Source organism: Ptychodera flava, chromosome 11 (genome assembly GCF_041260155.1).
Source record: "Ptychodera flava strain L36383 chromosome 11, AS_Pfla_20210202, whole genome shotgun sequence".
Lineage (NCBI taxonomy): Eukaryota > Metazoa > Hemichordata > Enteropneusta > Ptychoderidae > Ptychodera > Ptychodera flava.
This window is the reverse complement of record NC_091938.1, coordinates 7,829,303-7,901,391: the sequence shown is the minus strand read 5'-3', so window position 1 is coordinate 7,901,391 and position 72,089 is coordinate 7,829,303. Positions and strand designations below refer to the sequence as shown.

The 72,089-nt window shown below is 40.8% G+C and overlaps 4 protein-coding genes and 1 long non-coding RNA gene across 5 annotated transcripts; 1 reads left to right on the top strand and 4 right to left on the bottom strand.

Moving 5' to 3' along the window:
• Positions 1-1,323: 1,323 nt before the first annotated feature.
• LOC139144321 (uncharacterized) lies at positions 1,324-1,887 on the bottom strand. The gene has a single exon (XM_070715023.1). It carries the CDS (start codon positions 1,885-1,887, stop codon positions 1,324-1,326), a length of 564 nt encoding a protein of 187 aa, XP_070571124.1.
• Positions 1,888-3,728: 1,841 nt separating this feature from the next.
• LOC139144316 (uncharacterized) lies at positions 3,729-4,124 on the bottom strand. The gene has a single exon (XM_070715015.1). The coding sequence runs from the start codon at positions 4,122-4,124 to the stop codon at positions 3,729-3,731; it is 396 nt and encodes a 131-aa protein (XP_070571116.1).
• Positions 4,125-41,039: 36,915 nt separating this feature from the next.
• Positions 41,040-41,561, bottom strand: LOC139144247 (uncharacterized). The gene has a single exon (XM_070714912.1). The coding sequence runs from the start codon at positions 41,559-41,561 to the stop codon at positions 41,040-41,042; it is 522 nt and encodes a 173-aa protein (XP_070571013.1).
• A 7,081-nt stretch (positions 41,562-48,642) lies between these two features.
• LOC139144204 (zinc finger protein 691-like) lies at positions 48,643-51,111 on the bottom strand. Its single transcript, XM_070714857.1, has 5 exons — positions 51,091-51,111; positions 50,555-50,635; positions 50,266-50,342; positions 50,041-50,121; positions 48,643-49,838 (listed from the first exon to the last, which is right to left on the bottom strand). The coding sequence occupies exons 1-5, from the start codon at positions 51,109-51,111 to the stop codon at positions 48,779-48,781; spliced, it is 1,320 nt and encodes a 439-aa protein (XP_070570958.1). The 3' UTR covers positions 48,643-48,778.
• Positions 51,112-68,883: 17,772 nt separating this feature from the next.
• LOC139144610 (uncharacterized) lies at positions 68,884-70,238 on the top strand. The gene is made up of 3 exons (XR_011554826.1): positions 68,884-69,007; positions 69,221-69,318; positions 70,176-70,238. It is a non-coding gene; the product is annotated as an uncharacterized lncRNA (long non-coding RNA).
• The last annotated feature ends 1,851 nt before the right edge of the window (positions 70,239-72,089 follow it).

Below are 72,089 nucleotides of genomic sequence, written 5' to 3'. Positions count from 1 at the left end.
AAACGAATTATGGAATAAGTTCATAATCATGTCATAATAATGTCATAATAATGTCCAAATAATGATCAAATTATGGCATAATAATTGCCAAATGCTGAAATAAATATGACCAAATCACAAATAATGGAATAATAATGATGAAATAAATTTAAAGAAAGATTTCAAGATAATTTTGGCGGTGTTCGCACACCCATAATATGCAATGTCTTGTGTATTGTCCTGTTTTGTTCTATACTGCGGCACATTTACATCTCGTTTTTGTCTACAGTAGTTCAGTTTTAAAGGATGTGAATTTTGAAGGTGTTTATAGACGCAATTTGTTGGTGGACAACAAAGTTTCTACAGCGGACATGAAACCCTGGCATGAACGTGAATGCGCGCTCTAAATTCTCACACCGGCATGACTGTTGTGTATGATCTATCGAAAGTTATCACTGGGGCCTTGCTTCGACCGTATAATGGAATCTTCCAGTCTTTGCCAATCAGCGATCTTGTACTATACATACCTATTTGTCTACGCTCATAATGCTAGGGTTTTGTTGCTGAGTCTACTTTTGCTATGAAATCCACCTTTCTATTGGACAAAGGTACTTTCTCTCTATAAGCCTTACAGAGATATCAAAAATGGCGGCTGTTTCAAGCCCGCTGCCGTCACGGATATCGTATAGCGGTCTGTGGCGAAGGGAAATTCAGCTGGGTGTGATGGATGGACAGACAAGCAAACACGAGGTGTTGCTTTTGAACACTGACTAAGAAGTCCTACTTTATTCACAAAATCTAAGGGTTTATATACATTTGTGTTGTGTAAGTCACATTTACATATATTAAAATTCATAAGTCTTAAAGTCTTTTGGTCAGGCGTGATTGCAGGGTGATCTTTGGATACACAAATACAAGGTGTAAACTTGAATTGCATTAGGCCTGGAAGGTGTTGGTAAATAAACTAGTTGTATATCGGATAAAGTGTTGATAAATCAACTAAAGGTATATATCAATCAAGCAAACATCTTTTCATTTCCCGACATTCTCAGGGCGGGGCAAAAGTTATACGGACGGGCGTGCTCGACTTGCATGTTGAGAGTTCCTTTTGTTCACTTTTACTAAGTCACGATATACCGGTACTACACTACAGTAAAATTATTCTCTTTTGTGTATCGGTTTTTCTGTAATTTTAAGTGTCCGAGAAATTTAAAAGTACTCTTTTTCGTTTTTGATCATGCAATGTTCATAGCAGTTAGTTCTCTGTACTGTCCTGAATTTTCAATCTCGCGATTGCAGTGGCTGTTCTCCGGGGGCGCGTCTGTGTTTGCTGTTCAGCTTCAGTCACAGTTTCTTCAACGGCGTTGTTGTTATGTTCTTGTTCACTTTCCGCGGTTGACAGTTCGAGCGGGTAGAGCTTGTAGATTGGACGGCTAGTTTTGCCGGATTAATTCGAATATCCGCTGATCTGACAAGTCCGTCATTACCGATGTGTGGCTGTTCGACAACAGCAAGGTTCCAGTAAAGACGTTTCTGGTTATCATTATGTACCAGAACTACGTCACCAATTTTGATTCGATTAGCAGTTGTGTTGTGTTTCTTGTTGTGGTGACGTTCTCTGAGTGCTGTAATGTATTCTGATGACCATCTTCTCCAGAATGTTTGGTGTAGACTGGCCAGGTATTCAGCGCGTTTGTTGACTTCGCTTGGTGTGATTGGCGCAAAATCCGGATCGGTCATTTTATCCGTGTCGATCGTCGACTGCGGAAGAGGTGTTAACATGCGTCCATGGAGTAAATGCGCAGGTGTTAGTGGTTGCGGATCCGTGAGATCGGAGGAAACGTACTTCAATGGACAATCGTTTAGCACTGCCTCTATTTCGTTGACTATAGTCTGCAGTTCGTCCATGGATACGAAGGTGAGACCCAGTACTTACCGTAGAGTTTTTTGTCATACCGATTAGTCTTTCGTAGAAGCCTCCGAAGTTAGGAGCGCGTTTTGGGTTGAAAACCCATTTGATTCCCTTTCCAGACATGAAGGTCTTTACGTTTCTGTCAGTGAAGAGTTTTCGGATTTCATCACTTGCAACGAGAAAGGCGCTTTGATTGTCCGACATTACTTTTCGAGGGTATGATCGCCTGGCTGCAAATCGTCGAAATGCTCGTAAGAACGCGGTCGGAGTTAGGTCGGATACCACTTCTAGGTGTATTGCACGGGTTACAGCGCACATGAAAAGACTAATGTATGCTTTAGCCTTGCTGTTATCATACCGTTTGATATACAGCGCTCCTGTATAGTCAAGTCCGGTTACAGAGAATGGTGGGGCTTGGTTTATTCTACACGCTGGAAGTGGTGGTGTCACAGGTACTTCGTATGATTTCCCGTGGAGTTTCTTGCACGTGATACATCGGAACAGCACAGACTTCACTCTTGGTCGGATTTTCGGAATCCAATATTTCTGACGAATTAACGTAATGCATGATTCTACGCCTGAGTGAAGTGTCCGCGCATGCACACATTTAATAACGAGTTCGCTGAACTTGTGGTACGGTGCGTTGTGTATTCGACCGCCGCAGCGTATGACATCTTGTCATCTACGAAGAGCTTCAGTTGTCTGGCTAATGCGAAGTTGTTTTGAGACTTCAGTTTGCCTTTTTCTTTTCCATACGCTTTATGTTGTGCGGAGTGTATCCATAGAATTTCGGCGTCAGCAACGACTCTGCGCGCGTTTTGGTCAGTCTTCAAATTGGATACGAATCTGGTAACGTATGTCGTTATTGGTAACAGTTTAGGTAGCGATTTGAATTTGTTGATGTTGAAGATGTTTCCGATGTCGGCAGATGTGTTGGTTTTTAGAAGAGCGGTTGTTTGATCGGTTGTTTCATCGAATAGTTCGCATTTCGGCCAATTTCCAGTAGATAGCCACGGGGGACCCTTCCACCAAAGTTCTGAAGTCTTGAGATCATTAGCTCTGATTCCTCTTGTTAGGAGATCTGCAGGGTTATCGGCTGTGGGACCGTACTTGATTTTTTGAAATTGTTCGGCACGAATTTCGCGAACTCTGTTGTCGACAAACACTGGTAGTTTCTTCACACTGTGTATCCAGTGTATCGCTATTTGACTGTCGGACCAGAGTACACGTTTGGTGATGTTTATGTTTGTTAGGGCTTTCTGTACTGATCTTGATAGACGGGTAGCTATAACTGCTGCCATAAGTTCCAGTTTTGGTAGTGACAGTTCTTGAATTGGGTTAACACGGGTTTTAGCCATAACTAATGCGGTCTGATTTCCCTTCTTCAAGTGGACTGCCGCTCCATATGCTGTGGTTTTAATGGCATCGGCAAAGACGCGCAGCTCGTGGCTCGGTCTTCTGTATCGCCATCTTCGAAGTATCGTCAGTTGAGTTGTTTTTCTTGACTTCAAATTCGTGACGAATCTTCTGCCATTCGTCGGCTAGTTGTTCGGGGAGGGGTATGTCCCATGAGAGGTTTGATTTCCACAGTTTCTGGATGAACACTTTCGCTGTGACATGGACTGGTGACAAATATCCCAGTGGATCAAACAGGCGTGAAGTATATTGCACGATTACATGTTTTGTAATCAGTTCATCCCGGTTGTCATTGTGTTTTTCTTCATCATCTGCGTAGCGGATAGTATCTTGTTGTGCGTTCCAATGTAACCCGAGTACGTTCACTTGCTTCGAATTGTCTGCAGTATTATCTTCTTCCATAATGTTAAGCAGTGTTGAATCATTCGTCATCCATGATCTCAGGTTGAATCCAGCAGCGCGCATAGTTTCCGACGATTTTCTGTAGTAATGTATAGCATCTGCCGCTGTTCTTTCTCCACTGAGCATATTGTCTACGTATATTCTGCTTCATATCATCTGCAATGTAACAGGATTGGTTTTCTAGGTGGGTTTTGATGACTGCATTTAGCATGAATGGTGAGCTGGTGGACCCGAACAGGACAACTTTGAATCGGTATACTGCAAAGTCGCTTTCGGGGTCATCTGGGTTTGTCAACCAGAAGAATTTGGTGTATTCTCTGTCTTCATCTGCTAGGCTGACATTCAGGAACGCTTTTTCAATGTCACTGGAGATTGCGATCTGGTAGACACGGAAGCGAAGTAGAATTTCTACCATATCATTTGTGATTGGTGGTCCCAGTTCTAGGCAGTCATTCAGGCTTGGTTGGTCACGATATTTCGCGCTGCAGTTGTAACGATTCTGACTGGTGTTGTAGACGATTTTTTCTCAACTGGATGGTGTGGGATGTAATGTCTGTGTGATGGGTCATCGTTCTCAACTTTCTCGATAAAATCACGGTTCAATTGTTCTCTGATGATAGAATCGTACACGTTGCGTAATTCAGGTGTTAATCATCTTACCATTGCTCTGGTTCTGGTTTTGGCGAGCGCGAAGTTTGTCGGAAGTGTAGGGTATGTGATCTTCTTTCAATGGCAGACTTGCAACGTACTTGTTACCATCGCGTTTTATCTTGTTGTCACGGTACTCTTCAAAAAATACCTTCTTTCCCTCTTTCTCTTCGGGAATCAATATCCCAATTGTCTCTAGTTCCCAGTACTTTGACGTTCCATCTTGTTCGTCATCAGTGTCGGCCAGTACTCTCATTATTGTTGTGTTCATGACAGACACATTGTTTAGTTTGGTGGTCCCGAAAGTAGATAGCCGAGTTTTGATGCTACTGCTGTTGGGCCATTGCCTCTGACAATGCGGTCTTCTACGATATACCAGTAATAATCTGCCCCGTAAGCATGTCAATTTCAAACGTACCTGACTTCACTTGTGGAGCGAGTGGCAATTGCTGTAAATATAGGTGTTTATTTACAGCTGCATCTACATGGTTTCGTACTGGTGAACTGATACTAATCGGTACTATCAATGTTCGCATGGTAATGTCGCCTGACTTTGTCTTCAGTTTGATATCTGTAGCTTTGATTGCTCGTATACCGGTGTCTTCATTTCCGAATGAACCCAAGTTGAGATGTTCGGTCTGGCAGTCTTCATTTCGAATACTTAAACTGTGTGCTGTTTCTTCAGTTATGAATGTACGTTGCACCCCTTCATCAAGCAAGACATTCACTGAAATGGATCGGATTTCTGAAGACCGTCCCTCTGGTTGTTTTCAGCAATACAGGGCCTTGTGTAGGTGTTAATTTGACATGTGTCACGTTCTTCTCACCATTTCTGTTGTGGCTCTTCTCATGCTGTTTTGCTTGATCACAAATGGAGGTGTGGTGTTTCTTACCGCAGTTTCGACACGAGAATTTACTCCAGCAGTCGGTGCTCTTGTGTCTTTGGCCAAAGCAGTTGAAGCACGATTTATTTCTTGATAGAACTTCGATGCGTTTATTACGATCAGTAATTTTAGTGCACCTGCCTGACGGATGTGGCCCATGACAAAAAATACAGGATTTCTTTTGTATTGGTTTGGTTCCGATATGAAACGATGTTGCCGTTTATTGGATGTCACTGATTTCCCTCAGGTTTTCGAGATCCGAAGCTGCTTAGTTTGCTTGAATCGCTTGAATCTTGCATCTTTCAGTTCTTGAATCGTCCAGGCGTTGTCGCCGTGAGCACGGGAGATTTGGGTCTTTACACTCGCTGGTAGCTTTTCAAACACGATTGGTACAAGTAATTCGCCATAACTATCTTCTGATTTACCCAGTGCTTTTCAGACCCCTGGTGTGTTTTTCCAGTGAGTCATAAAAAACATGGATGCTTTCAGTGTTGGTACTTGGTATTGGTAAACTCCATAACGCCTTCATATGACATGAAATGATTTTATGCGTTAGTCCATACCTGTTTTTCAGTAGCTGCATTGCTTCTGTAATAATTTGCATTCGTCAGCTGGAGCCCTTCTACGGTGCGAGCTGCTTCACCGACTAGTTGTGCTGACAGGTACTGGAACTTCTGTATGTCTTCGAGCGTTGGGTAATCATCAACGGCTGCCTTGAAAGTGTCGATGAATGTCGTCCACTTTAAACAGTCGCCGTTGAAAGTTGGCAATTGGAGTTTTGGTAGATTACCTGTCGTCTTTGTGTCGATGGGGTGATTGATGCTATGGATACTGTATCTGCTGAGGCGATTGGTTGTGTGGCTCTCTCGGCTGCGGTCGTCAATCTTTCGAGGAACAGCTTGTATCGGATCAAGTGTTTGCTGATTTGAATGTGATAGTCATCTGCTTCTTCGAATAAATGTTCATAGGTTTCTTCATCTTCGGTCGCTTGTAGGATTATTTCGTCTAGATCTTCGATAGTTTTCGTTCTTTTTTCGATGTTGGATATACCGGTAGTTGCTGTTAACAGGTCTAGGTCGTTCTGTCGAGGCTCACCTTTCTGTAGAATTCCGTCAGCTTTCTGCAACTGTTTTGTCATCTGGCCTCGGTTGCTCGATCTTCTCTTGGTAGCTTGCTGGACATCCATCACGACTTGGTCTTGGTTCTTCCCTGCCATGCTTGGTTGACGCTTGGTTTGGTCAAATCACTCTGGATCCTGGTCTCGGCACCACAAAATGTGGCGAAGGGAATTACGGCTGTGATGGGAGGACGTACAGACAAGCCGATACGAGGTGTTGCATTTGAACACTAACTAAGAAGTCCTACTTTATTCACAAAATCTAAGGGTTTATATACATGTGTGTTGTGTAAGTCACATTTACATATATTAAAATTCATAAGTCTTTGGTCAGGTGTGATTGTAGGGTGGTCTTTGGATACATAAATACAAGGTGTAAACGTGAATTGCATGAGGCCTGGAAGGTGTTGGTAAATAAACTAGTTGTATATCGGATAAAGTGTTGATAAATAAACTAAAGGTATATATCAATCAAGCTAACATCTTTTCATTTCCCGACACAGTCTGAACTGCAAAAATATTTCAGCACTGGAAGTTAAGCGTACACAGACTAAGTAGGAGACGGTGTTGTTTGAAATGCTAATGCTTGAAAACTGTGAAATAGCGGTAGACTTTTTTGAACAAGTCATCGTTGATGACACAGTCCCCACTTGTTAATGGGTACTTTGATTACATGTCCTCAGAGAGGATAGAGTCCTCTTCATTAATTAGGTCTGTGATAAAAATACTTTGATACAGATGGCACTCAATGGCCAAGAATGAGTTTCCATGGTGATGAAAACAAAACCAATGTAGGCCACCATCCTAAAGTTCAGAAAATGAGTCAACTAGGAATTAATCAACAGGATGTTGCAAAACATTTTTGCATACAATTCTAACACTTGACAGATTATCACTGGTACCATATTTCATAAAGTTTGATGCAGTATTTACAACACTATGAGATCAACATCTGTATCAAGTTTCATCACATTTGACGTTGTATTAATTTGTGGCTATATCACCCTAATTAGGAAAGTTCATTACTTATGCAATTACAAATTAATTAAAATGACACTGATAAATGTCTTTTTCAATATTAAAGCAATGTGAGCTTAACATCAGTTAACATCTGTATAAAGTTTCATGAATTTGATGCAGTACGTATTTCTTGACATATCAGCCTACTTACGAAACTTCAATAATTGACATGTTACTGCTGCATATGTATGAAATAGGTCAATGTCCTTGTACCAACTTTGAATGATACTGGTGGAAATATGTCTGAGTTATGGCTCTGTACATTTGAAAATTGTAACAAAATCACCACCATGCAGCGATATTTGATCTTACTGTTTAAAAAATCAACATGTATATGTATGACGTAAGTCAATGTACATGTACCAACTTTGAATAAGATCAGTTGAGACTTGCCAGAGTTATGGCTCTCGACATGAAATGACCATAACAAAATTGCTAACATGTGGCCATATTGGACCATCTCGTGAAACCAATTGACATGCATATGTATAAATAAGTCAATGTCCTTGTACCAACTTTGAATAAATTTGCTTGATACATGTCTGAGTTATGGTTCCGGACATGAAAAAATCGGGGAAAAAATGGCCACACGGCGGCCATATTGGATTGTATCATAAAACAAATCAATGTGCATATGTATGACATAGGTCAATGTCCTTGTACAATTAATAAAATCGGTGAATAAAATTAGTTGAGACATGCCCGAGTTTTGGCTAAGGACACGAAAAAATAGTAACAAAATGGCCGCCATGCAGCCATATTGGATCATATCATGAACAAATTGACATACATATGTATGACATAGGTTAATGTCCTTGTACCAACTTTGAATAAAATCGGTTGAGATATGCCTTAGAGTATTATGGCTCTGTACATGAAAAATCGTATCAAAATGGCCGATAGGCAGCCACATTGGATCGTATCACATAACAAATTGACATGCATATGTATGACATCAGTCAATCTCCTTGTACCAACTTTGAATAAAATCGGTTGAAACATGTCTGAGTTATGGCTCTGTACATGAAACATCGTAATTAAATGGCTGCCTAGCAGCCATATTGGATCGTATCACATAACAAATCAATGCACATACGTATGACATAGGTTAATGTCCTTGTACCAACTGTGAATAAGATCGGTTGAGAAATGTCTGAGTTATGCCTCTGTATATGAAATAATCATAAGAAAATGGCCACACAGCAGCCATATTGGATCGTATCACAAAACAAATTGACGTGCATATCTATGAAATTGGTCAATGTCCTTGTACCAACGTTGAATAAAATCGGTTGAAACATGTCTGAGTTATGGCTCTGTACATGAAAAAATCGTAATAAAATGGCCGCCTGGTGGCCATATTGGATCGTATCAAAAACAAATTGATGTGCATATCTATGACATTGGTCAATGTCCTTGTACCAACTGTGAATAAAATCAGTTGAGAACTGCCTGAGTTATGCCTCTGTATATGAAAAATCGTAAGAAAATGGCCACACAGCAGCCATATTGGATCGTATCACATAACAAATTGACATGGATATCTATTACATTGGTCAATGTCCTTGTACCAACTTTGAATAAAATCGGTTAAAACATGTCTGAGTTATGGCTCTGTATATGAAAAAATTGTAATAAAATGGCCGCGTGGTGGCCATATCGGATCGTAACACAAAACAAATTGATGTGCATATCTATGAAATTGGTCAATGTCCTTGTACCAACGTTGAATATAATCGGTTGAAACATGTCTGAGTTATGGTTCTGTACATGAAAAAATCGTAATAAAATGGCTGCCTGGCGGCCATATTGGATCATATCACAAAACAAATTACCGTGCATATCTATGACATTGGTCAATGTCCTTGTACCAACGTTGAATAAAATCGGTTGAAACATGTCTGAGTTATGGCTCTGTACATGAAAAAATCGTAATAAAATTTCCGCCTGGTGGCCATATTGGATCGTATCACAAAACAAATTGACGTGCATATCTATGAAATTGTTCAATGTCCTTGTACCAATGTTGAACCAGATATGAACTGAATATGCTCACGTGCATTACTGTGATTGGTTGACAGAATGACAAGAACATTAGATAAAAGTGTTGGAACCGATTTTGTTTATAGTTGGGTGGCCAAGGCATTTCTTTCTACTTTTGACAGTAAAGTGGTATGGTACGAAGGTGAAAATAAAAGGTTGAAGGAGCTTGATTCATTCAATCAAAAGTTATGAATTGTTTAATAATGAAAAATGACAATTTTTGGCTTTTTCGTCAAATTTCTGCCAAGAATTCAGTCTCATGAAAGTTCGACAATCTGTTAACTTTGTATTTATCTCATATAGAAACATGAAATTTATGTTCTGGATCAAATTTCTTTCTTATTACAGAAAACCGGACAATGGAAAGTTTATAGTACTCAATGTTCAGGGAACTTTCAATATAGGTGAAATGGCCATGTAGAAGATGACTTCCTTGTTAAACTGAGATAGCAATAAAAGTTTTGAAAGTCAATGTAAAGTTGGTCTTGGTATTTTGTAGATTATAAGATATTAGCTGTATTACATTTTTATATTTCTGTCAGATATAGTACGTTATGACACTGTGATATAGTATTGACATATACATAGTGATTTTCTTTTTTTTAAGTATTTTTTTTAGCTTGTCTCTAGTGAACAGGCTTGCGATTGGTAAAAAAGCAATGTCTACCACTGAGGGCGCTTTAGATCTGAACACGTGAGCAATAGACTACCATGTATCACAAAAATTAAAACTGTGATAACTTCATTAATATGCAAGCCACGCCCACCAAAACCTTTTCAGTTCTAGCCATTTGAATTCTGAAGATGTCTACCAAATTTGACTGAAATACGTTCAGCCGTTTTTGAGATAATGGGGATACAGACACACGGACACACACACACACACAGACAGACATGGCTAAACCATATGCTCACGTGTGTGAACACGTGAGCAAATAAAATCGGTTGAAACATGTCTGAGTTATGGCTCTGTACATGAAAAAATCGTAATAAAATGGCCGCCTGGCGGCCATATTGGATCGTATCACAAAACAAATTGACGTGCATATCTATGAAATGTCCTTGTACCAACTTTGAATAAAATCGGTTGAAACATGTCTGAGTTATGGCTCTGTACAATGAAAAAATCGTATTAAAATGGCCGCCTGGTGGCCATATTGGATTGTATCACAAAACAAATCAACGTACATATGTATGACATAGGTCAATGTCCTTGTACCAACTTTGAATAAAATCGGTTGAGATCTGCCTGAGTTATGCCTCTGTATATGAAAAAATCGTAAGAAAATGGCCACACAGCAGCCATATTGGATTGTATCACAAAACAAATTGACATGCATATCTATTACATTGGTCAATGTCCTTGTACCAACTTTGAATAAAATCGGTTGAAACATGTCTGAGTTATGGCTCTGTACATGAAAAAATCGTAGTAAAATGGCCGCCTGGCGGCCATATTGGATCGCATCACAAAACAAATTGACGTGCATATCTACGACATTGGTCAATGTACCAACTTTGAATAAAATCGGTTGAAACATGTCTGAGTTATGGCTCTGTACATGAAAAAATCGTAATAAAATGGCCGCCTGGCGGCCAATTTGGATCGTATCACAAAACAAATCGACGTGCATCTGTATGACATATGAAGTAATCCTTGTACCAAGTTTGAATGAAATCGCTTCTTGCATCTCTGAGATATCTGCGTGAACGGACGCACGCACGCACGCACGGACATGACCAAACCTATAAGTTCCCCCGACGGTGTCCGTGGGGACTAATAACCATGTGTAACCATAGACAATTTTTATTTTTTTATTTTCTTTTTCTGATTGTATATGTATACTGTATACAGGTACTATACGTACCTACCTAATATGAATGAGTAACCTGTTAGCGAGAGTGGGTACAGCGCCACCAGTGTCAGACTTTCACTGCTGAGAATCTCGCGATATCTGACGAGATTCATTAAAGAGTTTGACTTGCAGACAACTGCACATTTTCTGTGTCTGCCTCATTGATATTTCTCTTCAAGCTTTTGACAGCAGTGAACGTTGTGGTCGAGTAAACTGTAGATGTATACTCTCCTTTATTTTAACAGGGTTTCCCCTTACACTGGCTACATAATTTGGCGCCCAACGTGGGGCTCCGTTGCAAAAGTGTTGCAGTACACAAGCATATGGTGCCCTATGAAGTTTATGTTGCAGTGTTTGACAGATGATGTATCGAGCATTATCTCCATGGTAACTGCAGTCAACTATTAAAGTGAACCACAAGTTATATGTCGCTGAAGAGAAATAAAGAGGTTTGAACGGAACTGTTGCTGTGCTAGTTGAAAGTACAAGAGAGACTCTGTAAACTGTATATATTTTTTCTTCTACGATAAATACCTGCTCAATATCTGATTGACATACAAGTGTTTTTACAAGCAATGATGGATACCCCTCCACATACCTGTACACCCAGCGAATTCAGAGCCCTGTTGGACCATACGGTTTATATTAAGGGCATTGCAGGGAGTGCTACATGTGAGGAGTTGAGTGAATTCCTGTCATCTGTCGGTACAGTCAGCCATATTGTCTGGCCGGTCGACCCAGAGTCAGTTAGTCGTAGTGACCATGCTTTCTGCCAGTTTACTGACAAGGCCACAGCTCAAGAAGCAATTGTGAAACTTAATGGCCGACTGTTCCTGGGTAGCAAGTTAACAATTACTAGGGTGCCTGTCAGTTTGTACGATAGACTCAGATATGAAGCCACACCATCAGCATCTAACACCATACCCAAGACAATGAGCAGCAATATGACATCCAGACCAGTTGTCACGCCAACCAGGTACACACCCTGTCAAAAGTTACAGTATGAGAGTGAAGTAACTAATGCCGGTGAAGTCGACCAGGCCGAATTAAACCGTATGATCGAAGTTCTGCGTAAAGCTGGACATGAAGTAACCCCTGTCAGTCGGCAACCTGGTATAGGAGTCAAACCAAAGTACGGTAGCCCAGCGGTGTCATGTCCAGTTACAACTGACAAGTCTACGGTCATGCTACCAGCTGCATTGTTTCAACCACCAAGAATTTCAACTTTTTCTGGTGATCCAAAGAATAAAGGTGACGCAGACTTTGAGTCATGGAAATACGAAATTGAGTGTTTGCAGAGGGATGGAACACACAGCAGGGAGACGCTGGCCACAGCAGTTAGGAAGTCACTGCGCGGAGATGCAGGTAGAGTTGTGATGCACATGGGTTTAGATGTAACCATTGAGGCTATCCTGGAAAAGTTGAGTGGGATATATGGTGTGGTTGAAACTGGTGCTACTCTACTACAGCAATTTTATAACAGCAAACAGGAAGAGAAGGAGACAGTGGCTGGATATGGATGTCGCCTTGAGTTAGCAATTAACAAGGCCAAGGAGAGAGGTGGTATAGCAGCAGTGGCAGTGGATGAAGCTCTCAGAACTGTATTTTGGAAGGGTTTGCGTGATGAACGAGTGAAAAATATTGCCAGACATCGCTATGATAAGGCAACATCATTTGATGAGTTGCTCCGCATCGCCCGCCTAGCAGAACAAGAAGTGAAGGAAACATTTGCGTATGCCAAACCTACACGTGCTGGTATCTCCAATCAGACCATTGTCCCTGAAAAGGCAAATGCTGTGAAGGAGGACTCAGTAGTAAAGGAAATTCAGCAACACATGCAGTCTTTGGCAGCCAGACTTGACAGGATGGAGGGTAATGGTACGAGTTCAGACGCTAACCCTCAAGACATGCCCTCACAGCAGGGTCGTGGTAGAGGTAGGCAAAGAGAAAGAAATCTGCCTGAACAAAATGCTGGCACAAGAAGGAGAGGTAGAAGTCCAGAAGGTACTGGCCGCATCCGGGGACCTGTAATTTGTTACAGATGTGGTCAGGAGGGACACAAGCCAGAGGTTGCCGAAATCCCAAGATGGTGGACAACGCCCCTTCTGTTCCGGAGCAATCTGGTCAGTTAAACTCCCAGCTGCCTCCACCGGCGGGTGGGTGGTAGGCAGAACCAATGGGCAAGCCAAGCAAACGTCATCGTTCACCGTCAATCAGTACTCAACCGCATGTGGGTGATCCTAATGAAGAAATGCATTCATTAATGGGGTGTGCTGCCGCAGTTTAATTGACACTGGTTCTCAGGTAACGACGGTCGGTGAATCATTCTACAAGAACAATTTGTCGTCATGCAAGATACATCCCATTGAAGAGCTGTTAACCATAACTGGAGCACAAGGTCAGGTGGTGGAATTCCTGGGATACATAGAGGCTGAGATCTCTTTTCCAAGAGATGTCTTTGGTACTGATGAGACTTACAGTGTGCTGGTGCTGGTTGTATTGGATACAGCTTACAACCAAGAAGTACCATTGTGTGTTGGCACCAACCTCATTAACTTGTACAGGAAGAGTTCCAGGTTGTGCAAACAAAAGCCTTCATCTGTCCAAAGTTTGAGGATATCAGCTGCTGTCCAGGATGCTTACAATCACCTTGATGCCAGGGACAATTTCTGTGGTGAAGATGGTAATCTTGGTGTGGTGAGAGCCCAGCTGCGGCGCCCAGTTAGAGTTGAACCTAACAGCATTATCAACATTATGGGTAAAACTAAATCGGGCCCTCAGGGAGACGAATACATTGTTACTGTCGAACCCAGAGGGACGAGGCAGTTTCCAGGTGGTCTTGTTGTCAACCCATCAGCCCTAACTATGAAGTGTACCGGAAAGAAATGTAGGGTACCTGTGCAATTGCAGAACTTTTCTAACAAGACAGTAACTGTGAGGCCAGGGAATGTGATTGGTGAAGTTCATGCTGTTACGTGGGCCGGATCACCTTCACAATACCAGCTTGGGATTCAACAACAGATGACGGCCGCCAGACATGATAGTAATTGTAGTGATCACCTGGGTGCTAATGTATCACTTGGCAGCAATATAGACTTACACCACTTGAGTGCTACTCAATATCAGCTGGCCCAAGAGCTACTAGCGAGGAAGTCTGATGTATTCTCAAAACATGACAATGATCTTGGTTATTGTACAGCTGTACAACACGAGATACCACTCAGTGATACCCACCCTATTCGTGAAAGACATCGCCGCATACCCCCTGCCATGTATGATGAAGTGAGGTCCCTCCTCCAGGGTATGTTGGCAAGTGGGGCCATACGCGAGTCAAGTAGCCCATGGGCAGCCCCAATTGTGCTTGTCAAGAAGAAAGATGGGTCAATTCGCCTATGTGTTGATTACAGAAGGTTGAACGCCAAGACCGTCAAGGACTCCTATGCCATGCCAAGAATAGAGGAGAGTATGGATGCCTTGAAAGGAGCCAAGTGGTTTTCAACAATTGATTTGAAGAGCGGCTATTGGCAGATTGGAATGGCGGACAAAGATAGACCAAAGACGGCCTTTACCACACCCTTTGGATTCTACGAGTGCAACCGTATGCCATTCGGGTTGACCAATGCTCCAAGCACGTTTCAGAGGCTCATGGAAAAGTGTATGGGAGACTATAATCTAAGGATATGCCTTGTGTATCTGGACGATATAATCATATTCTCATCCACTTTTGAAGAACACCTTCAGCGGCTTGAGGCAGTCTTTGATCGTCTCCAAGAGTATGGGCTGAAGGAAAGGCATCCAAATGCCAACTTTTCAAGAGTCAAGTCAAGTACCTTGGGCATGTGGTTTCAGGAGATGGCGTAGAGACTGATCCGGACAAGGTTGAAGCCCTGAAAACATGGCCTGTTCCGAGGAGTGTCCATGAGGTCAAGTCTTTCTTAGGTTTTGCCGGTTACTATCGTAGGTTCGTCCCAGGTTTTTCAAAGATAGTGAAGCCATTGAATGATTTGACAGCTGGACTCCCATGCAAGCGCAAGGACCGAAGAAGAACCAAACACCCATCACTGCCTGAGTTTGTATGGACAGACCAATGCCAGACTGCTTTCAATGACATCATTCACAGGTTATCAAACCCACCTGTACTTGCTTATGCTGACTATGGCATCCCATTTGAGCTCCACACAGATGCGAGCCTTAATGGTCTAGGTGCTGCTCTATATCAAGAACAAGATGGCAGGAAGAGAGTTGTTGCATATGCGAGTAGGGGTTTGTCTCCAAGTGAAAGAAACTACCCAGCTCATAAGCTTGAGTTTCTAGCCTTAAAGTGGGCAGTAACTGACAAGTTCCACGATTACCTGTATGGGAACTCATTCAAGGTAGTTACTGACAACAACCCTTTAACCTATGTAACAACGAGTGCAAAGTTAGATGCCACTGGTCATCGATGGCTTGCTGCACTTTCAACGTATAACTTCAGTCTTGCTTACCGACCAGGTACAAGAAATGCCGATGCTGATGGCCTATCTCGCCGGCCTCACACTCCTAACCAAGAGACCGATCCTGACTCACTTCAGGATACCCTCAGTCGCTATGAGACAGGAGGGAGTGAAGTGCCATGTGAATCGGTAGAGGCTGTGTGTCAGTCTTATATGACTGCAAGGATTCCCTTGGTAGAGATGGTTGGTTGTTCAAATACAGCAGTACCCGAGACCATAGATTGTCCCCCAACACTGCCAGGGAGTGAATCTTTACCCACACTGACTAGGGATGAGTGGGTGGCTGCACAGCAAAGAGACCCCGCCATTCAACGCATCGTCATCCTCAAGGAGAGTGGGAAACTTCCAACCAGAAACAAAAGGAAGGCTGAGAGTTCAGAGGTCCAGCGCTATCTCAATGAATGGCAGAGACTCAGTTTCAAGAACGGTGTTTTGTACAGGAGTCGTATTGCAGGTGATGGCAACAAGGTGCATCAACTAGTACTCCCTAGACAGTACAGAGCCATGGTCCTCAGAGGTCTGCATGATGATGTTGGACACCTTGGTAAGGACAGAACACTAGACTTGGTGAGATCTCGCTTCTTCTGGCCTTACATGGCACATTACGTTGAGACTAAGATCAAGTCATGTGAGAGATGTGTGAGAAGGAAGATGCCCCCAGGCGCAAGATCAGTTGCTCCATTGGTGAACATCCAGACCAGTCAGCCAATGGAATTAGTATGCATGGACTATCTGACCCTAGAAGAATCCAAGGGAGGTATATCTAACATTCTGGTGATCACCGATCACTTCACACGCTATGCAGTTGCAATCCCGACTCAGAACCAGACCGCACAGACTACAGCTCGGCATCTTTTCAACAGCTTCATGGTGCATTATGGGTTTCCAGCCCGGTTACATTCAGACCAGGGAAGAAACTTTGAGTCTGAGGTCATTCGACAACTTTGCCAAATAACAGGAGTCCAGAAGTCAAGAACAACCCCATACCACCCCATGGGTAATGGACAGACAGAGCGTTTTAACCGTACGTTGCTTGCCATGCTTGGCACCTTGGAGGAGCACCAGAAGAAGGACTGGAAATCATATGTCGGTCCACTTGTGCATGCATACAACTGTACTACCAACGATTCCACTGGCTATGCCCCCTATTATCTCATGTTCGGACGCCATCCCAGATTACCTATCGACGTGTACCTTGGATTGGAACCTGAGGGCGATTCGCCAAATACATATGGTGAATATGCTCAGGACCTCAGAGACCGACTGGGGATTGTGCATATACGATTGCATCAAAGGCAGCTGCTAAGAAGTCCTCATACAACAAGAAGAGGTATGACAGTAGGGCAAGGGGAGCTGTGTTGGAGCATGGTGACCGGGTTTTGGTGAAGAATGTTAGCATACGAGGGAAACACAAGATTGCTGACCGATGGGAGAGAGATGTGTATGTAGTGGTTTGCAAGACCAATCCTGACCTCCCTGTGTATACAGTCCGGCCGGAGTCTGGGGTTGGAAGAGAGAGAACTCTCCACCGCAACCTACTGTTACCATGCTTCTCATTGCCCTGCCCATCTGAGAATCAAAGAGCAAAACCCAAGGAGACTGTTGATTATACGAGCTCAACAAGCAAGGCAGAAGAATCACAGGATCATTGTACAGTTTCGTCAGACTCGGATGGTGACCAGGATGTTCATTTCGTCCCAGTCTATCATGCACCACAGGAGAGGGTACTCGAACCTGAAGAGGCATCAGACCTAGATACTGTGCCCCGAGAGGAGAAACAGGCCATGGTTGGGAAAAAGCCCACATCAGTGGTTAGTGGTGTCAGTCCACCAGGGACTACTTCAGATACACTTCCGATTGAGAATCCCTCACTACCAGAAGTACAATGTGTTATTGAGAACGAAGTGAGCGGAAGTTTGGAGCCATCAAATGACCCGAGTCTACAGGAGGATGCTGAGCCACACAAGGAGTTTGAAATTCAGGAGGAAGTACACTTCGAACCCATGCAAGAAGTGGAAGGGGAACCCTTAAGGAGATCAAAGCGGACAATACGACCACCAGATCGCCTGAATCTTACTCAGGTGTGCAGTAAACCAGAATGGATGGTCAAAGCAGATTACCTCACATCTGTGAAGTTTAACGCCCAAGGAGATTCTGCAGAACGTCTTTGTGCCGCGTTGATTGACATTGTATCAAACGGTTAATCCCTGCTGACTGAATTTTCTTGTGAATATCGGGACGATATTCCAGAAAGCAGGGGAGTGTGTAACCATAGACAATTTTTATTTTTTATTTTCTTTTCTGATTGTATATGTATACTGTATACAGGTACTATACGTACCTACCTAATATGAATGAGTAACCTGTTAGCGAGAGTGGGTACAGCGCCACCAGTGTCAGACTTTCACTGCTGAGAATCTCGCGATATCTGACGAGATTCATTAAAGAGTTTGACTTGCAGACAACTGCACATTTTCTGTGTCTGCCTCATTGATATTTCTCTTCAAGCTTTTGACAGCAGTGAACGTTGTGGTCGAGTAAACTGTAGATGTATACTCTCCTTTATTTTAACAGGGTTTCCCCTTACACTGGCTACACATGCCTCGGGCAGGAATGTTGTTTCCATGTTAGAAAGTTATGCACAGCTCCGTACAACTCTCTTACTCGGTATTAGCCCTTTTGCACAGGTACCAGAATTGTATGAAGAGGGCTTTAGCTTTACATTTAGCTTCATTAGTCTTTCCATTAGTCTTTCCAACTGTTTACAAATTGGCTGACGATGGGATACATGACCAGAATTTAATACATTACCGGTACATGCGTTACCGAACGCCCATGCCCAGACTTTGGAGATCGGAAAGTTCATTCGTCTGTGATCATAAACAGTCAAGCGGAAGATTGATTTCCTTTAATTTTTCAATGTGTTATTTGTTAAAACTATAATCACTTGAAACTGAGGGTCAGCAAGTGAGAAAAAGATATTACTTGTCTTTGTTCCATAGTTCGAGAATACATTTCCAACGAAAAAATAAAGACGATTGTTTTGAAGTAGTTTGCAGTCCTCATTCATCCTGATAACAGCCCCTGAATAATCTTACGAGCATTGGTTCTGGTGGTGGGTACCTTTTCACCTGATTTTTCTGACAGAAAGGCAATTTCCTTTTTAACAATCACCCAATAGCACTGGTTTTTAGTCTATGGATATGTGAAAGGCGATGTATGTTACATTTCTCATTACACTGCATTATGTCGACAGTAATCTTTTAACCTACTGAAGGTCATAGGGTAACCTATGTAAATTATTATGCTAATTATTATGGGAATTAGACGCCACTCTGGCAAAATTTCTAGCTAGAATACTGTTCTATCTATTGGATCCTGTGATTGGTCCGTGCACATTTGACGTATCTACCAGATGCTGTGATTCGTTCATTTTTATTCAGTAGACTAGCTCGCAATTGATCGCGATGACGGTGCGCAGAGTTCCTTCTGATAACGAATTGATCATAAAAAATACCGTTCCTGTCTGCAGTATATAGCGATCTGTACGAACTTGGGATTTCAGAATGACCAACATGGATAAAAATATGTATGGTTGGTAGTTTTCAATTCTTTTCCAGTCGTGATTGTGCGCACTCCGTCTTCGTTTTCATTAGAAGGATTGCATTTCTAAGGCCGTACGAGTATGAATACAACTTGGGATCAGATTGTGATGAGCTAGTTCAAACCAGATGGCGTTTAACGCACTAGACTAGACAAAATTTCATCAGTAATCTTGTAATTTTTAAAGTGCTGCAAGTTTCTGAAAAAGTGATTTATTTTTGTGCTCTCATTGCAAGATTTTACCTATGGATCTGTATGGCTTGGCAGTATCCCATTTCCACGCTGACGTGTTAAAATTACATGACGTATTTGATACACATAGCAATATTAATATTCCTTATCAGTAACAAATGTCAGTGATACAGTGTCTCTCTATTATATCATATACGTTTGTCCTTTTTGTGTTGGAAATTCTCTGTGATATTTTCTGAACAATTTGTAGGTTTTTCTATGTAAAATCCAATAATACATAAACCCTTCTTTTCCCCAGTTTGGTTCAAGAATTGTCACTAGTAATTTTAGCTCAGTACTTAAAATAGCAACACACTGTGTGATTTGCAGATAAAATGAATTTTCAAAATAGTTGCCATTTTAATATGCTTCTATTTTTATTTTTGCAGGTGTAAATTTCTGTGATTGGTAACTGGTCTGGCTTCACATGCATACAAACATATACCACATACATTCTACAGCACAGACACCACTACAAAAAAAAACACGACTCAAGCGTGAGTTCCTCCCTTCATAAGGGATAAGAGTGAGACTTGGCAAGCACGGCAAGCCAGTGACTGGCCAGAAAATGCCAAAATCAAGAAGTCTAAAACAAGAACTAACACATAAAGGAGTTATCAGTAAGGTGTATGAGTACAAAAAAGAAGTTATATAACTTTTCACTTGCCAAGTGTAAGTTACTGACTCATTTCGCCAACAAAGTCAAATATACAAAAAGACATACAGATAAACTGCCTGCTTAATAACTGTCATAAAGTATAATACATAGTGTGGGCTGTTACTTTTGTAACAAAATATCTATTTTCCTTCAAATACTTGAAAGTTCTTTGATACAAGACCAAACTTCTCAAAGTCATGAGTCTTTGTCTGCAGCAGTACAAAATATCAATCGGCTGTTTTCATTGTGTCCACTGTAAATTTAAAAATGGCAAAGCAACAGATTTTTCTATAACATGGCTCAGCCAAATTTTTTTATGTAATCAATATAAGTTGCTACTGGTTTTGGGAGGCGATATTGAAACAAATCCAGGGCCTGAGACTGCACCAGTACTTCCAAGGGAAGTCATTCAAAAAAAACAAAAACATTACAGGTAACCTGCACCAAGGTTGACCTATATTTTCACTCAGTACAGCTGGTACCAGTACATGCATGGCAAATAGCCTTAGCTCTGGTGTATTTAAAAATTTTGGATATACATTTTTGGGACATTACAGTTATTGATTCAATTCTTTATCTTGGAAAGTCCAAATTGTATCCACACAGGCATAATATTTTGACGCAGTGCAGCTAGTACCAGTACATGCATGGCAAATAGCCTTATAGCTCTGGCGTATTTAAAAATTTTGGACATACATTTTTGGGACAGTACTGTTATTGATTCAATTCTTTATCTTGGAAAGTCATTGTATGACAAATTGTATCCACACAGGCATAATAAAGATTCATGTGCATACTTACGGGCAATGGATGTGAAAACAAGTTTTTCATTTGGACTGTACCATTTTACTTTTAGTCCCATTGTGTCCATGTTTGGTTATTTTGGGGATAATTTCTGTACGATTGATAATGTTATCTATTCAAACTTCTTCACAAGCAATTCTTATTATCAAAGAATATGGTATGGCATTATTTAACCATAATGCTTTTTTTTTATCTGTTTGATTCTCATAGTAGAAATAATGAAGGGTACCTCCAGTACAATGGACATATAGTCCTAGTTACTGTTGATTCTGTGACTGGGCTTTGTAACCATTTACACACCATTTAGTTTGCACATTAACAGACAAACCTCTTGAAGCTATGCCCTTTGAAATTACATCACTTGCTCGTCATGTCCCGGATAGTTTACCTCGTGACTATCATATTTGTGTACAGAATTTATAATTTATGCATCATTTATACCTGGTGACATCATAGAGATTCTGATTTAAAAGGTGATGAAACAAAATGTATCATGGAAACTGAAACAAGACCTCCACAAATTCCTCGAATTTGAAAGTCTGAATCTCTAGTGAAAGAAATGTCCCCAAAACTCATTGTGTACAGGAATTTCTCTCAAAGTTCTTATAATGCGATCAGAAATACAGAGCTTTGTAGTCAATTTCCTGCAGTTTACATCCTCAATATCCATCAAATACCTTTCACAAGAAAGGAAGTTTAAATTGACTACATTCTCAGTTTTAATTTTTATCAGTACTATTGAGTGCTCACATCATTATGTAAGTAATTAATCCATGAAACTCGATGTCTTTCACCAAGTTCTCTGTGAACCATATTAACAGTAAGATTAATAATTAATACAATTCAAACACCTTAATCCAGTGGGACTGTGTCATCAACGATGACTTGTTTTATTTGAAATCACTACCACTTGCTTACATGATCCGACGCCGTAAAAGTCGCTCATCGAACCTCAGTTACTAAGCTGGTTCAGTCTCAGTCGACGTAATCTATTATTTCGATCCAATAGTAAGCTTATTTTAAAAACCTGCGACAACTATTTTAGAGTTTGAGCACAGGGTACAGGGGAAAGTCCCCTGGGGTGGGGAGGAAGGTGTTTTTGTGCAACGGTTTACCTTATTTGATTTTATTAATTTTGACTGTGATATTTCAAATAAAGAGTTCAACTCTACAGCGTCTGACTGCTTTATTATTACCGACAAGTCCTTATCTCCTCTCCAACTTGTGTATATAGCTTACACCGCTGTAATTGCTCCGAAAACATTGCAAACTTGCTAATCCGCTGTCCGTATCAGCGGATTAAGTGATTGAGTCAATACCACAGCCGTCCCACACGCATTAAAATAATTATGCCGTTCATACACAGGCCATTAAAACGCCTCTGAAACGGTTCTGGGCCAATACTGGCAGAGAAAGTTATGTACGGTATAGGCACTCCGAAGTGGTTCTGAAGCGTTTCAGATTTGAGACGGTTTAGTCGGCCCGACCTGAGCCATTGTAGGGATTAACTCTATCTGCAAATCACTGTGTGGATGGACCGAGCCGCTTCAGAGGCGTTTTAAACGCCCTCATGCGACAGGTATTTGTAATATAAACAAACAACAACCAACATACAATATTCGTGTTGGTCATGGCTGCAGAACACAGCTCTACATCTCGTGGAAATTACTGGTCAGACGACGCAATAAGTCTGCTGATCTCAGTCTAGGCAGACGAAAGCATTCAAAGAATGCTAAAGAGAACATGTCCCGATAGCCTCGTGTACAAAAAAATAGCGTCAATGACACTGTAGCTCCCATCCTGGACTATTTAGTGTTTGTTCTCTGGTCAGATATTTGAACATGTGTGAAAGGGATAAAGTGCATGAAGTGAAAATACTTAAATGAAATGTACTGGAGACAGTGAAATATGTTTAATGTATTATTCAGAATATAAATGGAAAAAATACAGAATGAGATATATCGAATACTGTGATACAACCATTAACTCAACAAGTCATTTACAATGACATAGTCCCCACTTGTAATAGGGGTATTAGTCTTGATGGGGCAGGAAAATATGGTCATTAAGAAGTATCACTGGAGTGTATATGTTGAGATCTATGGGCACATAGGTCTATGTCGTTGTTCCCAATTTGAAACACATGAGGCATGTAAGTTATGGTTCTAAATCGGGAAAAAAATCAGACCTCTAGCAGTATTGGCCAGCCAAGAAATACATATGCGTATTATAAATGAGGTACAAGATGTGACATCTTAAGGTCTAATATCAAAAAATTGGAGGGTATAGAACTTGTGTTACTGAAATATGCATATATATGTATAATCAAGGTCAAAGGTCATCGAGGTCACATGACATTTTGAAAAAAAAAAATTATATTGCTAATTAATCCCTATATGCCAAAAAATCAGATCTCTAGTTTGCTTGCCCAGAATTAGATGTGTACATAATTAATGAGGTAAAGCGTGTGTTGTCATAAGGTCTCCCATCCTACTAAATACAAAGGACATAGCACTTGTGGTTACTTATTTATTGACATAAACATATATTTTAGGTAAAAGGTCATCGAGGTCACATGACATTTGGTCAAAAAATTTCTCTCCTATAGTTATCCCTATATACCAAAAATCAGACATCCAGCTCTATTGGCTCGCTCAGAATGAGATATGCGCATAATTATTAAGGTACAGTATGTGGCGTCATAAGGTGTCCAATCATACCAAACATGAAGGGTGTAGCACTTGTGGTTACCGAGTTATGGAAAAATATGTGTATTTGAGGTCAAAGGTCACTGAGGTCACGTGACATTTTGTCAAAAATTGTTTTGCTAAGTTATCCCTACATACCAAAAATCAGACCTCTAGCTCTATTGGCTCGCTCAAAATGGATATGTGCATAATTAATGAGGTACAATATGTTGCGTCATAAGGTGTCCCATCATACATGACATGAAGGGTGTAGCACTTGTGGTTACTGAGTTTTGGCAAATATTATATTTGAGGTCAAAGGTCATCCTGGTCACATGACATTTTGTCAAAAAAATTGTATTACTAAGTTATCCGTATATACCAAAAATCAGACCTCTAGCTCTATTGGCTCGCTTAAATTAGATATGCGCATAATTAATGAGGTACAATATGTTGCGTCATAAGGTGTCCCATCATACCATACATGAAGGCTGTAGCACTTGTGGTTACTGAGTTATTGACAATATGTATATTTGAGATCAAAGGTCAGACATACAGACATACAGACGTACAGACATACAGACATACAGACATACATACATACAGACATTTCCCTAGCCTATAAGAATAGCTTCCATTGCCATATATACATATGGCTATGGGAGCTAAAAATTGCAGAAAAGGCTCTACAGAGAGGTTTAAACCTTACAGCAGATCAGTGCCACTGCAAGCTCAAGGCACTGAAGCTAAAATACAAAGAAGTTGTGGACAGCAACAGACCATGAAGGCGCAACTTTGCACAATTTTTAGCTCCCATAGCCATATGTATATATGGCAATGGAAGCTATTCTTATAGGCTAGGAAAATGTCTGTATGTCTGTGTGTCTGTATGTCTGTATGTCTGTATGTCTGTCCGTCAACATCAAAAACTCCAAAACCGCTGTACATTTCATCTTGATATTTGGTGTGTACATGGATGATGGGCTGTAGATGAGATTTTGTTCAAATGAAGTTGTCATTGCCAAAAATATGCAAATTAAGTGAAAAAATGTAAAAACAGTCAAATTGAAAAAACTCAATAACCACTGAGCAGATTACATGAAAATTGGCATGTAAGTACTTTGGGCTGACATGAAATGATTGTGAACATCTTGGGTCAGTATCTTGGACTTGCTATGAATTTTTTGTAATTTTCTCCCATTTTTGGTCAAAAAATCTCCTGCTCTGAAACCACAAGTCCGATTGATTTGAAACTTGGTATGGAAGTGCATAGCAGTGACCTTTGCCAATTTGGGCAAATCGTGGTGAAATTTGCATATTTTTAGTTTACACGTCCATAGACTCCCATGTATAAGGCAGATCTCCATAGACTCCCATGTATAAGGCCACAAAAAATAAAAATTTAGTTTCTCATCGTATTCATATTGCAAAAAGGATGCAGTGACACAATTTTTAGTCCCACAGATGAAGTCCAGTGAGCTTATAGATTGGGTCATGTCCGTCTGTTCGTCCATCCGTGAGTCCATCCGTTCACGCATATATCTGGGATATTTTGACAAAATGTCATCTGACCTTGATGACCTTTGATCTCAAATATACATATTTGTCCATAACTCAGTAACCACAAGTGCTACAGCCTTCATATATGGTATGATGGGACAGCTTATGACGCCACATATTGTACCTCATTAATTATGTGCATATCTAATTTTGAGCGAGCCAATAGAGCTAGAGGTCTGATTTTTGGTATATAGGGATAACTTAGCAAAACAATTTTTTTGACAAAATGTCACGTGACCTCGGCGACCTTTGACCTCAAATATACATATTTGTCCATAACTCAGTAACCACAAGTGCTACAGCCTTCATGTATGGTATGATGGGACACCTTATGACGCAACATATTGTACCTCATTAATTATGCGCATATCTAATTTTGAGCGAGCCAATAGAGCTAGAGGTCTGATTTTTGGTATATAGGGATAACTTAGCAAAACAATTTTTTTGACAAAATGTCACGTGACCTCGGTGACCTTTGACCTCAAATATACATATTTGTCCATAACTCAGTAACCACAAGTGCTACGGCCTTCATGTATGGTATGATGGGACACCTTATGACGCCACATATTGTACCTCATTAATTATGCACATATCAAATTTTGAGCGAGCCAATAGAACTAGAGGTCTGATTTTTGGTATATAGGGATAACTTAGCAATACAATTTTTTTGACAAAATGTCACGTGACCTTGGTGACCTTTGACCTCAAATATACATATTTGTCCATAACTCAGTAACCACAAGTGCTACAGCCTTCATGTATGGTATGATGGGACACCTTATAATGCCACATATTGTACCTCATTAATTATGCACACATCTAATTTTGAGCGAGCCAATAGAGCTAGAGGTCTGATTTTTGGTATATAGGGATAACTTAGCAATACAATTTTTTTGACAAAATGTCATGTGACCTCGGCGACCTTTGACCTCAAATATACATATTTGTCCATAACTCAGTAACCACAAGTGCTACAGCCTTCATGTATGGTATGATGGGACACCTTATGACGCAACATATTGTACCTCATTAATTATGCGCATATCTAATTTTGAGCGAGCCAATAGAGCTAGAGGTCTGATTTTTGGTATATAGGGATAACTTAGCAAAACAATTTTTTTGACAAAATGTCACGTGACCTCGGTGACCTTTGACCTCAAATATACATATTTGTCCATAACTCAGTAACCACAAGTGCTACGGCCTTCATGTATGGTATGATGGGACACCTTATGACGCCACATATTGTACCTCATTAATTATGCACATATCAAATTTTGAGCGAGCCAATAGAACTAGAGGTCTGATTTTTGGTATATAGGGATAACTTAGCAATACAATTTTTTTGACAAAATGTCACGTGACCTTGGTGACCTTTGACCTCAAATATACATATTTGTCCATAACTCAGTAACCACAAGTGCTACAGCCTTCATATATGGTATGATGGGACACCTTATAATGCCACATATTGTACCTCATTAATTATGCGCACATCTAATTTTGAGCGAGCCAATAGAGCTAGAGGTCTGATTTTTGGTATATAGGGATAACTTAGCAATACAATTTTTTTGACAAAATGTCACGTGACCTCGGTGACCTTTGACCTCAAATATACATATTTGTCCATAACTCAGTAACCACAAGTGCTACAGCCTTCATGTATGGTATGATGGGACACCTTATGACGCCACATATTGTACCTCATTACTTATGCGCATATCTAATTTTGAGCGAGCCAATAGAGCTAGAGGTCTGATTTTTGGTATATGGGGATAACTTAGCAATACAATTTTTTTTGATAAAATGTCACGTGACCTCGGTGACCTATGACCTCAAATATACATACTTGTCCATAACTCAGTAACACACAAGTGCTACACCCTTCATGTATGGTATGATGGATCACCTTATGACGCCACATATTGTACCTCATTATTATGCACACATCTAATTTTGAGCGAGCCTATAGAGCTAGAGGTCTGATTTTTGGTATATAGGGATAAGGCAAAGTAAGTAAATTCTTTGTTTTGCGTCCGCGCGCGCCTAGGTTTTGGAGATTTTTCGGAAAAAAAAACACAAACTTTCCTTTCAAAATTTCGCCGTTGGTGGCGCTATTTTGTCGCAAAAACAAGTCGTGGCTTTTAACTTTGCGACGAAACACTCCTTTACGGCAGTCAGATTTCACTAATGGACCATGCGGTGACGTAAAACAGTACTCTCTACACATTTACCCCTGTCGATACTCTCAGCCTCACGCCGGGGCCTCATGTTCTCGCTGTCTGTTGTGGCTTTGCCTGTTGTGGCTTTGTCGTCACGATAAAAAATGGATGAAAGCAGGGAAATAATCGAAGTTAAAAAACAGGAAACCTTTGCACGGCAACTTGAAGGCATGGTCATTGCGAGCAATTGGGACTTGAACAGAGAGAGATTCAGTCGGCCGATTGGACTTGGGTACCACGACTCAGAGAGTATGGCAGACGGAAAAATCGGAAAGTGTTGAGGCCTATCCTAGTTAATTGGTCTTTTAGGTTTGCCAAAAATTTGGTTAATTCGTCCATTTTAACTTGAAACAAAAAATAAACCAGTGATCAGTCCTGTAAACGAAAGGCCTTTACGTACTTTTTTGTTCAGTTTGGGTATGGGAAAGTATATGAGAATCCCTCTGTGAAAGTTCAAATTTGTAGTAGGCGGTCGTAGCTGCTCTTGAAGGAGATCTAACTTTCTGCATTAATGACATCGGCTGGTAATTTATTCCAGGTGTCCACAACTCTTGCTGAAAAAAGTACTTTCTTGTGTTAAGTCGAACGGTTAGTTTATGAAGTTTGGGACAGTGTCCTCAAGTTCTGGAGTCGGCTGCTAACTCAAGTGAAAGGTTACAGTGGTCATGGCCTTTGATAACTAATTCTAGAGTTGAATCATGTCGCCGCGAATTCTTCTTTGTTCAAGTGTTATTAAACCAAGCTGTTTAAGTCTATTTTGATAATTGCAGTGTTGGATTTTAGGTATTATTTGCCGTGCTAAGATTTTTATGTCCTTTTGTAGCCATGGTGACCAAGCTTGTACTGCATGTTCGAGCTTTGGTCTAACAAGTTGCTTGTAAAGATGAAGAATGACATTTTTTTGATTTGATCGACAATGATCGTTTGATGAGATCAACATTCTGTTTGCTTTTTTGCAAACTTATCACATTTGCTTGAAGGTTTTAAGGTAGAATGGAGTAGATCACCCAAGTCATTTACTTCAGTTGTACGTCCCAGTGAAATGTTGTTCATTGAGTATTTATTGAAGGGGTTGTTGTAGCCAATATGCGTCGCCAGTGTTCACTCATTTTTTGTAGCTTGTCCAAATCAGCTTGCAGAATTTCAGGATCACTACAATTTCGCAAGGGATGATATGTCTTGGTATTGTCAGTAAATTTTTGAGTTCAGAACTAATTTCACCGCCAGTATGATTGTTGTAGATTAGAAAGAGTATTGGTCCAAGAACTGAACCCTTTGGAAACCACTTGTGACGTATTCTCCATTCAGATGATGCTCCATTTATGACTACTCGCTGTTTTGTATTTGTCAATCATGCTTTGACCCACTGTAGAATATTTCCATTTATGCCATGATACTTCATCTTTTCAATCAATCTGGAGTGTGGCAAGGAATATAGATGTGAAGCTTTCACCTATATTTTGGTTTGATGAGTCTGTGTGTGGAGACTGACAATTGCGAAATGCTTTCTTTTATTTGGTGGAAAGGAAAGGTGCTGGTTTTACGGATGGTCCCGAGGAAGCTACAGGGAATACTTTTGTCAATTATATCACCAATTTCTTCTTCTCTCTGATGCCCCATCTTTCTAAAATTGAATGCAGAGGCTACAAGTTACCATTTCTGTTTGGTGTTTTCTTTCAAACCAGACACCTTTCAGCAAACTATGACATTCATCAGAGCATAGACATTACAAGAAACTTGAAAAAAACGTACAAGAACTTGAGGACAAAAGACCGCTACTGTATACTGTTATAGTGTACCCATTCCTCAAACTGTCCAGATTTAAGTAATTTGATGAGGCTGTCAAGTTGCTGTGCAATGGTATTGACATGTGGACACTTTGAATGCACAAGAAAGAAATCTAAAACTAATAAGAGAAAAGCAAACGTCAAAGAATGACTGTTTATTTTGATCCATTTGTTATGAAAATGCATACAGTGATCATACAGTGTGTCACACTGTGACAGGAGTATTCATGTGGTTTGAGAAAAATTGTCCAATAAAGGCAACAGATTTGTGTCAAATTTTCTGTGTGTGTTTTTTAGCCGCTTAGCCGCGTACCTTTTAGGATTTTGAGTGGACGCAAAACAAAGAATTTACTTACTTTGGCCTAACTTAGCGAAACAATTTTTTTGACAAAATTGTCACGTGACCTCGGTGACCTTTGACCTCAAATATACATATTTGTCCATAACTCGGTAACCACAAGTGCTACACCCTTCATGTTTGGTATGATGGGACACCTTATGACGCCACATACTGTACGTCAATAATTATGCGCATATCTCATTCTGAGCGAGCCAATAGAGCTGGATGTCTGATTTTTGGTATATAGGGATAACTATAGGAGAGAAATTTTTTGACCAAATGTCATGTGACCTCGATGACCTTTTACCTAAAATATATGTTTATGTCAATAAATAAGTAAACACAAGTGCTATGTCCTTTGTATTTAGTAGGATGGGAGACCTTATGACAACACACGCTTTACCTCATTAATTATGTACACATCTAATTCTGGGCAAGCGAATAGAGCTAGAGATCTGATTTTTTTGGCATATAGGGATTAATTAGCATTATTTTTTTTTCAAAATGTCATGTGACCTTGATGACCTTTGACCTTGATTATACATATATATGCATATTTCAGTAACCACAAGTTCTATACCCTCCAATTTTGATAGGATATTAGACCTTAAGATGTCACATCTTGTACCTCATTTATAATGCGCATATGTATTTCTTGGCTGGCCAATACTGCTAGAGGTCTGATCTTTTTCCCGATTAGAACCATAACTTAGACATGCCTCATGTGTTTCAAATTGGGAACAACGACATAGACCTATGTGCCCATAGATCTCAACATATACACTCCAGTGATACTTCTTAATGACCACATTTTCCTGCCCCATCAAGACTAATACTCCTATTACAAGTGGGGACTATGTCATTGTAAATGACTTGTTGAGTTAATGGTTGTATCACAGTATTCGATATATCTCATTCTGTATTTTTTCCATTTTATATTCTGAATAATTACATTAAACATATTTCACTGTCTCCAGTACATTTCATTTAAGTATTTTCACTTCATGCACTTTATCCCTTTCACACATGTTCAAATATCTGACCAGAGAACAAACACTAAATAGTCCAGGATGGGAGCTACAGTGTCATTGACGCTATTTTTAAATATTGGATATTTACAATCTAGTATGGCAGTTTGACATATCGACGATTTCGGGACTAATATCGATACTAGACGATACTTGAATGAACTGCGGTTGTCCCATGGGAAGCCGCGTCTATGAAATTGCTGATATTTACCGGCGATTTGGGACTCTAATATCGATACTATGACAGAACCCTATGGACGATACTAGATTCATTCCAATCGAGCGTAAATATCCGATTTATATATCGGAGATTTCACTATCTTACAGTTCTGGCCAAACCCGACTTACAAGGACTGACTCTAGCTTCGATACTAGTGATACTAGATTCTGTCAAATCGCGCGTAAATATCCGATATAAGCTTATATCTGAGATTTCACCACCTTACAGTTCTGGCCAAACCGGACTTCCAAGGACTGACTTTAGTTTCGATACTGGACGATACTGGATTCATTCTAATCGCGCGTAAATATCTGAAAAATCAGAGATTTCACCACCTTGCAGTTCTGGTCAAACTCGACTTTTAAGGACTGACTCTAGCTTCGATACTAGCGATACTAGATTCTGTCAAATCGCGCGTAAATATCCGATATACCGGTATATCGGAGATTTCACCACCTCACAGTTCTGGCCAAACCCAACTTCCAAGGACTGACTCTAGCTTCGAATACTAGCGATACTAGATTCATTCAAATCGCGTGTAAATATCCGATATATATCGGAGATAACACCACCTCACAGTTCTGGCCAAACCCGACTTCCAAGGACTGACTCTAGCTCCTATACTAGACGATACTAGATTCATTCAAATCGCACGAAAATATCCGATATAGGCCTACGCACGGTCCCTCCACAAAATTTGGTGGAGGGACTGTGGCCTACGGTATATCGGAGATTTCACCACCATACAGTTCTTGTCAAACCCGACTACCAAGGACTGACTCTAGCTGCAATACTGGACGATACTGGATTCATTCTAATTCTAGAACACACACAAAACCAGCAGATACATTCCAGTTCTTACACAGAAAATCATGTCATCCAAAATCAACCTTCAAGGCCTGATCAAAGGCGAAATATTAAGGTACATGAGGACATGTAACAACGAAGAGGACTATAACAACAAAGTCAAAACATTTAATGAAAAATTGCTACAACGAGGATATTCACAACAAAAAATATCGAAAGAAGAAAGAAAGCCACACGCTCATAAATGTACAAGTACACAATCTTACAGAAAAGACAAAATGAAACACAATCAACTGACTCGAATATAAATATCCTAGCCTCCTTACTGGACGAACAAAACACTGACATTGAATTAGCCACAAACAGTGAAACAAAAACCCAGGGGGAGAAAATATCAAAAAAGCGACTGAGGAAGAAACCACACTGGTTTCGAAACGTAGCGTCAAAGGATCACACTGTCATTTGACAGCCAGATTACGGCTACGTATCACCATGGCTTATATCTACACCAATAGCCAATCGCACAAAATAAATAGTGTAGGTGAAGCGCAGAGCCGTTTTCCCTTTATTACAGTTCTGAACGTATCAAACGCAAGGGCTAAATCGGTTAACGATTGCATTTGGTCTGCATTCAGATCATTAAAGCGACAATGACTCGGTTTGGACCGCATATATATCATATTTAGTTTATCTGTAGGAACCTGTATACCAAATATCAAAGCTGTCAGACGAGCGGTTTTGATGAAATAAAATTTTTGACCAAAAATGACCAAAAAAAAATCCTTAAAAATACAGATTTGCATATTTCATCACAATTTGAACAAATCCAAGTTGGGTTATCCATAGGGACCTGTATACCAAATATCAAAGCTGTCTGAACAGCGGTTATGAAGAAGGAGATTTTTTACCAAAAACGCCTTTTTTGGCACTAATTTGTATATTTTCAACAATATCAAAAAATCAAAAACAGCACAATTATTTCAGGTAAGCCCAAAGTACTTACATGCTAATTTTTCATGTAATCTGCTCAGTGGTTATTGAGATTTTCAATTTTGACTGTTTTTACATTTTTTCACTTAATTTGCATATTTTTGGCAATGACAACTTCATTTGAACAAAATCTCATCTACAGCCCATGTACACACCAAATATCAGGATGAAATGTGCAGCGGTTTTGGAGTTTTTGATGTTGACGGACAGACATACAGACATACAGACATACAGACATACATACATACAGACATTTCCCTAGCCTATAAGAATAGCTTCCATTGCCATATATACATATGGCTATGGGAGCTAAAAATTGCAAAACCAGGAATTGACAACATTGATGCAGCCACATCCAACATTTTGTACTTTGTATGATCAAAATAATCATGTTTCTAAACTTGATATATTAGATCAACAACTGAAAAATGGACAGTGATACCCAAGACAGCTGGGCAGCTTCCAGCAGAGTTCATGGGACTGCAGTGTACATAGTAGCCTCCCCAATACTTCCATCCATTACAAATTTACTCAGTTCAGAATCATTTTGTAATGAACTGTAGTGGATAGATTGCCATGTAAGAAACTAAAAAACAGTCTTACCTCAACATAGGGAACATTAGACAGCACAAGCAGCAACAAGACAACACAAGAAGCAGTTCTCTGATCTCAAGTTTGCAATCTCTTTATTTCATACTGGAAGGGGAGGTTCATGTGAAAAACCCAACAGAACACGTCTTAAAGTCTGCATTTGATTGTTCACATTATCCAAAGTTGTTTTCGATGCCATCCTTTAATATGTTTCCCATCTTGTTCTGAAACTTCACATTGATGTTCGTGTATTAAGATCCATTGGTCTGTTCAGCTTCTTGGCTTTTGCCCATAGATACACTGAGAATAAGAATGAAAAATAACAGACAAGAATGTCATTACATGTGCAAAGTGAAATTGCTGGTATTTCGTAAAGATTCATGGAAAGAGCATTGATGTGCTTAAATGAAATTATAGTAATTAATATAAATAATTTACCAACTGATACAAACACTCATGACATATTTATACATTAAGCTTATTTCGTTGTGATTACCAAATCATCCCCATTGATTAGTGACACACCATTCAAAACTACACCTACTGACCGGTGGTGATTTGGGTTCAGCACATCTCAAACAGAAGAAATGTAAATGGGAAACCGTTAACCGTCTCATAAAATGTTTTAAAAGAAAAAGTATCTCTTTATAATTAAAACCAGGACAAAGTTTAAATAAAAAAAATACGGTAAAAAATATGAGTATCTGTTGTATATCATCAATCCGGTCAAAATTTTGAATCAATGAGTAAAATAACAGATAATAGCCCGGCTCTATTCGTTACTATAACTCTCCTAGAGAGACAGACAGTGTGGAGTAAACTAACACTTCCCTGTCTACCGGTATATTGAGGTACCAACCTCAATGGTTTAATTTTTGCAAACACCGTACGTTCGTTTCGTATACTTGAACAGGGTTCGCCAAGAATGACATCAATATAGCGCGACAAAAGACAGTGAAAACTACAAAAATAACTCGTGGATAAGGCGAATTGGAAATTACTTACCGAATTTTAAACGATCTCTTCGGTCTCTGCTCTGCCTCCATGCTTCGATCAAACTGCATATCGTCTATGGGCTGTGTTCGTGTCAGACCGTCAAGGGCCATCAACACATCGTAAACGCTGTTTGTTGGTTTTAAATTCATAGCTAACCTGTACATACCCTAAATGGTTATGTCCTACTGTAATTTTACGCGAAACTGTGTCAAAAATTAGAGCGAAAAAAGGTGGCGATTTACTCTCTCGCTCAAGACGTCCCAGCTAACGTCCCACCAGATTTAATGGGCCACTTAGGATTTGACCCGTGACCTTTTAGCAATCTGACCAATCTGAAAGAAATCTCCACATGATCTACAATAATCTAACCAATCATAAAGAAGTCTTCACATGATCTATGACCAGGCATGATTGTAGAGTCCGGGGTTCAAAGTCTGTTCTGACCCACACACTCAGCCAGCAACGTGATCGAACACAGCTGTATGCGAGCTCGCATTTGAAAAGCTGAAGGACAGAAAATCCATTAAACCTTTACAAGATCAATACAACGCTCTGCAAAAACGGCACCGACATACAAGTCTCGTGACTTAAAATCTTGGCCCGATGATGACTTTCATTGTGCACGTCTGTATTTTGAAGCCCTGCGTGAGTCGTTGTTGAAACTATGCGTATTAGACCAAAAAAGAAAAGAAATGTTTCTGGTCAGCGCGCGCGTCACTTGAACAACAGCGCGTCACCTTTTTTTCTGTTTGTGGCCGGCGGCTGTGCCTTACACCAAACCAAAATGGCTGAAGAGAAAGAGAAAATTCTTTTGGGGCATGATCAAGTCTTTCTTTAAAACATGGTGCGGCGACTGCATGAACAGTATATATGTGACTATATTGATAAAACTATAAAATCATGGAGGTCCTACCTCCATGATAAAACTGACCCTCCTCCCTGCCTTGAGGGAAAAAAATAAAATGCGCGTCGCCGCACCATTTTTTAAAGAAAGACCTGACAGAAACAGTTTTTTTTTTTTTTTTCCACTTACGCTGGGAATAGAGCATCAGTAACGTAGTGGTAAGCTTTCAACCTATTCTGTGGTCTGACTCGTGTTGAAAGGGCCCGGTAAGAAAACACAAAAGAACCAGATATACGTTATTTTTGAGTTGCAGTTCTTTTAAAGACTAGGCTAGGCTTTTACAGGGAGATAATGCACGTGAAATAAGTTCAACCATATTTTAAGTCAAGTTAGTAGTAATAGGTTCGCACCGTATCGGGCGGATTTTGGCAGGAGGTTCAGTGAGGTTCACGGTTTTTTGGCAGGAGGTTCAGGAGGTTCAGTGAGGTTTACAAATTTTTGGCAGGAGGTTCAGTGAGGTTTGAAATTTTGGCAGGAGGTTCAGTGAGGTTTCAGATTTTGGCAGGAGGTTCAGTGAGGTTCGGGGGATTTTGGCAGGAGGTGGTTTGAGGTGCCGCAGGCGCCGACGATTTGGACCCCCTAGCCCAGTCAAATTAGCAATTTGCACAATTTTTGGCAGGAGGTTCAGTGAGGTTTCAGATTTTGGCAGGAGGTTCAGTGAGGTTTCGGGGTTTTGGCAGGAGGTTCAGTGAGTTGCCGCAGGCGCCGACGATTTGGACCCCCTAGCCCAGTTAAAATTTGCATTTTTTAATTTTGGCGAGTTTCAGTGTGTATCAATTTTGGCAGGAGGTTCAGTGAGGTTTCGGGATTTTGGCAGGAGTAGTGAGGTTTTGGGGTTTTGGCAGAAGTGGTTTGAGGTGCCGCAGGCGCCGATGATTTGGACCCCCTAGCCCAGTCAAAATAAGCAATTTGCCAAGTTGGCAGGAGTTTGACCCTTTTTTTGGGGGGGGGGTAGTATAATGCAGGGAGGTGACAGTCGATGGTGAAGCAGATGTTGATCCCTAAGTCTGGGAAAATTTGTAATGTGGCTGAGATATTGAAGTAGACGATGATTGGCCGGTTTGAATGCTGCAAAGCACGATGGAGGACTCGGAGTCTTCCTCTGATTGGCGTATTTGAATTTAAGAGTTTTGATTGGTTGATTTGAAGTTATGCAAATGAGCACACTCTTTAAAAGAGATCAGGGCCACTCAGGGCCTCATTCGAGCTCTGACCTTTGACAAGTGCAGATGCATACAGCTATGGCGACTTGTGACCTTACACCGAGCCAGTGCCAGCAGGGATGGCGCAAATGTTATTCAGCTAGGGTAGAGAGGCCCTATTACTTCAATATCAAAACCAATGAAAGCCTATGGTCAATGCCTGGTGTTCCAGAAGGTTTTGATGCGCCTACAGCCAGTTCCCCTGGCAACCACAGTCCCACCCTTCCTGAGCCTGCCGTAGAACCACCATCAACACCCCTTCTGTTCGATTCTCAAAGTACAGATGTGACAGATAGCCAGCCGCAACTGTACTCCCAAGTGCACTCGAGACCCGTCACCAGTGATGTCAACACTCAAACAGGTGAGAAGGAGTTTCGATTTCAACTTTCTTCAATGGAGACATCTGCTAGGCTTGTTAGTGTCAAGATGTACAAGGAAGTGCCTATGTTGGCATTCGTGAGTTCTTTAAGCAGGAGAAGACTGGTCAGTTGATACCAACCAAGAAAGGTATTACATTAAGACTGGATGAGTGGTGTCAGTTAAAATGTATCGTAGGGAGAGTTGATGATGCTGTCCAGATGTTGACCTGTAGTTAATTCATTCTATTCCAGAGTACACTCCACCCCAAATCCCCAATGACCTGGATAGGAAAGTGGCACGCAAGCTGGTGAAATACATCTATGTGAAATTTATCTCACAGGAAGTTGATAAACTTGTGAGTGAAAACTGTGAGGGATGTCAACATGACTATCTGTCCCAGAGGGAACACGTGTGTCTACATTATGGTTGCACACCTGCCGGACAGAGGGAAGTGATTTCCAAATACTTTGGCCCTGCTGCCGAATGGATTGACATGTCTGTAGTGGAAAGATCTGTCCAGGAAGTTGCAGAGATCTGTAACCTTCAAATGGACTTCGGATTGATTGACCTTGATGAATTGCTGCACTTACTGTGTTATCGATGGGCCGATGATCCAGAGGGATGCTTTGAAGCCTTGATGGACAATATTACCGTGTACGGAATGGTTCTCTGCAATGACATTATCGAGTCCATGTGTGAAACAAATGGATCTTCTAGTTGTTAGAATTTCGGCAATGTTTTCAATTGTATCAGTCAACGTTCAAAGTTATTTGCCACACCTTTTGCTTGAGTTGCTATTTTTGATGTTCTCTTTTTTGAAAGGTTACGCATGCAATGAATTACTTGAAGTTTCTTCTCCGACTTTCTTCAGGAGTACAAGAACAGTACGGGACACTTACAACTTGTTGTATTCTATTTCATGTTTGTGTTATAAGTTTTGCATTTAAGAAAATAAAATGTGCTGTTAAGACTTAAAGATGAAAAAACTTGTCAGTCTACAGTCTTTGAGTGAGAGAAAGAGAAGTGTGGATGATTAATTTATTTTGTTTAACTGCCCCTTATCCTAATCCGCTATACCCACCCTTGGAAAAATGATACACACTGGTAATGTTTTCAATGGAACAACTTGTCAAGTTTATTTGAATGTTAACACCAGTGCAAATATACAAAGAACAGCTAACTTGCAATGAAAAGTGAACGATAAATTCTAACGCTTCTTTAAAAAGTCAACATCATAAACGTCAAAATCAACACCTGTCAGTTTTTCGATAAAATCATTGACAAGAAAGTCATTGAAAGTCAAATCTTCAGTGAATTGCTTCACAATGTTCGGCATGGACCATCCCCGGCACCGATGCAGCAGATAATAGAGAACGTACTGTCCACACACAGAAGAAAGGGGTCCTGGAGTCTCTGCCTGTTATAGATCCAGTCAAGAGAATTTCTTTTCAGGAATGTCTCGAAAGGTGTCTTGATGGGCGGACGTCCATAGGAATCGAAATATTCGCCATTATTGCTATCCACAAAGTAGAAAGCAACCCAATGTTTTCCTGGTTTGGTGCTGGGGTCCACATTGGCAACAAAAGCAGCTGGATATGATTTCAGTCTTGTCTTGGGCAAGTTGTCAGAGGCCATCACCCCAACAAAAGAAGATGCTGCGTACCTGTCCCCAGTCAAGATCTCCCTGAGCTCTAAGGTGTCCATGCTTTCTTATTCGGAGTGTTGAAGGACACGTATTCAAAAGTCAAACAGGATGTTGCGATCTCTGTCAATTTCGATCACGTTGTCCAGCTCGCCATACACGAGTAAATTCACAGTATTTGGCAGGGCTTGTCTGAACTGCAGTTCTATGCCAAGGTTGCCCTCTTTGATCAGGTTCAAATGCCCTCCGTCAGCAGACAAGTCCGGTGTGAGATCAAAGGCAAACAGTGTGTATCCGTTGTCGTATTCATAGCGATTGATATCGATGCCTTCATCCCGACCCATTTTGTTAGTTCCAGTAAAGAGGGAGTAGTAGGCCATAAGGAACGATTGACCCCCGGCCCTGGTGAAGTCCATTTTCAGAGGTTTGCTTGGAATTTGTTTTCCACCGACATTGAGGACGAGTGATGTCATGTCATAATGTTTGAAGTTGAAAGGGTTCTTCTTGTATGAACCATTGAAGGCATTGTTGTCCACCAGACCCAAGACCACACGTTTAGGTAGCTGTGTGATCTTTGTTGAAGGACATTGTACCTCCAGAAATGGACAGAACTTTCATCACACAACGATGTATGGGATACTTGGATGGTCCCTGCTTTAAAGCTTCTGCATGGCCAAGCTGTACTGATGGACTGAGTTTAATTTTTCTGACCAGTAATGTAGCTTCTGTGACCACTGCTTTGAAGTTTGGACTTTCTGCAGAGCTCACAAGAGAGAAGGCATTCGTGCTTCTGTTGAGTTTGAGACGTAATTCAACGCCATTCATTAGATACTTGGGCTGAAAGAAGAGATCAGAATGGATGGGTCCAACCGTATCGACAACTTGACTGCCAGATGTGAAGGCATATCTGCTTTTCAGTCCCTCGTTTGCTTCCCCACCTTCTTTAGTAGGGTCCACTTCGTCCATTTTCAAGTGATAGTCCTTGAAGAATAGTGCAGCACCAATATGGGTGTCTTTGGCTTCCTTCCCATAATTTAACAACGTCTCCATCATCGCTCGGTATGGGTAAGTAGGGGAGGGGTTGGATATCATTTTGCCATTGAGGTGTACATCCACTTGACTGAACAGTGAATGAACCACAGATTGACAGGTCCCACTGCTGCATCTGCACCCAGGTTACTACCATCAGCTTTTGTGATCTTAGCCTTGATCAGAAGGAGTGTTGAGGACAAATCTATGTAGTCTTCCCCCGAGCCCGAAATCACAAATTCGATGGGTCCCGATTCCACTATGTGTGTCAGGGGATGCACTTCTTCCCATTGTCCCTCTTCCACACTGGTCTGAGTTGGAGGAACTGTGAACAAGTCAAGTTCACTCTTTGTACATTCGCAGGAGTGTTCATGAAGAAATGCCATGTTAGTCAAAAATGTCAAGAGATCTTCTCTGTCGCTTTGCTTTGGAGGAAATGACTCTTCTGCGTGGCGCTCTGCGTTTTATACCACCACTGCCACCAGGGGAGAAAAACTGTTTCAAACCCCTTCCTGCCATTAGGTCTTTTCCAGCTTTTACCAGTCGCCTTTTGGCAGAATGCTTCACGTTACGTCCACTGAGTGCATCACCTGCAATATTGAGTCCTGTTTTTAACACCTGTCTCCCTAGGACTTTGGCTCCTTGTTTCAGCAGCGGTGTGGCTGCACGGAAAAGACCTCCCAACAGACCGCCTAAGCCATATCCTCGCTGCACAGCTGCTCCCTGGAACGATGCTCCATTTCCCACCTGATCCACATAAAACTTCCTGTATGTGGCTGGGTTGCTTTCATAGATTTTACGTCTATAAGGCATGGTTCAGGCTACAACAGTGTAGGGCGTCGCTTTCTGAAGGCTAGTGTCACGATCACTTTCCCACTCTGGAATGGTACTCTCTGACCAGTGTCGTCTCTTATGTAGACCTCTACTGTATCAAATTCGCGATTTCTCAGGGGAAGAAGTATGGAGTGTGAAAGGTGTGGTTGATCATCTGTCCGTGGACCCCTTCCACATTTTCTATTCTCAACAGTGGTGCAAAGGTGTCTCCAACCAACTGGTCGTCCACCAGATCGCAATACACATAGAGAGAAGAGAGGTTTCGAACACTGAATATGAGGGGGCATCACTCTTCTGCCGTAATATGGTATTGGGATAAAATCCCATGATTTCAGCCAAACCTGGAAGAAAGTGGAGACTGGTACCCTCACTCACATCAGCGGTTACTTTCCTGGACACTGTGTCGAAAGTCAATAGGACATCATCGGGTAAACCTCGCTCTCTCAGAGTAGTCAGTATACTTCCAAAATCATCATAGTAACCTGCAGGTATTTTGACAAGTGTTTTTCTATGGTCCTGATCATCATACACAAGGAAGTTTCTGCCCTCGACCACGTTGTACCAAGAGAAAGGGTAATGTATTTCCGTCAAGGCCACTTCCCAATTACCCTGGAGGGAAACGTGCTTTGGTAATTTCACAGTGTAGCCTGTCACTTTATTGTCTGGGAAAACTTCCATGGATGCGTTGCTAGGTAATGTCATGAAGAAGGGGTGTTCAGCCATGGTGACTGTTACTTTCCAAGTGTGGTGCTGGGCCAGAGTATGTCCTTGTTATACCTTTGCTAAATCCGTCACCCAGCTGTTAAACTTGGCAGGCCAACCGTACCACTTGACCAAGTATTCTTTCTTTCCCCTTCTCTTTCTCGTCTTGAGTATTTTTTCCACCCTAAATACATCGTCGTGTTTCTTAACCACTCTTTGCAGTTCTTGCTCATAGAATGTCCCTTCTAACACTTCACCATCGTAATCTTTCAACTTGTACAAGGGTGGTCGATCATGGATCCGTCCTGATATGGTGAAGACTTCTTCAGTCCAATTTGGAAGGTAGCCCTTCTTGAACATTCGTCTGGCTTTGCTGATTCTCACTTGCTCACCAATGTCGTATTTGAATTTGATTGCTTTGGAGTCAAAATCACTGTACAGTGTGTCCCACACCTCTTTTTCATTGGTCTCGTTCACAGAAGCAGGTTTTCTCTTGATGCTGCGGTGCCAGGTGTTGTTGTAGGAGTGCATCAATTGAGGAAGTATTGATATGTAGTTCAGGGTGTTGTTTCTGGTGAAGTATTTCCACATTTTAGTCTTCAGGGTGCGGTTAAAACGCTCTACCACTGATGCTTTTGTTTCATTTCCAGTGGTGAAGAAATGAATGCTTCATTCTTCAGTAGTTTTTGAAATATGTGGTTGACAAACTCTTTACCTTGGTCTGTTTGCAGTTTCTCTGGTTTTCGTCCACTTTTAAAAATCTGTTGGAAGGCTGACACCAAAGTGGTTCCACGTTTATCTTTCAAGGGAATGGCCCAGGCATACTTGGACAGGATGTCAATACATGTGAGGATGTATCGGTATCCTCCGTTGTATTTTGCCAGTGAACTCAAATCAGCCAGATCAGCTTGCCACTGTTGATCTATACTGCCAACAATTACTCTAGCCCTTGGAAACCTCCACCGCACAGGCTTGTGCAGTGTGTAAGTGTCTTGACGTTGCATCCATTCCCTCACTTGCTGACGGGTTATTTTCACCCCCTTTTCTCTTGCAGCACGGTAAACAGCATCGATTCCTCCAAAACTTGCGGAATGACCTGGATCGTAAAATACCTCGCTGAGATGTTGATCCAACTCCGTCGATTTGGTCGCATGTTTCATGTTTGATGACGATGGACCCAGAACAGCAGGCACACAGACACCTTACGCGTTTGAGAACATCATTTACAGACAGAGAAGGGGGACAACACTCCATGACCACAACCTCCTGTAAAATGATCAGCAGCAGAACAGGCCTTGTTGTTTTAAAAGTCGATCCAACTCTTTGGACGCTGTCGAGGTCTCTTGTTGTTGAAATAACAGGAGCCACCTTCTTCTTTTTGGCAAACGGCTGTTCAGTAAACATTTCCGATCCACCATCACTGTGGTCCATGTGAAGTAATCTTTTGGATTTCTTCAAAGACTGGATCCAGTTCCATCTGTCTCTGTTTCCTACCATATCTTGTGGAACATTCATGGTAGACAATACCTGTGCAAACTGTTGCCATGCCCTGAGAGTGAAAGTTTTCCTTCGACGTAAAACATCATTGACAAGATCTACCATGTGGGTACCTGGCACAGGACTACCATCATACATCAGTTCCCCTTTCTCGTTCCAGTCAATTTGATCGTTCTATTTCATTTTCTTAAGGAGAAGTTTTGCTTTTTTCTTCATAGATTTTGTTACACTTTCGATGACATCCAACTCTACCCCATCTGCTGGCTTTTCATCACCAACCCTTTCCCCTTCCGTGATCAGGTTTAATGAAGATATGGAAGAAGAAGTTGCAGCCGAATCGTCAGTTTTCATCTCAGATGGAAGGATGCTGATTTTCACAGGTTCCTTCCTTTTGTCGATGAAAGCCCTGTACTGCTGAAGAGTCTGTTGGTATAGCTTAGCTTTTTCATCATCAGCTATATCTGTTCTTTCTAAGATCTGCTGCATCTCTTGGTCTAATGAGGACAATACCTTGGTGACAGGATGTGTCGTCTGATTCTGCTGTAGTTGTATTGTATTGAGTAATTCCTGCGGCACCAGTGCCATCTTCTTGGCGTGTTCCATGGGCATGGTGACCGTCACTTAAACAGCAGACTACCAAGCACGGAGAGAACAGGTCCTAAAACAGCAGAGAGGAATCCTCCTTTCTGGACCAGTATTTTCTTCTTCTTGGACGTTTTAACCTTTCTATCTGTCAATGTGCGCAGTTGATGTTTGTATTTGCTCAGTTTCTTCTTTTGACCTGCTGTCAGTGGAACACTGCCCCTCAAGATGTTAAGACAGCACTCGCAAAGACAGTGAATGAGATCGTTACTGGCTCCTTCAATAACTCCCCTCTGTTGCTTTGGGTTGCCTCTGGCTAACACAGAGAGAAAGTGGGCATGCTTTCTCATTCGCTGAGACATGATGAATGATGACATATCTTTCAGTCACATCTGTTTTATGTTTTTCTGACATAAACGAAGGTAGTCTCTCCGGGGAAAATGTGGGAACGCAGACGAGTGACTTCAGGAGCATTTGGTTTCAGGTCAATAAGAAGATAGCCGTAGGGTTCTCGGGTAGCATCGAGAAAGGCTTCCTGAATAAAACGCGTGTTTCCAGGATACATTTGCTTGGCCGGTGTGTGATTTGTGATCCATCTCTCGGATTTTTGAACAGGATCAGATAATGTGAATTCAAACTCATGGTTCGGGTCTCTCTACCTTGATGAAACAGATTTGCAAGATAAGCATCACCGACAGATTGCGATGGTGAGAACCCTTGGTGAAAATATTGGCAATCCTCTTGTCGTTACCAGTTTCAGACATCAGATCATCAAGGATCAATAAATTGGACTGACGGGGAGAGAACATACTGTCCAAGTCTTCAGGTATGCCTTCAACAAAACGAATGCCTGGAATCTTTGCAGTGAGTTCTGCATAGGCAGATTGGTATTCCCCATAGCACCAAACAATGTTTTCCTGAGAAGGGAAAATCATGGCTTCCCGTTCCTTGAGCAGTCGCTTAACAAATTCGGTTTTGCCTGATTGTGTTGGTCCACATATGAGAGCAGTGAAAGGATGTTGAAGTCTGACATCCATGATTGAATGGGTTGATGTTGTTCGGACAAAGCATGAATTATTCGTATCAGCTGGCACATTAACTGATGGGAGTCAGATTGCCTGGCTAGTTTCAACAATCTATGCCTCTCCACTTGTCTTCAATGTTATGCACTTGTGTGAGATGGTTTGCCAGTCTGACTAAGTGTTTTGCATGACAGCCTGGGTAAGGACAGTTCTTTCGAACTCGTGGCATGGCACATCAAGTCAGCCGGTCAGCTCTACAGTGTGACTGTTTACTTTTTCCAATTGCTCTGCTTATATCAAATACTTTTGTGATACAGAACAGGCTTTCTTTTGAAAAATTTATCATATATGACGTACGGCAACACACATAAATACAGAAAGAACATTGGATTTGAAAAATCCCGATTATTGATGATCAACTTCAGCAGTGTTTGCAGAATGAGACCCATCACGTCAAATGAATGTCAGACTGCAAACATCACAAACTTATACAGGAAAGTAATCCCATTGGATGATCTCATTTCTCGACAACGGGAGGGCAAAAGGGGACCCGTGGGGCAAAGGGACCTCAAAGTTTCTTGCAGGGACATAACAAATGAAAGAGTGATACACTTCAGTGGTCAGGAGAACTGCTTTCAAGTGGCCCCCGGGGCAGTGGGGCCCACTTTTTGGCCTTTGGGGCAAAGGGGCCACACATACACACCAACTTGTTTGACTAACACATATATACACAAACACCAATGAATAAATACAAACCAGCCGCTGATTCATTTCAAATTTTAAAAGTTGTGTTTGGTTTAATACATCAAACTTTTAACAAAATTTTGCACACCCAACATTTGAAAGGCAATAAATTTCACTTCTCAATACAATATCCAATTCAGACACTGTTAATTTGTCGCATTATTTTTTTCTTCTTTCTAAATATACGCCAGTTTTGTTTTTTTTTTTGTTTAGTTTTTCAACAGTTTTAAGGGCATATAAAATATGAACGAATTGAACTGCTTTTTGAGATTATCAGAATATAACATGAGGTTGAAACATTTTGTTTTGAAAGATGATCAACAAAAGAAGTCATCATTGGGTTCCTCACAAACAGATGAAAATTCTGAATTTACAGACAAGTTTCAAATTCCAAACAGCCAGTCACCATCACATTACAAATCCAAGGGTACAGTGGATACACCATCTTCTAGAACTTTTCTCTTGATGTAAAGGTAGGTGAACCCATATTTCAACTGTCGGTAGGTGTACATGCATATCCCTTCTAGACGAAATCCTCTGTTAGTGACAGTTTTGGGACATCTGGATGTCAGGACATCAAGGTACACGTCTTTGGTGATGTTGTTAGTTTTCTTGCTCACTCCCTTGCTGGAAAATTTATCCTTCTCACCGCCAAAACAGTAATATGATTTACTGTTCAGGGCGATGATACCTTCACCTTGCCACTCTACCTTGAAGAGGCCAGGTGTCCTCTTGTCATGTTGAAAATGGGTTGGTCGGGGAAACCACATGTGGCGTTCAGCTTCATATAGGGCCTGCATTTCGGGCTTGACCAAGCTGTGAAGTGTGTCTGCAGCGATGGCTATGTAGGCAGAGTCTGTGTCCATTTCAACATACTGCCAGTCACTCCTGTCAAAATACTTGCTCATGAAGTCATAGTAAAACTGTAGCATGCGTAGCTTGGCATACTGGTAAACGAATATTCCAATTTGCATGGGTTGGTCTATGGTGATAGTACGTTTTGAGGAAGACACTTCATAGGTGTCATCAGAGAAGTCGATGATTCTTCTGAAAAGGGGCGAATTAACAAGCCTGTTCGCCTCGACAATACCGCAGATTTTCACATCAAGATGTTTGTCCTTGTTCATCAAAGTTTTCCCGTACGCACTGTTGCCAAGGAGTTTCATCGTATCGCCCAGAACAGACTTAGAGGCATCAGCATCTCCTTGTCGACGGGCCTCAGATACAGATTCGCCAAACTTTTTGAAACAGGACTTTGGAGTGTACTCGATAACTTGATGTATCCGTTTCACAACAAGGCCGTGTTCAAGGTACCACTTTAGAAGGGGTGAAATAAGGAGAAGTTTCTCACCATGCAGGCTACCAATCAGTGATCGACGAGGGGATCTGAGCTGGTCTTTTTCTGCTGCGAATGAAAACATGTGCTCTCCTATGTCCGATCTTGAGATGTTCACATTCTTAAAGATTGGACACATCTCAGAAAAGTGTTCTTTGAGATGTGGCGGCACTTCAATATCACACTCTACCATTCCAAAGAATCCTCCATTACGCACAGCCTCAATTATGTCCTTCTCTTGTAAGAAGAAAGACCTGTCAAAATATCTGTCGTGTCTTCGCCGGCGAAAGGCTTTTAGGTCAACATCAGCACGTCTCATGTCAAGGTACTGGCATTCCCATAGGGTTACCAGGTGGAACCCCATGTCCCTGATGTATTTGTCATTGTTCATAGTCTCCCTATAGAGTTCCTGCATGGGTTTTCCTCGGACCTCATTGATTTCTTTGCCTCTGTTAAGGGAACAGTTATGGCCATGCCAGAAACAGCCATGGAATTGGTATACTGTGTTGGTAGTTTCGCAAAAAACCATCAACGGGAAGCTGACGACTGCCAAGACGCCGCTCTCTTGCATTGCCCCTATGTTGAATACTGATGTTTTTTTTGTTAGCAACAAACTCCAGCCACTCCACTGCCATGGGTTCAGACCATTTCCGTTTGAAATTTTCACTGGCCTTTCTTCTGACATGAAAACCTGTAGGCATTTCCTGCATCAGTGCCCAAAGGTATAGGGCATTTGCATCATAGCCAATTATTTTCTTGCAGGTTTTGCCATCACGAATGGTGGTTTTATCTGCCTCTTGGTAACGGTGGAAAATAATGCTCGGACCACCGATGATATTGGATTTGAAAGTATCATATAAGTCTCTATCTTGCTCGCTGATTAGAGAGAAGTTGACGTCGGCTGGAAGTTGTCCAAAAAGGTATCGCATAGTCACACCGGGTAAAGAAACTGCATCTTTGAAAGGATCGACTCCTCTTTCTCTGTAGAAGGCAACCATGTTGTCAATGGCTCGGAGAAAGGGTTTCACGTCATTGTTGTTGTACCAGACGAGGAAGTCTCTGAAACTGGTCATTCGGCGTGTTTCCCAGACCTGCTGACAAAATGCATAATCTTCCATGCTGATATTTGTTGCCTTCAGGCTGCTGTAGAAAGCTGAGTGTGGTGGAGGGATGTTTCCTTCAGCTTCTCGAGTGAATCCATCCACTCGTATGGAAAGAATCCTTTATCTTCGCCTGCATTGTACGCTTTTAAAAACTGAGCATAACTGCAGCCATGCGAGATGTAATTTGCAATATCAAGAAAGCGTAGTGTGTCTGTCTCTAACACCAGATAATCCGCAGACCTCTTTATAACGAACTTTACTTCGTCTTGCTGTAGCAGTTCTGGCCAAAGGTACGGTTTTGCTACGTTCAGGTCATAGTGCCCCGAATTGAAGCCAAGAACAGGCAGCTGTTTCAGATGCCTCATAAAATGACGCTTCAGCTTACTCAGGGGATGTTTCTCATCATCATCTGCTACCCCTTCGCCTGCCATCTTCGCCTGTAACTCGGTTAGAATGGATGCAAAGTTGTTCTTCATTATTTCGAAGCAGTGACGACTGATGGTATTCAGGTAGCTCAGCATGTCAGATACCAAACGCTGTGGGTCTCCTTCAGAGATAAAACAGCGCGGTTCATCAAAGGATGGTACGTTACTGCATATACTGACGCTCAACAATTCATGCTTTGCTTCAAGACACAGTTTACCACCATCGGATGGAATCATATTTTCTTTGTTCAGATAACACTCGAAATCGAATGTAGCTCTGTATGGGTAAATGTGCAAATGCTCTGGCACGGATATTCCCATCATCGCAAGGGAATCAAAAATGGTGGGGGCGAGTTGAAAAGTGCCGCCTGGAAACTTGTGTCTGGTCAGTGTTGTACAGGTTTTCTCGTGTCTGTGTAATTTGCCTAAACGGTCGAATAATTTCTCGCAGTTGGCACACTTAAAGGATTCGGCGTAGTGGTCGAAATCGCGGATGTATGAAAAGTGACCATGATGGTGGTTAATATACATGGTATGGCTGTATTTTCTTTCGGACTTTACAAGGTGTTTGACGATTCTTGCTGTGCAGGGAGATCCTTCTTCCTCCTCCTCCTCTGTAGACAGTTCACACACTTCGATATTGATATCAAAGATAGTTTCTAATTCTGCAATATCGTCAAAGGACACACCTTCGAATTCGTCGCCAGCTAAATGTCCCTGCTGCTGGAGAAATTGCTTTAGGTAGTTGACTGCAGCCACTTCCAAACGTGTCTCCTCATAACCCTTTGCCAGTGCAAGGCAACGGAAGAAACACATATTGTCGCTGTATGGTCGGTTGGTATGTGGGTTGTTAACCAGTGCCACAACACTGCGACATGCCGTTAATGCTACAGGCAAGCTTGTGGTGTTGTGGCATCCGATACTGTGTTTTGCAATTTTCACAATATAAATGGTAATGTTGGTAATGAGTTCAATGACCCATTTAGTGTTCGGTCTGCTCTGTCTGATGTCTTCCATAACATCAATATCTTGTAGGCGATCCAGAAGGTCGACCAAATCATCTTGATTCCGAATCAAGAAAGGCGTGTCTAACAGATGATTATTCTGTGATGGATAGAAGTATCTGAGTTGAATCGGTTTCGACATGGCGCATGATAAAACCAAGTGCAAAGTTGACTTTATACTGGGTGGATTGCCTTCGATGAACCATGTTCAGGAAAATCTTCAGGTCATCTAATTGGAATCCACCTGTCAGTCTAAAATTGTAGACATCTAGCAGGGGATTCCCTTCCCGATGCCTGGACCTGATATTAGACCAGTTTTCTCTGTATGTGGGAGCAAGATCTGATGTTTCATCTTCTCCAAAAATGGGCTCAATCGGGTCAACAGGCAATTGTTGTTCCGGGTGACTGCCTGACGGAGAGGTTTGCCCACTACCACCACCACCCCTCTGAACTGGCACTGATGTGTTTTCGTCATCTGACGATGATGACCATGACGAAGAGGAGGACGACGATGCAGGAGGTGAACTTTCAGGTACGTGATCACGGTGACTGTGTGCCTTTAGTGCCTGAAAGGACTTAAAGGCATAGCGACATCTCGCACACTTGTATGACACAGATCTGCATACCTTTTTGTGGATTTTGCTATGGCTGATGAAATGCGACTTTCTGACGAAGCTCATGTCGCATACGTCACAGCTGTGCTTTGCCTTTGTGTTGGCATGTGCGGCCTTCATGTGCTGCAGCATGTTGTCTTTACGCGTAAAAGGACGATGGCAAGTCGGACAGGGAAAGCGCTGTTGTTTAGGTGGTGAGCGACGTGTACCCTGGGAAGTACTGGGGTGTGTTGGCGAACGATGAACGCTGGTTTCGTGCCGTACCAGGTTGTCCTTTCGATTGAAAGACTTGTCACAGTATGAGCATGAATAACTGTGCTTTTCATCATGGACACTGGAAATGTGACGACGCAAAGTGCCTTGACACGAAAAATGTCGTTTGCAACGGTGACAACATAGATCACTTTTATCATTACTCACCGAGGGTACCGGTGTAGGCGTGAGTGGACGGTTAGTGATTTCTTGTAAGGCCTCTACAAATTCTGGGGATGGCTGTCGATGTGTTGAGAGCAGTGGTGTTGCTACAGAGTCAGTAGCAAACCTGAAAGCGAAAAAAAAAAAGATTAGGACTATTTCTTATTCATATTAGAAATACTTTTTTATCATCATCTTCATTATTATTATTATTATTATTATTATTATTATTATTATTATTACTATTATTACTATTACTATTATTATTATTATTATTAAAGATACTAAGGGTGGAGTAACCATCAATTGATATAAAAAAAAAAACTTACTTCGATCTTTTAGCATGGGAAGAGCCCTCTTCATCCGGTAATTGCTCATTTCCTGTCTGTGCAGGTGATTGAATAGCGGTTCTGTTTAACAGGGGGAAAAAAATATAAAATGTTAGCAATATGTTTTATGAACAATGCATGGTGACAACTCAACAGAGAACGTCGGGTAATTGACTTTGTAATAACATCAAATATTATCACACAAGTGAATTTAAGAAACTATACCTGCATATCTGAGAAGGTGAGGGAGCTTCATCTCTAGGCGCTGACGACTCCGACTCGGAGGTGGGACGTTCGGATAGCTAAAATGAAATAAACAAAAAAAAAATGAGTGAGCTAATTCTTCAGATTTAAGCGGACTACTACTTGACATAAAAGAAAAATTCGGGAGAATTTAATTACAAAGTTACATCTCACAACATCAACTGCACTTCGAAAAACGAGGTGTTAAAATGCAAATGGTTTTTAATTATTGTGTTTGAACAATACCAACCACTTACTTTAGTGTACGTACAGGTGATGCCCGAGGACCAACGTCTTCATCAGACCTCTCTGACTGACAGTCCGCCTCATCGCTTTCATCACAGACCAACACCTATACAGTGGAACAGATCATCCGTCGAGCGTCATTAGTCTTAACTGTTTACATAGTTGTCTCTAATGGTCCGAAAAACGATGCATTACCCCTCCTCCTCAATTACAAGAGAACACGTGTACCCGTAATTACAAGTACAGCTGCCCTCGATTATGAATCAAGCAGTTGAAACATTGTAACAATTAAGTGTTGACCCCTAAACTAATTATCGGGTCAAGCCGCACCGCGTTCACGCTCACTGTACACTGATATTATGTGCGATGCGATCGAGTTATCGCAGTTCCAACTTGTACTCACACACTGTACAGATTTCAAACTATTTCATTGAAATTCCCTTTTACATGAGCTTCAAGACTTGTGTAGTCGTGTTACTTGAACAATTCACAGGTCGAAATAGAAAGAGCGAACATGATCATCGGTGGGAGAATGCGGCAAGTTATTACGTGCGAACTCACAATGCACTGTGTCACTGTCATAGCGGCCGCACACGAAAAACAAAAAGATTGCATGCATTCAATATTTATTGTTTTCTTGCATTTTAAAGCATGCCAACTGATTCTAAACATTATTCTGTCTTAGTTCAACAATGAATCTGAAGAGTTGAAAGGTTTTTTTTTTCCAAATGCACTAAAAGGGTGTTCATGGATAGCGTCCGTATACACAATACGCAGACGACAATCACAGCGCGCGGGAGTTGCATGGCCAACACTGCAGTAAATTACGTACGCGTAAGAGAATGTGTAACTCAGAGAATATTTTCGGATATGATATTCACAAATAGCATTTACGAATTCACTGAATTTAGAAGAACAATAACGAGTAAATATGCTGTTGGTTGTTGTTTGTTGTTTTTTTTTTGCAATAGTAAATATTATGCATAAATGCCCTGTCGGTACGTTATGTGTATTGCAATTGCATTACGTACTACCCAAGCAGCCGGGTACTGTGTACGGAACAACAGATCAGCGTAGATTTTTACACACTCTAAATATTATGATGAATACTTACAGTGTTATCCTCGGTGACTGTGGTACATGCTCTCTCTCCAAACGGTCAATTATTTCCCACTGACTTGCAGTGAATTCGGGAGAATCATCCCATTCCATGTTAGCCCGAGCAGAAGGAACAGATGAGAACAGGTAGCAAAGTCGAAAGAAGCAGTTAGAGCTGTCGATAGATGGCGCCATCACAGACGTCCTTGAAGCCGGACAGGCTGGGCTCAGCAGGTTCAATGTGTGTGGGTTGACTCAAGGCTATTGCTATCGATCCTTCACCTCACTGCCAAATATTTGTTTTGAGTGGATCGGGCCAAGATAAGGCCTTTTATAGTCGTCAAGCATGACGCATACGACCAATCACAGCTTAATACGTAGGCCTTCAAATGAACAACACTGCAGAGTTACACCGAGTTAGGGTGTCAAAAACATCGGCGCCTGCGGCTACTTACTGCAGCTCCTGCCAAAATCCCCGAACCTCACTAAACCTCCTGCCAAAATTGCAAAAAAAAAAAATGCAAATTTTGACTGGGCTAGGGGGTCCAAATCGTCGCCGCCTGCGGCACCTCAAACCACCTCCTGCCAAAACCCCGAAACCTCACTGAACCTCCTGCCAAAATCTGAAACCTCACTGAACCTCCTGCCAAAAATTGTGCAAATTGCTAATTTTGACTGGGCTAGGGGGTCCAAATCGTCGGCGCCTGCGGCACCTCAAACCACCTCCTGCCAAAATCCCCCGAACCTCACTGAACCTCCTGCCAAAATCTGAAACCTCACTGAACCTCCTGCCAAAATTTCAAACCTCACTGAACATCCTGAACCTCCTGCCAAAAAACCGTGAACCTCACTGAACCTCCTGCCAAAATCCGCCCGTTACGGTGCGACCTATTACTACTCAAGTTCAACGTTCATTTTCGCAAAGCGTTTTTTTCTGTGGAAACAGTTACGCTTTCAATGAGAACCGATCATTTGCAAAAGGTACATAAAAAGTCAGTGATTGATTTTCACACAATTTGTTGAAAAATCAATGCAGCGGTGCAAAAAACCTATAACAAATTTCGAATAGGCCTATTCACTGTCACAATTCTAGTATAGTGCAGACTTATACGCGACACCCATGCCCAAAACCACATAAGTCTGTAGGAAATTAAACGTAATTGTTATTTATAATAAGTAGGTATGCTCTACGGACGTAAAATAATTAGGTATGTATGGTGACAAAATAAGTATGTATGAAGTTCCAACCACTTATTTTCCCCAAAATAGGCCGTTTTGGGTCGGTACAGACTAATCACTACACAGTAACTACTTGATAAGTCATTCAGTTTTCTACGGGCGTCCCTTTTCTCACAAAAATGGGCTTAAAATCGCAATGTGAAAATAGTCTTTCAGCTATATGTTGCACATTGACTTCATGGTCTGTCTAATTCACAGTGAGTGAGGTTGTTGATAAATGCCGATAACACTAGGCGGTCATTATGTCCAAGCGCCATTGGCGGTATTTTTTAGATTGTCTTGCCACCGTCCCTCCACCCACGGACGGTGGTCTTGCATATCAGGATTGTACTGACAGTTGTATTATAAGCTTATAATTTATCAAAATAGCTATGTTGTTCAACAATCTCTCCCGAATCACTTTGCAGGAAAAGTATGATTTTTGTAGTTGCTCTTTTTTACGTTTTACAGAGGGTAATATACACCTGTTCTGCTCCCTGCAATCTGGTTTGACCTCATCAGCCGTAAGCTTATTGAAGGCCAGGTTGTTATCATTCTTCAAATGAACACTAAGGAATTGTTCAGTAAGATAGTTTTGTTGAGTTTCCATTGTGTAGTTCTGAAAGAGTTTGATTAAAGGATATGATACATATTTAAACAACACTATTAATTGTCTGTGTATCTTCCAGAATGATGATAGAGCCAGAGTGGCAGTGTGATATGTAGTTATCCCTTTTCAGGACAACAGAGTGTTTGATCACAATATACCTGCCCAGTGGTGTCATAAATTTTGTCGATTCTGAACCATTCCCCGTAGTGCAACACTTCCCAGCGCAGACTACCACTGGCTTTTCCTATGCCTTGTTTTTGGCCACAGTTAGGAAATATGCATGTAGATGGATGGATATAGGAACCCTGTGAACATTTCTAAATTGATCAACTCAAAGTAGACAATGGGAGAATGCCAACACAATTACTGTCTTTCTGGTCTTAATAGTCGGCTGAATTTATGAAAAAAAAGACCTTAACCCTAAAAAATTGCTACAAAAGGTTCTCAACGGTTTTTTATATAGTCAAATGTGCTAATAACATAGTAAAAGTCTACCAAAATCTGACCACCGGAAACGTGTCATTTGGAGATGGCGTCCAAGATGGCCGCCATATACTTAAAATGACCATAACAACTTAAATATTAAACCTAGACTAGTGATGTCTGTGTCTACCACCATGTTTTAGTGGTTTAGGAATCCACGTACCATATCTAGATTATAGGCAATAAGTCCATGATGTGCATAAGTCCCATGATGTGCATATTTATATATGTATTAAAAATAAATCACTGTCACATTCTTCGTCCGGAACATGTTGCTCATGTGGATTTTCACAATTTCCGAGGTTAGGTAGTAAATAAAGGGAAAGCAACTCCACACAACGTTCATATTTGGGTTGTTTGCGTTTTGTGTATGAAATTGTGTATAATATAAGTGTATATCATGTTTGGCTGTTTTATGTAAAATGTTGCTTAGCCATGGCGAGACGTACCCGTAATCTACGTGTCTTGATGTTACTCCGCACTGGAGCGGAGAGACTAGTGTGACACTGCGATCCTTTGGCGCTACGTTTCGAAAACAGAGTTTTCTTCATCAGTCGCTTAAAATTCATTCTTGATTGGTGAGACGTGTTGAATGGTTGATTGTTTTTATTTGGTAGTATGTTGTTCCACTTACGTTTGTTGTTCAAGTAGGGAAGCTAGAATGTCTACTGTTTGGTCTTGTTGTGTTTGTGTAGGTTCGTGTGAACCTGAGTTCGAGCTGTTGTCGCTTTTGTGAAGTCTGGCGCTTATAAGTGTATCGCCTATATTTCTGTTCCTTCTATATGCGATTATTGGTTGATTTTGGAACAGTTTTTTTAGTGTTTCGTCTTTTTCAAGTTCACTCCAGTTTTCTGTCAGGGCTTGCTTGATTTTTGTCGTTTCGATGTACGGGCTATATGTTGCATGTTATGAAGACTTCTGTATTGTTGGTGGCGTTCCTTGTTTCTTTTTGTTGTTCAAGCTGTCTTTTTCTGCTTTTATGATCTGTTTCTCTGATAATGCGTTCTATTTCACTTTTAGCTCATATTTGGTATGTATATAAATACCAAAAACAGCGTATATGGTGAGTCGGTGGCGTCTGTATGACTGTATGTATGTCGGTATGTATGTGCGGATGTATGTCCGTCACATGCAAAAGCTCCCTTACCGCCAAAGCTACCATCTCAGTATTTGGTGTACAGGTAGATGCAGGGGTTGAGATGTGACGTTGTTCAAATGAACGTCAAAAATTTGCAAATGAGGTAAGAAAAGGGAAATCCTGCAAATGTGCAGGAGTGGTTGCATGTCATTGTTTTTGAACTGTTATATATTAACAGACCTGCTCAAACTAAGGGACCGTTCAGTTTTTACGGCCGGGGGGGGGGGGGGCAAAATCCAGGGGGTCATCATAATTTTGGAATCTGCGAAGGGGGGGGGTCATCACTTTTTCACTGGTAGGAAAGGGGGGGGTCACCACATTTTCAAAAACATAATACCTATAATAATGTTCACTTTATGCCATGGCCATGATCGACCCTCTTTACCGGCGGGCCGCCTTCGGCGGCCCACTACAATAAATATACATTATGTATTACCCATGACCCTCTTAACGGGCAGACGCCTTTGGCAGCCCACTCCAATTAGGTTTACTTCATGCAATGGCCATGATTGACCCTCTTTACCGGCGGGCCGGCCGCCTTTGGCGGCCCACTACAATAAATATACTTTATGTATTACCCATGACCCTCTTAGCGGGCAGACACCTTTGGCGGCCCACTCCAATTAGGTTTACTTCATGCAATGGCCATGATCGACCCTCTTTACCGGCAGGCCGGCCGCCTTTGGCGGCCCACTACAATAAATATACTGTAACATAGCCATATATATGCTTAGAATTTAACCTTTGAATTTGACTGTAATGACCGACAGTAACCCTGCACGTTATCTCCCGTGTTCGTTTTCGTGACCTTTTATTGTTTCAACTCCTGAAGTTATCATCAATGCCTGGACGACCTTTACCCCTGTTTGACATTGTACTTAACCAACAGCGATTTGACTTTGCCGATTGTTCGTAGTTAATTATAGACGCATGACTTTGCAGATCCTGAGACCCGATTGTTCTTAGTTAATTATAGACCCATGACTTTGCAGTTTCTGAAAGCCAATATAAACTGTGCATTTTGACTTGTTAGACGCACTTTACCGACGACGCCCCGAGACGACGTTCAACCGTGACCCTGACGACTAGTGTAGGTCATAGAAGTTTACCGTGTAACTAGAGTTACTCAGCTGAATAAAGTACTACGACTTAGAGTATTCCTGTGTACCGTGGCCGTCTCTTATAGTATCCGATAATAGCTACATCACAACCACGCTACGTGACATATTTGGTGTGCAGCGGTTCGGATCGACTCAAGCCAGCGCCTTCTGCTCGACGTGATATTTTGGTGCCGCTCATCGTCCAAAGGATTGGTACGTACATTTCTGTTGCTCGAACATTGCTAGTATTATAATGCCAGGCCGTAGACAACGATCAATCGACACTCCTGCTTCAAGATATCCTGATATGGCCGGATATACCGAAGCCCGAACTGTTGTAACTCCATCAAGATTTTATGGAAGACTTGGTGACGACGTTGAAACTTTTCTGAAAGAGTTTGATCGAGCTGCCAGGGCTAATAGGTGGTCAGACGAATGCAAGGCCGAGATTTTGCCCGCCTAACTACGAGAATTTGCAGCCGACTTTTGGAACGACTTAGACGATCAAATCCAGTACGACTATGACCGTGTTACTGAGGCCCTGAGAGAAAACTTCCTGCCAAAAGAAACTCAGAGACTTTTCTACAACGAACTGTATAATCGCAATCAGAAACCAGGTGAGCCTGTGGAGGAATTCGCTAGAATTATACAGCGACTGACTCTGCGCGCTCACATGGATATGCCCCGTGAGTTTCAGTCTGAGCTCGTGAGAGAACATTTCATCCGTGGATTGCGCCCGTCTCTGAAGCGAATGGTGATGTCAAAAGACCCTGCTACATTTGAAAAGGCCGTACGTGTCACAAAAGCCGAAGAATGCAACGAAGAACTTGTCAACGGTAAGAGTGATGTTTTGTTATTCTCCACTTTAGACCCCTTCAGTGCTAAATCAGCCAGCCAAGAAGACACGACCGTGGCTGCTGTACAACCGCCCACTTCCGACAATATAATGCAATCGATGTTAGAGACTTTGATGAAGAAAATGGAGTCAGTGATAGACGAAAAGATGGAGAAATTTAATGCCCCGTTAGAAAAGAATTCTGACTCTGCTGATAAATCTGCCCCAGCTAACCGCACAGCCAATCGAGATAGACGTTTTCAACGTAATAGAGGTGCGCCTGGCAGAAACCAGCGAACCACCGATGGGTTGCCGATCTGTAATATTTGCCACCGTGTTGGGCATGTGCAGCGTCATTGTCCTGATTGCCAACATCAGCGACAACAGCCGCAAATGTCCCTAGAAACTGCCGTCGGACGAGGGGATACCGGATGGCAGATGTTAAATTTGATGATGTCCCCGGATTAATAGATAAAAAAGAAGTAGACACCGATGATGATAATGAGGACGAAATATGGACTTATGTTATTGGAACAATTAATCATAGCTGTAGTATTGACGGAAAGATTGGTGATGATGATGTCAAGATGTTAACGGACACTGGATCCGGAACTATGATAATAAGTGAAAAGTTACGTCAAACTTTGCCTAGTTTGAGGAATAAACCGCTGTTGCAGACATCTGGAATTTGTGTGAAAACATTGGAAGGAAACAAACTAAACATCGTGGGAAGAATAGAAGTCGACTTCGAGATTGCCGGTAAGAAATTTCCCTATCCTGCTTATGTTATCGCAAATTCCATGTATGACTGTTTGATCGGAGCTGATTTAATGAATGATATCGGACTTGACATCATGTTCACTAAACAACAAGCCACCGTAGAGGGATGTGATACCCCGCTTGAAGTTAATGGTGGCCGTAGTAAAAGTCGTGTGAAAGACTGTTCGGTAGTCGCCTTAGAAACTTTAGTAGTTCCTGCCCGTTCACAAAAGAGGTTCATGGCAGCCATAGATGTAGACGATGGACATTGTGGCCTTGTGGAAGCGTGCCCACGTGATCATGTTAAGTTGGGCGTTGGCTTGGCAAGGGCCTTCGTGACTGTAAATAATGGGCGTGCCCCTGTTCTAGTTGTAAACCCAAGAGATAAGCCTGTGAAGATATACAGATGTACGAACCTTGGTGTGTTTGAAACTGCTGACGACGATAATGTTATTGCGTGTATAGCAAATATGGGTGCTGAAAATGACGACGTGTGTAATAATGATGATCACCCAGTGAATGCCGGTTCTAGGCAGACGTGCCTTGACGAGGACCGAGGAAATTGCGACCCAGGCGAATTACCGGCAACCGGCCCGGATGAGGTGTTGCCCGATGGTGGTAATTCGAGGAGCCGCGTGAATCTGTGCGAGACGACAGATTTGTCTGCCGAGCAGACAAGACAGCTGGACGAGCTGTTATTGGAATATGACGATGTATTTGCGAAGAATGACAACGATTTGGGAAAGACAAATATTGTACAACATTGTATTGACACTGGTGAGCATCCTCCGATTAAGCAACGCCCATATCGCGTTCCCGCCAGTCAACGACCTGTTGTACGAGAACATATTAAGTCTATGTTGGACAATGACATTATTCGACCTTCGACGAGCCCATGGTCGGCCCCGATTCTTCTTGTTTCCAAGGCGGACCAATCGCAACGTTTCTGCGTTGATTTTAGGAAAATTAACAATGTTACGAAGAAGGATGTTTACCCGCTGCCGCGCATCGACGATAGTCTGGATGCCCTCGGGCAAGCACGTTATTTTTCGACTATGGATTTAGCATCAGGATATTGGCAAATTGAGGTCGCGCCGGAAGATAGAGAAAAGACCGCCTTTGTTCATACAACGGACTCTATGACTTTAATGGTATGCCCTTTGGATTATGTAACGCGCCAAGTACCTTTCAATGCTTAATGGAATTAATACTTGCTGGACTTCAATGGGAAATATGCCTGATTTACCTTGATGACGTCATTGTGTTTTCGAAAACATTCGATGAGCATCTCCGCCATTTGTGTGAGGTCTTTGATCGATTTCGAAAAGCCGGACTGAAATTGAAACGTAGGAAATGTCACTTCTGTAAGACTGAAATCGAGTACTTGGGACATGTTGTGACCCGAGATGGAATTAAACCGAATCCGAAGAAGATTGATGCAGTAAAGAACTATCCGCGCCCAAAGGATGTTCGTCAACTACGAAGTTTCCTTGGATTAGCATCATATTATCGACGATTTGTGCAGAACTTTGCCAAAGTGACGTCACCACTAAACAAACTGTTGATGAAGGACAATGTGTTTAATTGGAGTACCGAATGTGAAGACGCTTTCTGCACTTTGAAGTTAGCGCTTATTTCAACACCAATACTCAGATACCCTGATTTTGATGAACCCTTTGTTCTGCATACAGATGCGTGTGACACTGGCATTGGATCTTGCTTAGTACAGGTACGTGATAAGAAAGAAGTTGTTATTTCTTATGCTAGCCGAACTTTGACAAAACATGAGAAACACTATTCGACGATGAGAAAGAAGCTCTAGCCATAATTTGGTCGATTAAGCATTTCCGACCATACTTATATGGTAGACGCTTCACTGTTATTACTGACCACAACCCACTGAAATGGTTAATGACTATTAAGGAGCCTACAGGACGACTCGCCCGCTGGTCATTGACCTTGCAAGAATATGACTTTGAAATTCAACACCGCCCAGGGACAAAACATGGAAATGCAGATGGACTTTCAAGACGACCGCAAGACGATGATGAAGACAAAAGTGTATGTGACTTCATCATCGCAGCGACAGACAGCCCTGGACTTCAATTAGACCGAGTTAGAGACTTGCAAAGACGTGATTTGACTTTGCAACCGCTTATATCGTACTTGATCGATAATGACTTCCCACCGATACAAAGACAGCTAGGAAAGTTGTTTTATATGCTGACCAGTATGTTATCGACGATGGTGTACTGTATCATCTGTGGATGCCCGCCCCAGGGAGACGGTTAAGAGACGTGCGTAAACAGCTTGTCATTCCTCGCGCCCTGCAGGACGAAGTGATGATGTCATGCCATGACGAGGTCACCTCAGGTCATCTAGGGTTCCACAAGACGTACAGTAAGATACAAGAACGATTCTATTGGTTGGGAATGTTTAAAGACATTGAACACTGGTGTAAATCGTGTGTTGACTGCTCTACGAAAAAGACTCCAAAGAATTTACCAGTTGCACCGTTACAGCCTATACCTGTTGATTGCCCCTCGACGTATTAGGACCACTTCCAACTACTGAACGAGGTAATCGCTTTATTATTGTGTTTTCGGATTATCTTACACGTTGGCCTGAAGCCTTTGCCGTTGAAAAGACAACTGCGGATGTTGTTGCCCGACTGTTAGTCGATGAGATTATTGCCCGACATTGTCTGATCGTGGTAGAAACTTCCTGTCGACATTGGTGCAAAAGACTTGTGAATTAATGAGTACGAGAAAGGTAAGCACATCGGCTTATCACCCGGAATGTGACGGATTAGTTGAAAAGTTTAATGGAGTATTATTAACAATATTAAGTATGTACGTCAATCATAATCAGACTGACTGGGATCTATATTTGTCGATGGCATTGTTTTCGTACCGGACATGTAAGCAGGAATCGACTAAGGAGTCGCCTTTCTATACATTGTACGGAAGAGAACCGAGATTACCGATTGATGTTACCCTCACTAAGCCGACAACGACCTTCACTGACCCTAAGGACTATGGTGAGACAGTGGTTCAATGATTGTGTGAAATTCAGCCACTTGTCCACGATAATATTCAGTTAGCGCAGCAAAAGCAGAAGATGCAGTATGACAAGCGCGCTAAGGACATTAACTATGACATTGGAGATAAAATATGGTTGTATACACCTGTTAGGAAACGAGGATTATCACCGAAGTTACTTCACCCATGGCATGGTCCCTATCGTGTTGTGGAAAAAGTAACACCTGTGAACTATCGCCTCGCCACGTGTGATCCGCGACGCAAGCAACAAGTTGTGCATGTGAATTGAATGAAACCATATATGGACCCTAATGACAGACCACACGAACTACCCAACAATGACAATGGAATTACCGATACTGACTCTATAAGTGACCCTACGGAAAATAATGACACTGTAACAGACACTAATGACATTATTGACCGCTGCCTTTGGCGAACCACTCCAATAAAGTCTACTTTATACAATTTCCATGGACATAAGTTGTCAATGGAAATGAAGTTAAAAATTGCCCTACAGTTGTCCTAATTAACAGATGTTTGCATGGATGTGGCTGAGAAGTTTGTACACTGGCATCTCTGCTACATGAATAAAGTGCGCCGCGTACCGGAGTTCAAATCCAAACCATGCGGGTAAATATGGGTTTTGGTTATTTTTCAAGGGGGGGGGGTTCATCAATTTTTTTCGTCTGACAAAGGGGGGGGGGGTCATCATTTTTTCGCGAAAAATGCAGGGGGGGTCTACATTTTTTGAACACCGGTGACAAGATTTTGCCGCCCCCCCCCCCCAGGCCGTAAAAACTGAACGGTCCCTAAGAGGGACTAGCTGTTCCCGTTATGCATGTTGCTAAAGTTGACCTTCAGTACCTAATGTTTCAGACGTTATTAGTCATTCTTGTTTTTCTGGTTTAAATATTTCTTGTTGTTTTTCTGGTTGTACTGTGCAGAAATCATTGTCATAACATCAACGTAGAATTGTCCTGCCCTGAACAGATAGAAACACATTTATTGTTGATCTTTGGTACCCATACTGGTATTTTTAGTCCCCACGGACACCGTCCGGGGGGACTTATAGGTTTGATCATGTCCGTGCGTGCGTCCGTCTGTTAACGCAGATATCTCAGACATGCCCTGGTCAATTTCTTTCAAAATAAGGGGAATGCGGAAAGCTGACTTAAAAAGTTTAGCAGATTCTGTCGGAGTTGAAGTCTCCCCATCGATGCGCAAAGCAGAAATTTTTAAAATTCTAGCTGCTGAATTTGAATTAGAGTATCCTGAAGGTGGGGTTGAGACTGAGAAGGAAACAAACAATGAGGTTGAATTGGCTAAAATTGCATTAGAAAGAGAGAAAGAGTTGCGTAAAAAAGAGCTAGCAATATTACAGGCAGAGAGAGAAAAGGAAAGGGAACAATTTGAAATCAGAAGGTTGGAACTGGAATTGCAATTAAGTCAGGTAGATCCCAAAGGAAATCTAAAGGTTATTAAATCCGAACCTACTTTTGACGTTACTAAATATATCAAACTTGTACCAAAATTCTCTGAAACTGATGTGGAGACGTATTTCTTGGCATTTGAGAAAGTAGCGAATTGTTTAAATTGGCCTATTCGTTACTGGACCATTTTGTTACAGAGTGTACTGGTGGGAAAAGCCCAAGAATTTTTTCATCTTTATCTGATGTTCAGTCTCAGGATTATGAATTAGTCAAGAAAGCCATTTTATCAGCGTACGAGCTAGTACCAGAAGCGTATCGCCAGAAATTTCGTAATTTGCAACGGCAGTCCACACAGACTTATGTTGAATTCGCCAGAGAAAAAGAGCTTCTGTTTGATAAGTGGTATAGGTCTCTCGAGAAAGAGAAAGAGTTTGAAAACTTGAGAGAAATTGTTTTGATGGAGGAATTTAAAAACAGTGTTCCTTTAGATATTAAAACTCATTTAAACGAACACAAGGTGTTTGATTTAAATTGTGCAGCCATGAGTGCCGATTACGAATGAGATGATTGACTCACAAAATCAATAACACCTCCTTTGGCCTGCCACCATAGGAAAAGGAAGCATCGGGTCTAATGTTGGCGCTACAATATTTTGAAAACTGTCACTAATGGAGTTTATTAGAGTTTACAACTACAGCCATATCCCATGAAAGTTGTATGTTATGGTAAAGAGAACGTTATTGCCGATGATCTGTCAAGACTAATATATTCTGAATTTTGCAACATACTTGTCATCTTCAAACTTCTTGTGCAGCTATATTCTTTGAAAGTTTACTTGCAACTGTTACAAGTCTTTTAAAAAAAGGAAACAAAACAAACGTCACTTTGGCGACGTTTCTTTTTTTTAAGGGGGGAGGTGTTACGAGGCAAACGCCCTCTATCATTTTTCTAGTGACCAGGTAACATAGTTTGAAATCCTTTTGTTTTCTTTGCTTATTTGCGTGACCAGGTGTCTATGAATAATGTATTTTTGTCGTATATAAACGTGTTCATTGCCACGTCACTTTGACTTTCCGCAAGTGCTGGGATCGTCGGAAGTCCACGTCCACTGAGTTTCCCAGTTTTGAAGACCGAGGCCGACTTTACGGACTTTTCCCGCTGGTGCCAAAATTGTGACTGCAGTCTAGAAACTTTGTGTGCCTGTTGACGCCTGAGGAAGTTGTGATTCCAGAGTTCCTGTGAGTACATTACAGTTATTTGGAAAGGTCCTAGTGGTGGGCGTTTCATGCTGTGACTTTCTACGAAGATGGTTGTACTTGAGCGTCGAGCTACTACGTGGCTGTTCTCGTTGGACTGATGCGCTCGGACGGAGTTGGCACTGTGGACCAGCTTGTTTCATGTTTAGAGAGCTCTCGCGTCGCGCCTGTGGACACTTTCTGTTATTTATTTAAAAGCTAAAACTAATATGTTTTGTTATTTGGTCATGCTCATAGTACAAATAATTTCAATATTGTAAAGTTATTTTTCTTGCTGTCACTACGTGACGTTCTTCAATAAGAATAAGGAAATGTTCTCAATAACTTGCGTGTAGTTCCTTTATTTGACCGTCTTTTGTTGCGGCCAGCGGGTCCGCTTGGCATTGTACCACTTCGCTAAAGACAATTTTAGACAGCCCTTTTTCATTTGCATTACCGACTTCCCATGGTCGTAACATCTGCTAAAAATAATCTTAAAAAACAACACATTTGAATTCAACGATAAATTCTACAGGCAAATATTGGGTGCTCTATGGGGTCTCTCTCGTCTCCGGAAATAGCAGATATTACATTTCACGAGACAGAAATGAGAATAATACAGAAACACAAACAACAAATGCCGACCTGGCTGAGGTTCAGAGACGTTTTTCTGATTTTCATCGGAAAAAACACGAACTCAATGAATTCATATCAGACATCAACAAAATGCATCCTACTTCCAAATTTTCGTTTGAAAGCTCCTCTCAAGAAATCACATATTTAGACCTTGTAACCTCCACAAATGTAATAATCTCCACAAATGTAATATCATCCACAATGTAATAAAATCAACCACAAATGTAATAAAATAGTCAACCATTAATGTAACAACCCGCAACCACAAATGTAATAAACAAATTAACCATAAATGTAATAAAACTCAACCATAAATGTAATAAACTTGAACTTGCATATGTGATCATTTGTTTATCAATGCCCTGAGTAAATAATAACTTTAATAAGACTAGTGTAATGTTATTGCATACTTTCCTGAAACTAGGTTTCCTTTCCGAAACAAAGAATAGAATACTTGAGAACGCTATCAAAAAACGGCGAGGTACTGATCAAACCGTTAGATAATGGAAGTGGAACAGCAGTTCTAGACACTGATAATTACATAATAAGGAAGCGTCAAAATAACTTGTCAACCAGTGATACCACACAAAGTTTATGACAGATGACTCAGAACAAATAACAGAGAAATATAAAACCTTATAACAGAAACTTACGACACAAAACATGTTGACGAGAACATATATTTCAATCTAGTAAAAAACAATACGAACACTACCTTGAACACAGTAGAACAAAATTAGACATCCTGGCATCCCTAGTGAAGGAACAAACTTCAAGTTGGACAACATAGGAATACAGACAATCTATTGATTATTCCACACAATTTATCCACTGAAGACGAATTTGAGGAGATTGATTAAGAAAGTACGGCAATTTTCGAAAAAAACGGCGTTAAAGGATCGTAGTGTTATACAGTCTTCCCCACTCTGGAGTAGAGACTGCACTGACACTCAGATTACAGCTGTGTCTAGCCATGGCCAATCAGTTCTGTACACAAAACAGGGAAACTTAAAATACACTTTCAGATTACAGATTGATATATGGCGGGTGCCACATGTGGGGCAGGATGCGCTTACTATTTCGAAACACCTGACATCACTTCTTGGTCTTTTGGCCAGAGGTCCATATATCTTTCTTTCATGAGTTTGACTTTGTTTGTACCGTCTATTTACTGTCTGTTCTGGGCTGTTTTGTGTCTATGTTTACAACTATTGTCTTACAAATTTTGACCTAGTGTTATTGGATTATGGATTGGTATGATTGCGATTATTTTTCAAATATGCAAAACACACTAAACGCAAACAATTAAGAAATTAATGTGTGGAGTTGATTTCCTTATTACATAGATCAATATTGAATGGCTAATTCCTCAATTGCAACGACAAAATAGATTTATTACATTTATGGTTGACAAGTATTACATTTATGGGTGATTTTTTTATTACATTTATGGTTACCATTTATTACATTTGTGGTGGTGTTTTTATTACATTTATGGTTGATTTTTGTTACATTTATGGGCGATATTACATTTATGGGTGCATTTTATTACAATTGTGGTTGATATTACATTGTGGAGATTATTACATTTGTGGAGGTTACAGACCTGACTATCTACAAATGTCGTCGATACAACAAAGAGAACATTCTTGACACACAGACACATACAAAACCAACAGATACATTCCAGTTCTTACAGAGAAACTCATGCCATCCGGCAGCAACATTCAAAGGTCTGATCAAAGGTGAAACATTACGATACATCAGAACATGCAACAACGAAACCGATTTTACACAGAAAGTCACACAATTTAGTGAAAAATTACAAGACCGACAATATAAAAAAATGAAATAGAACGCATTATCAGAGAAACAGATCATAAAAGCAGAAAAAGACAGCTTGAACAACAAAAAGAAAGAAAGAACGCCACCAACAATACAGTAGTCTTCATAACAACATAGCCCGTACATCGAAACGACAAAAATCAAGCAAGCCCTGACAGAAAACTGGAGTGAACTTGAAAAAGACGAAACACTAAAAAAACTGTTCCAAAATCAACCAATAATCGCATATAGAAGGAACAGAAATATAGGCGATACACTTATAAGCGCCAGACTTCACAAAAGCGACAACAGCTCGAACTCAGGTTCACACGAACCTACACAAACACAACAAGACCAAACAGTAGACATTCTAGCTTCCCTACTTGAACAACAAACGTAAGTGGAACAACATACTACCAAATAAAAACAATCAACCATTCAACACGTCTCACCGATCAAGAATGAATTTTAAGCGACTGATTAAGAAAACTCTGTTTTCAAAACGTAGCGCCAAAGGATCGCAGTGTCACATTAGTCTCTCCGCTCCAGTGCGGAGTAACATCAAGACACGTAGATTAATACGGGTACGTCTCGCCATGGCTAAGCAACATTTTACATAAAACAGCAAAACATGACATACACTTATATTATATACAATTTCATTCACGAAACGCAAACAGCCCAAATATGCACGATGTGTGGAGTTGCTTTCCCTTTAGTTATAAGTAGTTATGGCCATTTTAAGTATATGGCGGCATCTTGGACGCCATCTTCAAAATGACACGTTTCCGGTGGTCAGATTTTGGTAGATTTTTGCTATGTTATTAAGCACATTTGACTCTATAAAAAACCGTGAGAAACCTTTGTAGCAATTTTTAGGGTAAGGTCTTATTTTCAGCAGACTATAAACCCCTGTTTAGATTTAATCTAAAAAGGTCGCAACACATTTATATATCGATTGAAATTTCAAAGGAAAACATAACTTCACAAACACTCATCATCTCCCTAAACAGTCCTTAGTTAATCCCTGACCATTTCTAGCCGTCAATTTAACAAAATGCTCTCTTCTAATAATTTATTGTTTTGTTTGGTTACCAATAATTTATTGCTTAGTTTGGCTAACCTAAAGGTGAGAAAGGTTATCACAGAGTGATATCATTGCATGCATTCAAATCACAAGCACGCAGGTTAAGAATGTTCCATCAGACGAAAATGAATTTTAATTATACATTCTTTTTCCTGTTTTTCTCTCAAATATGTTACAGTGCTATGTATGTATTTAATCCTATACTACCAAGTTCATATGTCGCCATATCAAGTCAAGTCCATAGTGAAGGCTTCTAAAAATCTAGATACTGTAAATATATTGACTTTTAATGACCAAACCTGTCAAAACAGCCATTAAAGTAGGTAATAATATCATAAGATTTGGTTCAATACTGCTTCTACAGACTTTGAATATGGCAGTGACTGTTTGCAATATAGGGTTTTACATGTAATGGACTGTTTATAACGCTAGTGATTCAGATACATGTTGCATTTTCAATTGTTACTTTCGATAAACTTGGTTACATACTGGTTTATTTATTTCAACCAAATTTATCACACTTTCATCGTCTAATGTCCAGAGTTACTTCACTTCTCTCACCAAAACTTTGTGTATCAGTCGAATACAGTTTTATATTGCCACTGCTAGAATTTACTTGTCCATTAGATCAACGACAAATTGGGTCACACTAAACAGCCTGTTGTATCTGAGATCATATACCGTTACATGGTGCCAATATAATTGTCAACTTTCCTCATTGACTCAAACAGCAAACCTTTGTTGGCAAATCAAGATTTGATGCAGCTGATCACAATTTACAAAGTGACTGTGGTCAAAGTGCTGTCTGACATTCATTTCACAAAATGCACTCGGTAAGAAACATGGTTCATTCCAGGGAAAAATATATGAACTGATGCTTTCCAGTCATTTTTAGCTATTATAGACTATAGTCTATAGAAGCTACTTGGATGGATATCCGGCGTCAGTCTGTGTGTGTGTGTGTGTGTCAGTTTGTGAGGATGTCCGTCCACTCAAATGTCTTGACAACCGCAGTACTTACAGATTTGATATTTGTTGTGTACATGCAAAATACGATTATGGGAAACTCCATTTTGTTATTTATTGATATTGTTGAAAATATACAAATTAGTGCAAAAAAGGCGTTTTTGATAAAAAATTTCTTCTTCATAATCGCTGGTCCGACAGCTTTGATATTTGGTGTACAGGTCCCTAGGGATGACTCAATTTTGATTGTTCAAATTATGATGAAATATGCAAATTTGTATTTTTTAAGAATTTTTTGTCATTTTTGGTCAAAAATTTATTTCATCCAAACTGCTTGTCTGACAGCTTTGATATTTGGTAAACAGGTTCATAAGGATGATCAAAATATGATATATTCAAATTATGATGAAATCAACAATTTTGTATTTCTGGTGCAATTTTTGGTCAAAACCTTTGTTTCTCAAAAGTTACTCATCTGATAGCTTTGATATTAATTTGTATACAGGTTTCTAGGTTTATCCAATGTAATAAATTGAAATTATGATAACATTTTCAATTTTGTATTTTTAAGCTAATTTTGCAATTTTCGGTCAGGCCATCCTGAAATGAGCTGTCAAAGATATCCTCCTTCATCATCAACACATGTCACAAAAATAATAATTTAACACAGCAGAGCTCTGTCGACTGTTCGGTCGCTTGCTTTTGCAAAACCGCTGGTCAGATAGCTTTTATACAGGTCCCCTAAATGATGAAGTTTTCAAGTGACCACAAAAGCGTCCCCATGAATGTAAAGAGCTTTGCTTGTTTAATCAAGAGACGATTATAGGTTTTAGGCTTCTAGTCTTCGGTATTAATTCCAGTGTAAAGTTTACAAAACCGGTTCATGCCTGTCAGGCATCAGGCAAGCTGCCACTCAAATTCTTCCTGCATACGGATGAGACAGAAGTGTGGATGACATCACCGTATGTGATCATATTGGAGGAAGTCAATGACAGAGAAGACTATTTTGTGCAAAGTAAGTCCTTTAAAACAGACACTGACACTTTTGATAGTTCTTTTTTGTGATTGGCATCCTTTAAGTTACCGGTATGCTTGTACACTTTACCAAGCTGATCATTTTCTGAAATTTGGAAAAAAGTTAGCTATTAGTTAAAAATAGAATTATAGTGATTTGAAAAAAACAGAGACTTATTATTTTTGTCATATAGTATTCTCCATATATTTTTAGACACACCGACACCTAGCTTGGATGCCATGATATCAGATGACAGACTAGTAAATAGATCAGAGTACCTGGATCCTAACACAGCTAAAATTATCATGCAGGTAAGACAACAATTGCTTTAATTGGACACAAACACGCCAGGGCTTAAAATAAAATATATTATGTTTGGGTCAACATACAACTGCGTGGTGTATGCACAATGACTAGGTGGGAGTTAATCAGTACCATGGTAATATATATACAAGCTATTCTTAACAGATTTCTTCATGTTCATTCTTGGAATCTATAATAGCCAAATTTTGGATGTTTGTGCATGTGTTTTGCATTTGGACCAAAATGTAATATCATTTATATGGGTTGCTTTATATATATCCAACTTCTGTGTTTTGTCTATGGACTTAATCATGGAGGTAGTAGCTCAAGAAAACAGTAAAAATAAAAAAAATTTCCAGCAAAACATTGAAAATCATGATGATTAAGTACATGTATGTCAGATAAAATCAAAATATTCCCAAGTCAGCCTGGAGTGCTCAACAAAATAGCTGTGCAAGCATTACTCCTTGATGTGAACATGATATATTGAAAGATTTGATTACCATATTCAGTTTCAATCACTCTCAATTTTCAGAATGTTTTTGTGAAGGAAATTCTCGGCAATCATCATGAGCATGATGTACATGATATAGGATATCAGTGTTATTCACAGTATTATGCTCGGTTCATATTCAACTTCAAGCTTGTATCACAGCAACTGGCACAGTGCATCTTTTAATTCACGTTATAAAAATCGCAGTTTAAAATGATATTAAATTCAGGAAACTTCCATTTTCCTCGAAAAACAAACTAAAAGTCTGGATAGGGAGACTATTGGTAGGCACATAATGAAACATGAAATATATACGGTAGTCATGTGTTATATTCCTCTTTCAACTTGAAGTTGTAAACTGTTATCTTCCAGGGATCAGGTCTGTATCACTTTAGAGCCAAAGTGATCACAGGTTTCTCATACTGTGAACTTGAAATGAATTTCAGGTAAGAAAACCAATATGAGAAACTATAAATGTTGAACAATTTGATGTAAAAGTTTCAGTCTCTGTTACTTAAATATGACAATGAAGATTTTTCATTTGTTAATTGTCGTTCTGTTCCAGGTGTTCATAGATGGCGCTGTTCTACCCTATCCACTTCAGATGACCGTCATCGTCTCCGTCAGCATTTTGGTTGGTGGAATTCTCTTTGTCATATATCTGTGGTATCTGCATAATCACCACACGCATCGTACAATCAGGATTGGCTCCAGGTGTGACAAACTTCACTGACAATTCTTTCAAAATGGGAAAATTTGTTGTTTTTTTCAAAGAAACAGGCAACATTGTACTGTAAAGTTGTTTTTGCTGCTATTTGGAGTGGCAAGTAATGATTGAAGTGTTCATTGTTCAATGACATTATTTTGTTTTGTTGTAACATGAAATTTAATTACCCTCCCAGGCCATGATTCTAAGACAACTATGATGAAAATCATAGACCCTCCAAGAAATGTTTTCCTGTAGGGTCTCATTTCCTGTAGGGTCTATGTGAAAATCATCTGACCACTGTTACAGACACATTATGAGGATTCGTACGCTCCTAGGAAGTCTTGGAAAAGTCCTTGAAAATGAAATTCAGTCCTGGAAATTTCATTAGCCACCCACAATTTTCAAAAATGACAAGATGATCAGTGTAATACTCGCAGAAAATAACATGTAAAATGATATTTTGAAAATTTTATTTAGGGCCTCAAAATGTTCTTGAAAATTGCTGAAAAAGTCATTGAAAGTCGTTGAGTTTTGAGCGACTCTGACTTAATGTACCTTAAATTTACATTCCCATAAAGAGATTTAAAATTTTACAAAAGATTGAAACTCACAATGTGTCATCGACATTGACAAACTTTTACAAGAAGGTTAAGATGTATCTCAGATTTTTTCCTATACCCTACATGATTAAGTAAGTCTGTAAGAATTGCTTTCCACTATTAATATCTGGAATTCATTTGTGGACTGTAGCAAGGGCTTTCCTAAATATTGAAAACCAATGGCATGAAGTTTTATCCTCTGTTAGGCTGAAATGTAACTCATTGTTTGAACCAGAATCATGCATCTTCAGTGTTACACTTATAATATAGGGAGGTGGGAATGAATGGGTTTACAGTATTCTTTGCAAAGAAAATCATACAAAGATATTTGAACCATGGGCTTTCTAAAAGCCTTTACCTTGGCTTAGCTATTGCTGCTCATCTGAGAGACAAGAAAATGTTGAATAAGTGAATGGTCAATAAACCCCATATAATACAGTGCGTTTCACCTAGTACCGCACTCAGCATATGAGAAGGACACAATCCACGTACAAAACAAACGATAAGCTGTGGTATCACAACACATTTGAAAGTCTCCGACTAATTGATTGTAATTACAGTAAACCAGCATGGGGCAGCCGCTGTCTAGACTGAGAGATACACTTGATCTACAATGTGTGGCTTTTTAGTTAGTTTCTGTTGAGAATACCTTCACCTCTTGAACTCTTAGCTGAAATGTAAAAGAAACAGTTACATTGTAGATCAAGTCTTGTAAACTGTTTGTCTCTCAGTCCAGACATCGGCTGCCCCATGCTGGTTTACAGTAATTAATCGACTAGTCGGCGGCTTTGAAATGTGACAATGATACCCAAGCTAATCATGTGTTTTGTACCAGTACGTGGATTGTGTCCATCGACGTCTCATATGCTGAGTTGCAGTACCTAGGTGAAACGCAATGTAAAAGATAAAACTCGGTCACACTGGTATATCTGACTTTCAGCAACAGTGAGTAATTTCTAAGTAAATCTAACACGTCTA

Excerpts from the sequence above, each read along its gene's own strand:
- LOC139144321 (XM_070715023.1), bottom strand. The coding sequence starts at position 1,887 with ATGGACGAACTGCAGACTATAGTCAACGAAATAGAGGCAGTGCTAAAC.
- LOC139144316 (XM_070715015.1), bottom strand. The coding sequence starts at position 4,124 with ATGGTAGAAATTCTACTTCGCTTCCGTGTCTACCAGATCGCAATCTCC.
- LOC139144247 (XM_070714912.1), bottom strand. The coding sequence starts at position 41,561 with ATGTGGAAATACTTCACCAGAAACAACACCCTGAACTACATATCAATA.
- LOC139144204 (XM_070714857.1), bottom strand. The coding sequence starts at position 51,111 with ATGACAGTGACACAGTGCATT. Across the intron at positions 50,636-51,090 it reads TGACAGTGACACAGTGCATT|GTGTTGGTCTGTGATGAAAG; the intron begins GTGAGTTCGCAC and ends TCCACTGTATAG. Across the intron at positions 49,839-50,040 it reads TCCCATGCTAAAAGATCGAA|GTTTGCTACTGACTCTGTAG; the intron begins GTAAGTTTTTTT and ends TTTCGCTTTCAG.